The sequence below is a fragment of the Rhinopithecus roxellana genome, chromosome 7 (assembly GCF_007565055.1).
Source record: "Rhinopithecus roxellana isolate Shanxi Qingling chromosome 7, ASM756505v1, whole genome shotgun sequence".
NCBI classification, from domain to species: Eukaryota; Metazoa; Chordata; class Mammalia; order Primates; family Cercopithecidae; genus Rhinopithecus; species Rhinopithecus roxellana.
The window spans coordinates 100,765,424-100,830,422 of NC_044555.1; the positions used below are offsets into that span (position 1 = coordinate 100,765,424).

The window sequence follows — 64,999 nt, forward strand, 5'->3', positions numbered from 1 at the left end:
GTACCAAAACAGAGATATAGATCAATGGAACAGAACAGAGTCCTCAGAAATAATACCACACATCTACAGCCATCTGATCTTTGACAAACCTGAGAGAAACAAGAAATGGGGAAAGGATTCCCTATTTAATAAATGGTGCTGGGAAAATTGGCTAGCCATAAGTAGAAAGCTGAAACTGGATCCTTTCCTTACTCCTTATACGAAGATTAATTCAAGATGGATTAGAGACTTAAATGTTAGACCTAATACCATAAAAACCCTAGAAGAAAATCTAGGTAGTACCATTCAGGACATAGGCATGGGCAAGGACTTCATGTCTAAAACACCAAAAGCAACGGCAGCAAAAGCCAAAATTGACAAATGGGATCTAATTAAACTAAAGAGCTTCTGAACAGCAAAAGAAACTACCATCAGAGTGAACAGGCAACCTACAGAATGGGAGAAAATTTTTGCAATCTACTCATCTGACAAAGGGCTAATATCCAGAATCTACAAAGAACTCAAACAAATATACAAGAAAAAAACAACCCCATCCAAAAGTGGGCAAAGGATATGAACAGACATTTCTCAAAAGAAGACATTCATACAGCCAACAGACACATGAAAAAATGCTCATCATCACTCGCCATCAGAGAAATGCAAATCAAAACCACAATGAGATACCATCTCACACCAGTTAGAATGGCAATCATTAAAAAATCAGGAAACAACAGTTGTTGGAGAGGATGTGTAGAAATAGGAACACTTTTACACTGTTGGTGGGATTGTAAACTAGTTCAACCATTATGGAAAACAGTATGGCAATTCCTCAAGGATCTAGAACTAGATGTACCATATGACCCAGCCATCCCACTACTGGGTATATACCCAAAGGATTATAAATTATTCTACTACAAAGACACGTGCACACGTATGTTTATTGAGGCATTATTCACAATAGCAAAGACTTGGAATCAACCCAAATGTCCATCTGTGACAGACTGGATTAAGAAAATGTGGCACATATACACCATGGAATACTATGCAGCCATAAAAAAGGATGAGTTTGCGTCCTTTGTAGGGACATGGATGCAGCTGGAAACCATCATTCTTAGCAAACTATCACAAGACGAGAAAACCAAACACCGCATGTTCTCACTCATAGGTGGGAACTGAACAATGATATCACTTGGACTCAAGAAGGGGAACATCACACACTGGGGCCTATCATGGGGAGGGGGGAGGGGGGAGGGGTTGCATTGGGGAGTTATACATGATATAAATGATGAATTGATGGGTGCTGCGAGTTGATGGGTGCAGCACACCAACATGGCACAAATATACATATGTAACAAACCTGCACGTTATGCACATGTACCCTAGAACTTAAAGTATAATTTAAAAATAAATAAATAAATAAATAAATAAATAAATAAATAAATTAGGCCTGGCACGGTGGCTCGCTTTTTTAATGCCAGCACTTTGCATGGCTGAGGCAGGAGGATGGCTTGGACCTAAGAGTTTAAGACAAGCCTGGGCAACATAGTGAGATCCTCATCTATAAAAACAATTATAAAAAATAGCCAGGGATGGTGGTGTACTTCCAGTTACTCAGGAGGCTGAAATTGGAGGATCGCTTGAGCCCTGGGAAGTCAAGGCAGTAGTAAGCCATGACTGCACCACTGTACTCCAGCCTGGGTGACAGAGTGAGACCCTGTCTTCCCCCCTCCCTCCCCCCCCCAAAAAAGAGAAAGAAATAAGCATATCACTGTGTCTCACTGAGATTTTGTGCTTGGTTGTTACTCAGTAATACTTGACTGATAATGAAGAAAAGAAAAATAGGTGACATACTAATTACATGTGACAACATCTGTCTAGAAATGCTGATAGCAATTCTTTGCTTCCTAACTCCCCTCCAGCTCTCTCCACCAAAATAAAACAGGTTCACATCCTCCATCTTTAGGACATCCCTGACAGTTCCTTGGGTACCTTTTGAATCATCTCATCCACATTATTACTACCTTGCTAGCATTTCCTTTTAAGAATTTCCTGAATAATAAAATTAACTCTATAACAGAGAATTTTAAGTCACCTGAATATACAACACCAGTGTTCTTTTTATTATCCTTTCACTATTAATACTTTATTATATTTTCTTTCTGCCCATCTACCACACCAAAAAGAAAAGAAAAAACCTTAAATGAAAAAAATGGAACTTCCTTATTCCCTCTTTACTACTAAGTGTTCTGGGATGTTTCTACCAACCAAGAAAGATGCAAACAATTAATAATTTGAAAGTGAGTTTTTATAGTCAGATAATTCTGGGTATTTATAGCAATTTCTTGTCAAATATGCATTGAGTAAAGAGACCCCAGAAGAGAGATGGAAAAGAATATGTCAAGCAAGCCAAGAAATTAAAATATAAGTTCACCAACAGATTCTCTTTCAGTGGGAAGAGCTACTCTAAAATCCTCTCCACTGCTAGCTTTACTGCTAGCCTAAAATTAAGGCCCAAATAACCATGAAAAATAAGAGACATTAAATAGAGTGAGTGAACAGGCATCAACTGCTATACAGCAGGACACTTACTACATAATCAAAATAAACTTTCCAAGAGCATCTAGTTTGGTGTGTCTGTCACTTAATCCCCTCTTTGGCTAAATAGAACTGGATGCCACCTATGAACCCAGGTTAACGTAAGAAATAAATTGCAATGTTATCTCCATAGACACTCAGATGGTAAATGGAAATGGTACTTAGAATTTAGTAAGAGAGTTAAAAGTAATATACTGAAAAATAATAAAACTATCTAACAGAAAACGGGGCATGATTTGTTAACTCTTTAGAGTTAACAAAATGGAAATACAATACACACATATTATAAGATACAAGTATATAGTGAATAATTGCTTAAAGCTTTTATGTTTTTATATTGCCCCCAAAACATACTAGCTTTTCAGTCTCTATTAATACAAAGAACATTACTTTTAAAAAAGAAATCAACAACAAAATGAGCAAAAAACATCTAACTTTTGAGATGATCTCAACAAATAATGTAGAATCAAACCTACGCCATTATCTCTGGCTGAGAATAACTGGTGCAAACTTTTGGAATCTTCCATGAGTTGCTAAAGCACAAAGTTTAAGCACTCAAAAATCAATGTAATTACTAAATTAACAGAAAGAAAAAGAAAAAAAAACATTTGATCATCTGAAGAGATGCAGAAAAGGTGTTTGACAAAATCCAACCTCCATTCCTGATTAAAAGAAAAAAAGCTCTTAGCAACTGAATAATTGATGGGACTTTCCTTAATCTGTTAAAGGATAACTCTGAAAAATCTGCAGTTAACATCATGATGGCAACAGACTGAACATTCTCCCTGTAAGAACAGCCTCAGGCAAGGAGGAAGTTGAGGTAGTTGAAGCTAGAGTCTCAATTTTCTCTTTGAAGGCGGTAACATTCTCTGCCTATGCCCAGTCTTCAGTCTATCACTCTGATATTGTTCATAGATATTGCAGATCTAAGAAGGAAAAGAAAGCTAAGCACTTGACTTTGAATAAGTAGTGTACAAACCAATCATTTATTAGAATTGTTTGAATTCACTAAGCAACACTGTGCCAAGCACTACACATGACATGACGTACACCTCAAAGTCTTAAATTGTGAAGCAGTAGTTCTCAAACTTTGATACGCATTCAATCACCTGCTAGCTTATTAAAATGCATGTGCCTAGGCCCCACTCCTAAAGAATCTAATTCAATGTATCTGGAGCAGAACATGGGAATCAGAGAATCGATGTTTCAAAAAAGCATCATTCAAACCCTGATACTGATGCAGGTGGTTCCTAGACCCTGTTCGGAGAAATACTGGAGTAAGGGCTCCATCACAACTGTGACAATCACAACTATGGCAACCTAATTTTGGTAGAAGGGTACTGGATGACAAGCTGTTTTCCAGTGCTCAAGCTGCCAAATTATCTGTTGAAATCGTTACAGGCCACAGAGACACTCTTTTTCACACTTTCTCTACCCTGCCTCCATGATACAATCTGATTCAAGGCTTCTACCCTTTTCTCTAACTGCCCGTTGGGCAATTTTGACAAGGACTGGCTCTATATTGACATGTGTGGAATTTCCAGGGGAAGGGGCATTTTGTGGTCCACCCTGCTGAAATCATATTTGTTTAATCTTCTCCACCTTCTTGGCCTATTCCTTCTCTGCTTAGCCTCTAAGGGAGTCTGACAGAGCTGTGCCTACCGTGGGGATCATTTCCCTTTTTCAGCAGAGCTGTATATGTAGAAAACCATGTGTCACGTGAACCTGAAAAACCCAGTTCTTCAAGATGCATCCCAAGTGGCTAATTAGGCCTAAATTTAAAATAGAGCCAAGTGGCCATTTGCTGACTAGAGGTCACACATTTACTCTGAGTTCCTCCAAAAACTCACCTCTGTTTAACTTTGGGACTTTCAGAGTTTACCTGAACCAACCAATGAGAGCTCACCTGAACCAACCAATCGGAACTCACCTGCCTTGACTAATCAGGGCTCAGCCAATTGGAACTAAGAGAGTTTGAATCCTTTATTTGCATAAATGGGCGTGATTAGGAACCTAGGTGGGAACTTATGCTATAAAACTTGAACCCTCCTTTTGTTCTCTGGAATGCATCTTCATTTTACACCAAAGGCTGCATCTCCCTGGCTTGCAAACTGTTCACTGCAAGAGAGTCTCTTTCCTCCGAATTCCTTTTCTTAGAAATTTTGTTCACACAAATATATGTGTATTTAGAACCATTTACATCAAAACTGATTGTATGCAGTGAAAAGATACACTTGTAAACTGGCCAAAATTACAACTGTTTCTGTCCATATTGATTTGCTTTGTAAACTCAAAGTGCAGTTGAAAGAGCACCATGATGTCTGACAAGCTCTGAAAAGCGGCACTTGCTGTAAGTAATTTGAATGGAGCACTATCATGGTTTACGGATTTTTTCTGTTTATAATCAGTAAGAAGCAAAGGCCTGAAAGTTTTAAGCTGATGCTTATCACTTTTTTTCCCATAACTCCTTGTGGTTATGTTTTTTTTTTACTTTGTATCTTAGTCATTGAAGTTTCTTGGGCAGCAAAGTATCTTTAGTGATCTTTAAATATTTTACATGTTCTCCCTGCCCACTCCCACTTCACCAAATTTTCACCTATAAATTGGTTGCAATAGAACATTTTGTTTGGAGACAATTGATCACAGGCACAAGAAGGGAAATGTAGCTAGCAAAGACACATCTTGAGAACAAAATAGGGTTGGTATGTAATTTCAGATGGCAAGTTTATTATGCCTTACTGGCATCTACTCCTATCAACACAGGTTTTAGAATAGTGGCCTCATGCTGGGGTTGGGAGACACTTATGGATCATCTACTGCTATCTCCCCTTCTCAAGATGGGCAAATTTAGGCCAAAGAGGGAAGTGATGTCCCTAGCTCCCAGAGAGTCAAGCTTTGCCTTCCTTCTTTCCTCCCTTTCTCCCTCCCTCTATCCTTCACATGCCTTGGGGCTAGCCTGGAGTTTAAGGTTAACCATGTTATGTCTAGAACCCAGAAGACTGGGCTAGGTGCGGTGGCTCATGCCTGTAATCCTAGCACTTCGGGAGGCTGAGGCGGGTGGATCACCTGAGGTCAGGAGTTCGAGACTAGCCTGCCCAACATGGTGAAATCCCGCCTCTACTAAAAATGCAAAAAATTAGCCGGGCGTGGTGCTGGATGTCTGTAATCCCAGCTACTTGGGAGCCTGAGGCGGGAGAATCATTTGAACCCAGGAGACAGAGGTTACAGTGAGCCCAGATTGCGCCACTGCCCTCCAGCCTGGGCAACAAGAGCAAAACTCTGTGTCAAAAAAAAAAAAAAAGAACCAAAAGAACCCAGAAGACCCTGACCCTCTTGACCTGCTTTGTCAGTCTCCAAATCTGTGGAAACACCACTGTTTGCATTTACTGAATCGTACCTGAGTTCCTCTCTGGGGCCTGCCCAATCTACTGCCAATCTAGTGATTCTTCTTTGGCAGGACTTTCCAAATCACTCCATGCCTTCCTAATTTCTGCAGCCAATGGTCAAATTCAGGCACTCATTTCCTCTCCTCTGAGTTATTGGTACAGCTTTCTAACTATTCTCTACCACCAGTTTCTTTGTCCCCAGTCCCATCTCCACTACCACCCACCATAGAGCTGGAAGACTAACATCCCTAAAGTCAAGTCATCTTATGACTCTCTTGCTTGAAACCTGTCAATGGCTCCCTATAATGGAAAACAAAAGTCCAAACTCCTTAATCTGATATTCACGGCCTGCTAGGAATTGCTCTTCACTTATTTATACAGCCTCATCTTCAACTGTTCTTGATGTATCATATGCCCCAAACTTGACTTCTAGCATATTTCCAAATGTACCCCATATATTCCCTTATTCTTACCTTCACGATTAATCTAATACTCAGCTTAAAGATTCCCCTGCCACATAACATATTAGAAATTCTCTCTCCTTCCTCCTTCCTAGCACTTAATTATAATATAATTTTGGACAGAAATATTTGATTCTTACATTCTTCCTACTCAGACCGTAAGTTTCTTGCCAGCATGAATAATCTGCTTAATCTCTGATTCTAGCAAAAGTCATGGTTACCATGCTGCCACTGGAGCAGTTGTGCAATGGAAAAATAATACGAGTCAGATACGTAATTTTAAGTTTTCTAATAGCCTCATTTTAAAAATAAAAGATTCATGGAAAATTAAATGTAGTCCTATATTTTGACTTATATTAAACTATCATCTCGACATGTAATAATATTAAAATATTATTGAGATATTTTATATTCTTTTTTATATTCTATTTAATATTCTTTTTATATAGAATATTTTATATTCTATTTTATATTCTTTGAAAACAGGTGTATTTTTCAAGTGGACAGCACATATTAACTTGGACTAGCCAAATTTCAAGTGCTCGATAACCCCATGTGGCTGGTGGCTACCACATTAGACAGTGAAGATCAGGAGTCTTTCTGCCAGGGCTCAAATCCTAGCTCTGTAACTTACAGCTGTGTGATCTGGACTAATTGCTTAACCCCTCTGTGCCTTACAGTGAATATCTTTAAAATGGCAACAATAATAGTACTTACCTCATAGGGTTACAGTGAAGATTAAATGAGAAAATGTGGCCATGTGCAGTGGCTCACACCTGTAATCCTAACATTTTGGGAGGCCTGGACAAGAAGATCGCTTGAGCCCAGGAGTTTGAGACCAGCCTGGGCAACATAGGGGCACCCTGTCTCTATAAAAATTTTAAAAATTAGCTGGGTGTGGTGAGACATGCCTGTAGTCCCAGCTATTCAGGTGGCTGAGGTGGGAGGATCGCTTGAGCCTGGAGTTCAAGGCTGCAGTGAGCCGTGATGCACTCCATCACGACAGAGGGATGACACTTGCCAAAAAAAAAGAAAAAGAAAAAGAAAAAGATGGTGGAGAGAGGGGAGAGAGAGAAAATGGGAGCTGAGAGCTTTGCATGTGGTTAGCACACAAGAAATTGTAGCCACTATTTTTAATATGATTATTTTTGAAAGTACCAAAAGGTCTAGAGACATCTGTGGTTGGCAACTACTGCATGTTTATTGAATTGAAATGAATTCTGCTGAGTTCCCCAAATCACGGAGGGATTAAAGTGATATTTATGAAAAATTAGCCTAAAAGTGTGAGGCTTATTAAAGTACAAAATCACAATGAAATATACTTGCCTTTTCAATGTACTGAATTTCCTTTGCAGCCTCTCAGGTTCTCTCCATGTCTCTGTGGTCCCAGGGGAAAGGATTTGCTACCACTCAGATCACTGGTTCTCAACCTTGACTGCATATTGGAATCATCTGGGAAGTCTTTAAAGCTACTGCTGCCCAGATCTACTCCCTCACCATTCTGATTTAATTGGTCTCGATGAGACTGGGACATTGTTAGTTTTTTTGTTTTGTTTTGTTTTTTGAGACAGAGTCTCACTCACTCTGTCGCCCAGGCTAGGGTGCAGTGGCACAATCTTGGCTCACTGCCTCCACCTCCCGGGTTTAAGCAATTCTCCTGCACAGCCTCCTGAGTAGCTGAGACTACAGGCATGCACCACCACACCCGGCTAATTTTTGTATTTTTTGGTAGAGATGGGATTTTATCATGTTGGCCAGGGTAGTCTTGAACTCCTGACCTCCAGTGATCCACCCACCTCGGTCCCCCAAAGTGCTGGGATTACAGGTGTGAGCCACCACACCCAGCCGGACATTGTCAGTTTTAAAAGCTCCCCAGACAATTTCTCTCTCTTCTCTCTTTCTCTCTCTCTCTCTCTCTCTCTCTCTCTCTCTCTCTCTCTCTCTCTCTCTCTCTCTCTCTCTCTCTCTCTCTCTCTCTCTCTTTCTCCTCCCCCTACTGGTATTTTTAATTGATGTATAATACTTGTACATGTTTATAGGGTGCAGTATGATATTTTCATACATGTTTATAATGTATAATGATCAAGTCAGGCTAATTAGTATATCCATCACCTCAAACATTTATTATTTCTTTGTGTTGGGAGCATTCAAAGTCCACTCCGCAGCTATTTGAAAATATATGAAAATATATAAAATAAAATATAAGTTGTTTTAAATTATAGTTGAACTACAGTGCTTTAGGACACTAGAATGTATTCCTCTTATCTAGCTGTAATTTTGTATCTGTCAACCAACCTCTTATCCCCCTTTCCCTGCTACCCTTCCCAGCATTCAGTGACAACTACTTTACTCTATGCTTCTATGATACCAACTTCTTAAACTTCCACATATAAGTGATGACATGTGGTATTTATTTTTCAGTGCCTAGCTTATTTCACTTAACATAATGGCCTCCAGTTCCATCTGTGTTGCTGCAAATGACATGATTTTATTCTATTTTATGAATGAGTAGTATTCTATTGTGTATTTATACCATATTTTCTTCCCTTAGTCAAGATTACATTTCTTGGCTATTTTTTTTTTTTTTTTTTTGAGACAGAGTCTCGCTCTGTCACCCAGGTTGGAGTGCAGTGGCCGGATCTCAGCTCACTGCAAGCTCCACCTACCGGGTTTACGCCATTCCCCTGCCTCAGCCTCCCGAGTAGCTGGGACTGCAGGCACCCGCCACCTTGCTTGGCTCATTTTTTGTATTTTTAGTAGAGACGGGGTTTCACCGTGTTAGCCAGGATGGTCTCGATCTCCTGACCTCGTGATCCGCCCGTCTCGGCCTCCCAAAGTGCTGGGATTACAGGCTTGAGCCACCGCGCCCGGCCTATTTCTTGGCTATTGTGAATAATGCTGCAATAAACATGGGGGTGCAGATATCTCTTTGACATACTGATTTCCTCTCCTTTGGACACATACCCAGTAGTGGGATTGCTGGATCATACAATATTTCTATTTTTAGTTTTCTGAGGAATATTCATACTGTTTTCTACAATGGTTGCACTAATTTCCATTCCCATCAACAGTGTATAAGAATTTCCCTTTCTCAGGCTGGGCATGGTGGCTCATGCCTGTAATCCTGGCACTTTGGGAGGGCAAGATGGGGGGATCACTTGAGGCCAGGAATTTGTGACCAGCCTGGCCAACATGGCGAAACCTCATTTCTACTGAAAATACAAAAATTTGCCAGGTGTGGTGGTACTCACCTGTAGTCCCAGCTACTCGGGAGGCTGAGGCAGGAGAATCACTTGAACCAGGAGGTCGAGATTGCAGTGAGCCAATATCTCGCCATTGCACTCCAGCCTGGGCAACACAGTGAGACTCCGTCAAGAAAGAAAGAAAGAGAGAAAGAGAGGAAGGAAGGGAAGGAAGGGAAGGAAGGAAGGAAGGAAGGAAGGAAGGAAGGAAGGAAGGAAGGAAGGAAGGAAGGAAGGAAGGAAGGAAGGAAGGAAGGAAGGAAGGAAGAAAGGAAAAAAAGGAATCTCCCTTTCTCTGTGTACATGCCAGCATTTGTTATTTTTGTCTATTTTTGTCTTTTTAAAAATAACTGTATTTTAGATTCAGGGGTACACGTGCAGGTTCGGTACCCTGGTATATTACATGATGCTGAGATTTGGGGTGTGAATAATCCCGAAACCCAGGTGGTGAACATAATACCCACAGTTAGTTTTTCAACCCTGTATCCCTCTCTCCTCCTTCTACTAGTCCCCAGTGTCTACTGTTGCCATCATTTTGTCCATGAGTACCCAATGTTTAGCTCCCACTTATACGTGAGGACACTTGGTATTTGGTTTTCTGTTCTTGCATTAATTCATTTAGGTCATTCTAACTGGAATGAGATATCTAATTATGGTTTTGATTTACATTTCCCTGATGAATACGGATGTCGAGCATTTTTTCATTTATCTGGTGGCCATTTGCATGTCTTCAGACGTGTCTGTTCAGCTCACTTGCCCATTTTAATTGAATTATTTGTTTTTTGCTATTGACTTCATTGTATATTCTGATTATCAATCCCCTGTTGGCCGCATAGTTTGCAAATATTTCCTCCTATTCTGCAGGTTGTCACTGTCACTTCACTCTGTTGATTGTTTCCTTTGCTGTGCAGAGCTTTTTAGTTTGGTATAGCTCCATTTGTCTGTCTGCTTTTGTTGCCTGCGCTTTTTTTTTTAATGGAGTTTTGCTCTTGTTGCCCAGGCTGGAGTGCAATGGTGCGATCTCAGCTCACTGCAACCTCCGCCTCCCAGGTTCAAGCGATTCTCCTGCCTCAGCCTCCCGAGTAACAGATTACAGGCACACGCCACCACGCCCAGCTAATTTTTGTATTTTTGGTAGAGACGGGGTTTCACCATGTTGGCCAGGCTGGTCTCAAACTCCTGATCTCAAGTGATCTGCCCACCTCAGCCTCCCAAAATGTTGGATTACAGGTGTGAGCCACTGCACCCAGCCTAGGACCATCCTGTTTCTGGGAAGTGGGTGCCCCTGTAAAGTGCTCTATGGATATGACTGTGCTTCCATGAATCCAGCTGGACCTTGGCAAGGCCACAAGGTTTACTTAGCCAATCCAATGGAAGTGGCTGGTGGCTGGCCAGATCTATCTGGTGGCCTTAGAGGTTCTCCCTTCTTTTCTCTCTGTGGATATTAAGTAAATTTAGTGTGATCAATGACAGTGTTTGGATGAGAAATATATATTTTTAAAATCATGAATGGTTTTGCCTACAGGAAGAATAATTACATTGTAACCTGAAAAGCAAGGTAATAGGCAGCCATCCTTATGTGTTCAACAAGAATCTACAAAGTGCCTGTTTTGTATGCAGTGCTGTGTTCTGTGCTGTCTCTCTGCCCTAGCAGGTCCCTTTGCCAGGAATGGATGACTGCCTCCTAATCTTGTCTTTCAAATCAAAGCTTAAATTTTCCCTCCTCAGTATTCCCCAGTCTTAAGTGACCCACTCTCCATCACATTATCTGATTTTATCTTCTTCATATTGCTTTTGAGTATCTGAAATTATCGTATTTGTTTTCTTTTTGTCTCACTCTTTTCCTCCCTCCCTCACCCTCTCTTCCGCACTCCCTAGAATGGAAGCTCCAGGAAAGAAAACTGGTCTTATCTGCCTTGCTCATTTCTATATCCCCAACAAGTAGCCACTCAATAAATATTCATTGAATAAATGAATGAGACACTTGGAAGATAGGAATCTCCAGTCAGGTCTTAAAACGACATAGCCATGGGTCAGAAGAGAAATCGGCTTTCCAGATAAGAAGAATAGGGTAGAAGACTTAATGACCTCCATTTTCTGAGGGCCTGAGGGGAGCAGCCAGTGCACAGCCCAGGGGTTAGGTTAGGGAGCAATAAGTGCTGTCATCAGAGGCACAGTTCCCATGGAGGGGACTGTAAAGCATGGAAAACCACAGATGCTAAGATGAGGATGTACATGATCCAAAAAGTAGTTAAAAAAAATCAAGGGGGCCTGGTGTGGTGGCTCATGCCTGTAATCCCAGTACTTTGGGAGGCCAAGGTGGGTGGGTCACGTGAGGTCAGGAGTTCAAGACCAGCCTGGCCAACATGATGAAACCCCATCTCCACTAAAAATAAAATAAAATAAAATAAAATAAAATAAAATAAAAAGGTGGGTGTGGTGGCGGGCACCTGTGGTCCCAGCTACTAGGGAGACTGAGGCAGGAGAATCACTTGAACCTGGGAGGCGGAGGTTGCAGTGAGCCGAGATTGTGCCACTGCACTCCAGCCTGGGAGACAGAGACAGACTTAAAGAGAGAGAGAGAGAGAGAGAGAGAGAGAGAGAGAGAGAGAGAGAGAGAGAGAAACAATGGCTTATTGAGTAGGAAAATAATGAGAAAAACTGTATTTAGAGTTTATCCTAAAAGAACAACAAGAGTAAAATCCATTCATGTTCCTGAAGCACACTTGTTCCTCAAGTAAAACTTTGGAGAACACAACATAAAACAGTTAAGTGCCTTACCCCTTTCATTCTTCTCTTTCCCCTTCTGTAAAGCAGGAACAGAAACATCATTAACAATAATGATATGCTAACAGTTCTATTGTGAGGCACTAATTCATACAACATCATTATGAGGTAGGTGGTGTTATTAGCTCTATTTTGCAGATCAAGTAACAGAGCCTCAGGGAGGAGGTTACATAAATCAAACCCAAATCTAGTCCAGAGTTTTATTAACCACCATCTATAACATGGAAGTTTCAAAGATAAAATCCCACTTGTAAATTTATTGGGAGAAGATGCCACCTTAAAAGAGACAAAGTACATAATGTTAGAATAGGAGATTTCTGGACACTAAAACCTGAGATGAAAACACTGTAGTCGTGCTCTGCTCTGACAGAAGGCAACCTAAGTGTATATGCAGCCCTGTAATGTGGTGTTAAGAGTGAAGGCTTTGAAAATGAGATCAACCTGAATTTGAGTCATGGCTCAACTAGTTTCTCGGAGTGTGATCTCGAACCTCTCTGAGCCTCAGCTGCCTCATCTATAAAATGAAGATGATACTAATACTGAGGTCATTAAGATATAGTGAAGATTAAATAAGCTAACATATGTAATCTGCCACTTTAGAGAACAGAATCAACAGCTTTAGAATCAGACAAATCTAGATAAAATCCTAGCTCAACAGTTCAGTAGCCGTGTGACCTTGGGCAGGATGCTTTACCTTTCTGAGTACTGATTTCCTTATATGTAAAATGATAAAAATAATACTCACAACTCATTCTTCCAACAAACATATATATATATATATAATATATGTAAAAATACACAATACACATGTAAAATATATATTATATATATATAATTTAGAGACAGGATCTCTGTCTGTCACTCAGGCTGGGATGCAGCCTGATCATAGGTTACTGCAGCCTTGAACTCTTGGACTCAAGTGATCCTGCCACCTCAGTCACCCGAAGTGCTGGGATTATAGGCATGAGCCACTGCACCTGGCCCAACAAATATTTTTTCAATGCCTGTGATCCTAGGCAAAAATACCTTCTAAATGCCTCTGTTGCTTTTCTAGGTTTTTGTTCACAACATTTGGTTTTCTCTTGTACATAGTTAATTTTGAGTGAGTGATGAACACTATATATGACAATGCAAAAGATCATTTGAGGCCTAGAATGAAAGTGCCCTGCTCAGAGAGCATTCTTGCAAGTGACTAGAGTCCCTAGCAATCTGAAATTATCTTGATCCATTTCAATGACTGAGATTATCAGAAACTGGTCTTTAAATCCTGCAAGGGTCAATCTATTTCTGGTTTCCCATTATTCCTAGAGTTACAGCGTTTTGAAGTCCCAACCAAGAGTTGACTGGGGGGTGGAGTTGCCTGGCCCTACTGTCCTTGCTGAGCTCTGGACTGCAGATTTTGTACCCCCTTTCCCCTTGAAGCTATCATAGCACTGCTTGAATTCTCATTTAGATGTTTCTTCTGGAATCAAGAGAGGCCTTAGAGGAAAAGTTGTCCAAATGCCAGACTCACTTCTATGAGTTTCTGCCTTTTCTTAGACTTTTGAATCTCGATCCCCATGATTCTTCATTGCTTTGATACACTTACACACACACACACACACACACACTTTTCATAATTGTCTTCAATGAGAGGGTTGCCTAAATCCCTAGTCCACCAATACCAGAGTGGAAATGTTGCTAGAAACCTTTTTAAAACATTACCTCCTGTAATATCACAAATGTGCTCAGCATCACACAGGAGAAAAGTGGAAGAGACAGCTATGGTAGCCCATTGTTTCTGATTCCAAAGTCTAAGTAACAAAACAAACAAGGGCGATGTAGCAGCCTGCATGGGGTGCGGCTCTAACTGGCGAATTAGTTTTTATTAGTTTCATTCCATCTCTAACATTTAATGCTAATTTAAGTATTAGAGGAAAAGGAAAAAAAACTCTGTAAGTGAGTTATGTGTCTCAGAAAGAAACACCTCAGAGAAGGGTGACTAACATATATAAATCTCAGCAAAAATAAGTTGTGGTAACTGGCTTCTATACAGTGAAGAATGCCTCTGTTCCCCCCTTGCCATCCTCATTGCCATTGCCTTAGTTGAGACCCTAATCATTTCTCTTCTGGATCTGTCTCTGTAAGTTCTCTTCTGCAAAAGAAAGTAACGATGCTCAATCTTCTTCAAATGATAATGGGGTCACCACTCTACTTAAAAGCCTTCAAAAAGACTCTAGGATTCCCCTTGACTTCACAGCCTCCTCCAGCTACCACCTTATTTCTTTGCTTCTTGTCACAGTAAAGTTTCTCAACAGAGTTGTCTCTATACTGGCTATCTTCACTTCCTTGCTTCTCATTCTCTCTTAAACCCACCACATTCTGGCCTCTGTCCCTCAGCATTCCACAAAAACTTTTTTTTTTTTTTTAATTTTGAGGTCACCACAATCTTCATATTGTCAAATGCAGTGGACCCTTTTCTTCCTCAACTTACTCTCAGCAGCATTCCACACTCCCTCTCTCTAGAAACACTAGCCTGGACTTTTTCTGACTTCTCCTCCTCTCTCCAACATCTGAAATTTGGTGTCACAAGTCTTGGTTGCGAGAAACACTTCTCCATCTGCATTCTCTCCTTATATGATCCCATCCAGTCCTACCTTGAAATACTACCTATATGCTGTTTCCCAAATTTACATCTTCAACCAGATCATTTCTCAGCTTCAGTCTCCTATGTCTGATGATCTGTTTGATATTTCCACTTGCATACCTCAAATTCAACATGTCAAAAATGAATCTTTGATTCCCACAATGCCCAATTTCTCTTACAGTTTTCCTCATCTCAGAAGATGTCATCTTTCCATTTCTACCATCATCCTAGTCCAAACTATCATCATTTCTTGCTTAGACTATACCAATGGCTTCCTAGTGGTTCTCCCTGCTTTTATCTTTGCCTTCCTATAATACTTTCTCCATAGAGCAGTCATAATAAATCTGAAAGCCTCAATCAGAACATAGAACTACCCTTCTTAAATACTTCCGTCTATACACACAAAGGGCTTACATGTAGTAGAAGGAATAAAAATTATAAGATAGCCCTAGCATTGTTAAGGATTTGTGCATATGTCTTACTCTTCCTAACAAATGTATAGCTTCATAGATTCCACAGTGCCTTACACATTAGGAATCTGCAACCTTTTTCTGTAAAGGGTGATATTTTAGGCTTTGAAGGCCATATTGTCTCTGTCACAACTACTTAACTTTGTTATTGTAGCACAAAAACAGCCATGGACAATAAATGAAGAGGCATGGATGTGTCCCTACAAAACTTTATTTACAATAACATGCAGCAGGCTGGATTTGGCTCACAGGTCATAATTTGTCAAGCCCTGTTCTAAGTGTCCCAAGTCTTGTGTGATTATATCAAAGAAAAATGGCTACTATGGCAGACATGAAGGTGCACCATTCAGATCTCCCTTCAAGAGAGAAACTAGTCAAGGAGTGCAATTATCTGACAGCCTCCAGTTGCAGGTTGCTTCAGGATCTGTTCAGTTTTTGAGCCAAGGCCATGTGCTTTCCAGGTAGTTCTCAGCCTATGACTGAGCATAGTGGTGGTACAATGGCTCACCATTCATGGCCAGCACAGGACAGTCTTTACACATGGGTGAGCTTTGCACCAGAGCTCCCTACTTGGCTGGCTGAGGTTTTTTTCAGAGCTGTGCTGCAATGTGAGGCTGTTCCTCCCCAATCCTCCTTTCTTCCCACTTTCCTTTATCAGGGGTTAAACCTGCATTACAGTCTAAAGGCAAGTAATGTGTTGGTGGCCTGGACTTCAGTGGTAACAACAGTAGTGGTAAGAAATGGCCAGATTCTGGACAAACTCTATAGGTAGGGCCAACAGGATTTGCTGACAGAATGGGTTTTGGGTGTGAGTTAGAGAAAGGAGTTAGGGGCCAGGTGTGGTGGTGTGCACCTGTAGTCCCAGCTGAGGCAGGAGGATGACTTGAGCCTCGGAGGCAGAGGTTGCAGTGAGCTGAGATCGCATCACTGCACCCTAGCCTGGGTGAAAGAACAAGACTCTCTCTCTCAAAAAAAAAAAAAAAAGGGAGTTGCCGAAGATGACTCTGTTTAGTATTTTCTGGTCCACTCATTTCTGCTCCTATTTTTCTTATTACCTGTCTTATATTTTCTTTAGTTTTATTCTGTTGTTCTGTCTCTGAATTCATTTATACAGTTAATGAATCAATTTGGAAGGCTTTTCTCGTTTTATAAGCACTTAAGACTACACATTTCCCATGAGATAATTTGGCTGCATACCACTTTGTTGCAGAGTACTTTCACTTTTATTCAGCTGTATTTTTAAATTTGTTACTTCTTCATTGACCCATGAGTTATTTAGAAGTACATTTTCAAACTTTCAAAGATGTGTTTTTCTCTAATTATTATTTTCTATTGGTTCCAGTTTATATGCACTGTGGTCAGAAAATGTGCTCTGATGATATATATATATATATTTTTTAAATGTTCAGACATGTTTTAAGGCCTGGTCTGTAGTCAAATTTTGTAAAAATGCTGTGTGGGCTTGTTGAGACTTCTGTAATGATTGGGATTATGTTCTATATATTCCATTAAATTAGGCTTGGTAATTGTGTTGTTTAAATCTATACCCTTATCGAATTTTTATCTGTTCAATCTAAAAATAGAGAAAAGTGCTTAAAACTCCCATCATAATGTAGATTTGTCAATTTCTCCTGGTAGTTCTGTAAATTTTGCTCTCTATATTTTTGAAACTACGTTGTTAGGCAAATTCAAGTTTAGAACTGCTATATTCTTCTAGTGACTTGAACCTTTTATCATTACATAGTGACAACCTTCTTTATTTTTAGTAATGCTTTTTGCCTTCAGGTCTATTTTGCTTGTTGTGAATGCAGTTTCACCACCTTTCTTTTGGTTATTATTTGCCTGATATACCTTTCCCCGTTCTTTGACCTTCACCTTTTATGGGTCCTCATGTTTTAGATGTGTCTATTACAAAGAGATTACAAAGAGCATTTGCTTTTCTTCTCCCTTAACTTAATCATATAATCTTTTAACATTAGTTGTTTCACATTTATTGTGATTTTAAAAAATATATTTCATTTTCTTTCAGTCATTTTGTGCATTCTATTCATCCAACTTTGTGGGGTTTTTTGTTTCCTTGCCTTTTTTAGATTTTAAAGATTCTTTTTTCTTGCTCCATTTTTTCCTTTACAGATTTGGAAGTTAATTACTCTTTTATTTTCAGTAAACAATCCTTCGAATTCAAATTTAAAATAAAAATTTTAAATATTCATTGAAATAAAATTAAAATTTAATGTAATTTAGGATCTTGTATAAGCCCTTAGAATATTTTGACTGCAATCATTGCCTTCTGGCTTAAATGCTCATTTTGAAGCATTTTATTGAAATATACATACAGAATATTGCACATTAGTGTACAGCTGACTTTCTACAAGCAGACTACATTATTTAACTAACCAACAGCCATCTCAAGAAGTAGAAAATTACCAGTTTCCCAGAAGGGCCCCTCAAATACCTTTGTAGTCATTACAGGCATCCCAGACCCATAAAGGTAACCACTGTCCTAGTCCTAGCAACATAGTTTTAATTTTCTTTTAATACCATGTACTATGTACTCCTTTGTATTTGGTTTATTTTGCTCAACATCATGTTGGTGAGACAGATTTATATTGTTGGGTATAGTTGTAGATAATTCATGATCAAGATTGTATAGTATTCCATTGTGTGAATATACCCTGATTAGTCTATCCATGCACCTGTTGGTCATTTGATTAGTTTCCAGTTTGGGGATATCATAGTGTTGCTATAAATATTCTAGCATATGTCTTTTGGCAAACATACACCTTTCTGAGGTAGGAGACTGTCAGCCCTTATTTTCTGGTCCTGACAGGATGAAAAGAAAAAACCATTAGAAACCAGCAGATGGTAACTAAAGTGATCCTGAGCTGCCCTCATTGCTCATTAGCACCATGACAGTTTACAAACACCATGGCAACAACCCAGAAGTTACCGTCTCTTTTTAGAAAGTTCTTTATAAGCCACCCCTCAATTTGCATTAATCCACCCCTTAATTTGCATGTAATTGAAAGTGGGAATAAGTGAGTATAAATACAGTCGCCAAGAGCCCATACATTGCTGACTGTGGGTGCACTGTCTACGATTTAGCCCTGCTCTGTGAGGAGCTGTGCTGTTTAATACAAGATTGTTGTCTAACAAACCGGGTTATCTTAAGGTATTAATTTGCTGAGCTATGGGAAATTTTGCTTTTAATGGTATAACCAGTGTCTTTTGGAGCTTCTTGGATTCATGTCTCAGAGTTTCAACTGTTGTCTCACTATTTTCTGCTCTCTCCTTTTAAAAATGCTGGGGATGATGGCTCTCTTTTTTAGCTTTTTTGTCAACTTCTGTGACTTTTTCTCCTCTTATTCTGACTTTTGTTGTGGCCTGATACTAAAGTGTTTTGTCTTAAAGGTCTGTGAGAGCAGTGGTTTCCCTCAGTATTGCTTGATTCTATGCTTTTAATTTTTCCTAATATATAATTTTATTTTTGACTTTTAAGTATTGACTCTTAAAAGAGCTTAAAAGGGGTTAAGGTTTAATAAGTGCCTGCCCACCTTCATTCCCGTTCAGCCCAAAACATACATTTATTTATTTATTTATGAGGCAGAGTCTCACTCCGTCGCCCAGGCTGGAGTGCAGTGGCACCATCTTGGCTCACTGCGACCTCCGCCTCCTGGGTTAAAGCGATTTTCCTGCCTCAGCCTCCCAAGTAGCTGGAATTACAGGTGCACACCACCCTGTCTGGCTAATTTTTGTACTTTTAATAGAGGTGGGGTTTTGCCATGTTGGCCAGGCTGGTCTCGAACTCCCGACCTCAGGTGATCTGCCCTCCTCAGCCTCCCAAAGTGCTGGTATTACAGACATGAGCCCACATACCCAGCCCTTAGGACGTTTTTAAATGGCCATACTCCCAGTGGGAATAAATCTTTATTTATTTTTATTTTTATTTTTTATTTTTTGAGACGGAGTCTCGCTCTGTTGCCCAGGCTGGAGAGCAGTGGTGTGATCTCAGCTCACTGCAACCTCTGCCTCCCAGGTTCAAGCAATTCTCCTGCCTCAGGCTCCCAAGTAGCTGAGACTACAGGCGCCTGCCACCACACCCGGCTAATTTTTTTGTATTTTCAGTAGAGACGGGGTTTCGCCATGTTGGCCAGGCTGTTCTTGAACTCCTGACCTCAAGTGATCCTCCTGCCTCATCCTCCTAAAGTGCTGGGATTACAGGCATGAGCCACCGCACCCAGCCGGAAATAAATCTTTTAATAACTATCTTATTTAGACATATTCATACTACACTGATGACAAGGCAGTTTTCTAAATGCGCATGAGATAAATGGAATTAACACTGCTAAGTGAATGTGACATTTTTGTTGTACTGTGATCATAGATGAATCAACTAAGTAAAACAATTAATCACAAATCAGTGTTACCAGGCTCACTGAGAGACTATTTCTCCCTCGCAAGGCAGTTAGAAGCTCTAAATTTATAAGCTAATGAGTTTATTCTAGCTATAAGCAGACATAAGTATCTGAGTATGCAGAAAATGTGTGGGCAATTAAGCTCAAATGATGATCCCCTTATATATATTTTGGCACATTTTTATCATACGGGTGTTGTGCAGATATATAAAATGACATATATTACAGATAAAATTTGGATAATATAATACTAAGATAACTAGTCTAGAATTTCAATACATGTCAATAAGATACTTAAGAATCACAAATTATCTTCATTTCATCAGCCTTTAAATAGCTTTGCTTTGTTTTGCAATGACTAGAACTTGTAACCTTAATAAGTATCATTATCATGACCAAAATCATTTGGAAAGGAAGAGGGATTTACAAAGCTTTCGGTAAGTATTCCCATAAAAACAGGAGAAAATGAAGAGTGATGGTGTTAGGGTTTTTAAAGTAACCTATTTGAATTGAAATCTCCATTAAGCTCAGATTGACAAAGTTATTAATAATATCAAATTAACAAAGTTCTTTACACAGGCACAAGGAACCACAAGGATGTAAAAATGAAAACGTGGACTAGTGGGAAAGACAGACAAATAAACCTTCTTAACTGTAAGGCAGAATGACATACAAGCTGAATAAAGGTACATAAATATTTGAACAGTGCCTAGAAGCAGCAGCCTACATGTGGCCTGTGCCGGTCTATAATGAAGTTTTCACTGGTCTGTAGCAAAATGATCAATATAACAACGTACAAAAGTTTCCATACAGCTTCTTTAGATTATGTCCTTCCTACTTTCTTGGCATTAAAATTAGCTTTCTTTTAATGAAATGTATATTGGTTCCCTCTTCTAGGAAACTGAAAACCTATGCAAAATAATGTAAGCTCTGTAGGCCGGGTGCGGTGGCTCACGTCTGTAATCCCAGCACTTTGGGAGGCCAAGGTGGGCGGATCACCTGAGGTCGGGAGTTTGAGACCAGCCTGGCCAACATGGCAAAACCCCATCTCTACTAAAAATACAAAAATTAGCCAGGCTTGGTGGCAGGTGCCTGTAATTCCAGCTACTTGGGAGGCTGAGGCAGGAGAATCGCTTGAACCTGGGAGGTGGAGGTTGCAGTGAGCCGAGAGCATGCCATTGCACTCCAGCCTGGGTGACAAGAACGAAACTCTGTCTCCAAAAAGAAAAAAAAAGAGAAAAGAAAAGAATGTAAGCCGCGTGAAGGCAGAGACTGTATCTGTTTTTGTTTACCACTTATCTCATGGTGCTTAACATAGTGCCTAGCAGACATTCAACAAATATTGCTGAATAAATGAATGAGGAAGCAGCATATGAGTTTTCCTTTGCATGATGAAAAGGATGCAAGAGGAAGTCATTTCATTGTATATTTTTAGTAAACGATGTACTAGTTACCTAGCACTGCATAACACATTACCCCAAAATTTAGCAGTTTAAAACAACACACATTATCTTGCCGTTTCTGTGGGTCAGGAATCAGACACTACTTAGATTGGGTGTTTAGCTCAGATCTCACAAGGCTGCAGTCTTCTCAAGAATCCACTGGGAAGGATCCACGTTCTAGCTCACTCACGTGACTGTTGGCAGGATTCAATTCCTCATAAGCTGTTGGCCAGAGGCTTCCTCCGTGATTCTTTGCCATGTGGCCCTCTCCATAGAGCATCTCATAGCATGGCAGCTTGCTTTATCAGAGCCAGCGACCAAGAGGACAGAAGAGAATGCCAGCAAATGATTGCATAAGCAAGACAACAGTTTTCTACACTGCCTCACTTGTGCTGTATTTTATTGATCAAAAGCAAGTCACACAGTCCACACCCAAGGGAAGGGAATTACACAGGGCACGAATTGCCACAATCATTAGAAGCCACATGAGAAGCTGCAGACCACAAACACTGAGTAGACTGGTTGGTTTGATTGTAGAGTAAATGAACAAATACACAAAGTAGATTGAGGCCAGGCAAACAGTGGAGGCTCTTGAAATGTCCTAAGTTGTCTGAACTTTGTTCTGACCCTTGCTGCCACTCAAAGTGTGGGTCATGGATCACCAGCATTCATATCACCTGGATACTTGCTGGAAACACAGAATCTTGGGGTCCTACCACAGACTTACTGAATCAGAATCTGCATTTTAACAAGTACCTATGTGTATTAAGGTTTAAGGAGTATTGCTGTAGATCCTGAGAAGGAGAAAACAGCTTTGGTGATAAGATTGAACATGAAGGCAAAGGCGGGGGAGGAATGAATCAAAGATGACTAAATTTTTTGAGGATACAAGATAAGAATTTGGTCTGATCAGGGCATTAGGAGGTCTACTGAAGAATATGACTCACCCTCAATCAGTGGCTTCCATACTTATTCTACATTAAAATCACCTAAAGCCTTTTTTAAAATGTGGCACATATACACCATGGAATACTATGCAGCCATAAAAAGGATGAGTTTGCGTCCTTTGTAGGGACATGGATGCAGCTGGAAACCATCATTCTTAGCAAACTATCACAAGAACAGAAAACCAAACACCGCATGTTCTCACTCATAGGTGGGAACTGAACAATGAGATCACTTGGACTCGGGAAGGGGAACATCACACACCGGCGCCTATCATGGGGAGGGGGGAGGGGGGAGGGATTGCATTGGGGAGTTATACATGATATAAATGATGAATTGATGGGTGCTGACGAGTTGATGGGTGCAGCACACCAACATGGCACAAATATACATATGTAACAAACCTGCACGTTATGCACATGTACCCTAGAACTTAAAGTATAATAAAAAATAAAAAATAAAAAAAATAAAAAAAAATAAAAAAAATAAAAAATAAAAAAATAAAATAAATAAATAAATAAATAAAAATAGAATAAAAAAAAATGGTGCTCAGGGTCAAGCATGGTGGCTCATGTCTGTAATCCCAGAATTTTGGGAAGCTGAGGCCAGAGGATCATTTGAGCCCAGGCGTTTGAGGCTAGGCTGGCCAATACAGCGAGGCACTGTCTCTAAAAAAAAAATTGAAAAATTAGCCAGGTATGGTGGCTTGCGCCTATAGTCCCAGCTACTCAGGGAGGCTGAAGTGGGAGAATTGCTTGGGCCCAGCAGATTGAGGCTGCAGTGAGCCATGATCATACCACTGCACTCCTGTCTGGGTGACAGAGTGTGACCCTATCTCAAAATAAAAGAATCAAATGGTGCTTAGCTCCTTAGAGAAATGGCTAATTCTAGGGCTGGGGCATCGTGTAGCGCCAGAAAGTAAAGAACTGCTCAAAATACAAAAGGATGAGGGCAGGTCAAAGGGACACTGGAGCCAAGCTTTAAGAATTTCTAACATCCAAAGCTGGAAAAATTTGAGTAACAAAATGATAGTACTTGGTTACAACCCAAAGTATAAAATAAACATCCATTAACCTGTCCTGACATGAATGATTGAATAAATAAATAAGGGCCGGGCACGGTGGCTCACGCCTGCAATCCCAGCACTTTGGGAGGCCGAAGTGGGTGGATTACCTGAGGTCGGGAGTTCAAGACCAGCCTGGCCAACATGGTGAAACCCTATCTCTACTAAAAATACAAAAATTAGCCTGTCATGGTGGTGCATGCCTGTAATCCCAGCTACTTGGGAGGCTGAGGCAGGAGAATAGCTTGAACCCAGGAGGCAGAGGTTGCAGTGAGCCAAGATCATGCCACTGCACTTCATCTCGGGTAGGTAACAGAGCAAGACTCCGTCTCAAAAATAAAATAAAAATAAAAATAAATAAATAAGCAGAAGAAACAAATCTTTCATATGGAAGAATTCCAAATAATATATGTAGATATTCCATTCTTCAGGAGGTGGAGCCTCCCCTCCACTTTGAGTGTGGGCTGGACTGAATGACTTGCTTCTGGAGAACAGAGTACAGAAAGGGAAAAATAGTAACATTACAATGAAGAAGTCTGGCAAACACTATCTTAGCCAGGTGATCAAAGTTAGCATGACTAGTGTTAAGCCATGTTGACAGTATGTATGTTTGAGGTGAAGAGAATGGCACTTCATTTTTATGGTAATCTTCCTTAAGTCCCCAAATCCCAGTCTAACCATGAGAAGAACATCAGACAAACCCAAATTGAGGGGTGATACTCCACAAAATATCTGACCAATTCTCCTATAGGTCAACATCATGAAAAGCAAGGAAAGGGCTGGGCATGGTGGCTCACACCTGTAATCCTAGCACTTTGGGAGACTGAGGCGGGCGGATCACTTGAGGTCAGGAGTTTGAAACAAGCTTGGCCAACATGGTGAAACCCTGTCTCTACTGAAAACACAAAAAAGTTAGCTGGGCATGGTCGTGGGCACCTGTAATCTCAGCTACTTGGGAGGCTGAGGCAAGAGAATCACTTGAACCCGGGAGGCGGAGGTTGAAGTGAGCCGAGATCCCGCCATTGCACTCCAGCCTGGGCGACAGAGCAAGACTCCATCATCAGACCACAGGAGGATAAGGAGACATGACAATTAAATGCAAAGGGGATCCTGAATTGGATTCTGGGATATAAAGAGGAGATTAATGCAAAAACTAGTGAAATCTTAATAAAGTCTCTAGTTTACAGTAATGTACTAACATTAATTTCAAAGTTTTGGCAAATGTACTATAAGTACATTAATATATTAACATCTGGGTGAGAGGTACGCAGTTCATCTCAGTACTATCTGTAACAACTTTTCTTTAAATCTAAAATTATTCCAAAATAGAATGTTTACTATAAAACAATAAATACCCAGGCCTCACCTTTGAGATTCTAATTGAATTTGTCTGGGTGAGGGACAGAGAACACCAGGCACCAGTATTTCCAATATCTTCTTTTTTGTTTTTCTTTTCCTTTTTTTTTTTTTTTTTTTGAGTCTTGCTCTTGCAGACCAGGCTGGAGTGCAATGGCATGATCTTGGCCCACTGCAACCTCTGCCCCCCGGGTTCAAGTGATTCTGCTGCCTCAGCCTCACAAGTAGCTGGGATTACAGGTGCCCGCCACCACACCCGGCTAATTTTTTGTATTTTTAGTAGAGACAGGGTTTCACCATGTTGGCCAGGCTGGTCTCGAACTCCTGACCTCAGGTGATCTGCCTGCATTGGCCTCCCAAAGTGCTGGGATTACAGGCATGAGCCACTGTGCCTGGCCTGGCACCAGTATTTTCTAAAAGTTCCCGGATGATTCTGATGTTCAGCCAAAGATACACTACTCTATACCAGTGTTTCTCAAACCTGAATGTCCATCAGAATACTCTGGAAGGCTTGTTGAAACATGGATTGCTGGCCAGGTGCGGTGGCTCATGCCTGTAGTCCCAGCACTTTGGGAGGATGAGGCAGGCAGATCGCTTGAGCTCAGGAGTTCCAGACAAGCCTGGGCAGCATGGGGAAACCCTGTCTCTATGAAAACACAAAAATTAGCTGGGCATGGTGGCACATGCCTGTAGTCCTAGCTAGTTGGGAGGCTGAGGGGGGAGGATTGTTTGAATCCAAGAGGTCGAGGCTGCAGTAAGCGGTGGTCGCCCCACTGCACTCCAGCCTGGGTGACAAAGTGAGACCCTGTCTCAAAAAACAAACAATAAAACACAGATTGCTGAGCGCCTCCCCCAGAATGTCTTACTCAGTAGGTCTAGGTTGGGGCCTGAGTGTTTGTACCTCCTACAAATTGCCAAGGTGATGCTGATTTTGATGGTCCACACGCTGGGACCACTGTTCTATACCAAAATCTTAAAGTGATTTCTCCCAATTTCTTGGTGTGAGTTGTACAAGTGTGCAAACCACTGTGAAAAGTAACAGCATGACATATGCAGTGTGATACACCTCCAGAGACTTGGATTCTAGCCCTTAATCTGTCATCAACCAGCCATGTGACCTGGATGAAGCACTTTACCTCTCTGGGCCTCACGTTTCTCATCTGCAAAATAAAGAGACTGATTTAATGACCATTAAATCAAAAAGCCTATATCTCATTCAAGTTTTCAGATTATCAACTAGCTCTGTTATCTCAGATTTGATAAGTGATTATGTGAAATCTAACCCGATATTTCTAAAACATTAGTGAAAGATTTCTCTAGAGTACATTTTATGATTATAAAGCAATAAAAACTCTTTTAAATCAATAAGCCAGAGCTAATATATCCAAATTAATATCACGCCATTCTATGTTACCCTGATACACCTAGTCCAATAATGCTGTCTTGCCTAAGATATTTCTGGAACTCTAGTATGTATCAACACCAGTTTTAAGGCCACATACACATAAAAACCAGTGTAATTACTTTAAAAATTATACCTCATTGACCAAATCCAGAAATTTCCAGCTTTCTCACTCCCATCAACCACCGGGCAGCTTCCAAATGACCCTTGGTTATTTTCAAACACCAAAACTGCCCTAAAAACACAGTGTTAGTCATTAGGGGGAAGGAAATTCACTTGAGAACTTGATAGAAGATACAAAACCCTCCGTAGAAAAATATATCAGCAAACAAATTTTGCCAATAATTTTGATCACTAGACTCCAGGTTAGTAACTTCCGCCCTAGAAAGACAAAAGATCTACTACCACCAAGAAAATCCACACATGCAGAGGAGACTCGAAAGAAAGCTTCTGGAGCCAACTACTCTGAAGGGAAAAAACATATAATAGTAAAAGCACTGGATTGGGGGTAAGTCACCTCAAGATTTAGATTTAGATTTGGCTCTGTCACTAACCAGTTTTGGGCAAAGAAGTAACTTTCCTCCTAATGTAAATTTTCTCATTTGCAGGGAGGGAGAAAAAGGGACTGAGCTGCATCAATAGTTCCGTGTGTTCACTGGATGAGCAGCATCACATAGGACCTGTTTTAAAAATGCAAATTCCCAAGCCCCACCCCAGACCTATTCAATCAGAATCTCTGGGGGTGGAGCTCGACCATCAGTGTTTTAACAAGCCCTCCTGGGGATTCTGATCCACTGCTCAAGTTTGAAAACCAAGACAGATGATCTCCAAAGTCCTTTCAAGTTCTCAAATTCTATAATTTATTTGAAAAGTATACTCTGGTAAGTTAAAATGCAAAACAAAAACCAATAGTCTCTGTTATATGTTAAAAAATATTTAATTTCTAATAAATAAAAGGTTAGAAATGTCTATTTTTCCTTATATTCCCCATGGGATCCTTACATTTTTTTTTTTAAATAAATACTAAGTATTTGAATCTGTGACATGTGGGCCAATTTCAGCTAAAAGAAGAAAATTCTTAAGCGCAGAAGTAAAGTGGGACAGAAAATACCTGGCTCAGCTTATTTTGAACAGTTACTTTCCTGCCTGATACTCAAATTATCCTGTGGCTTTAATAACAAAGTAGAGAGGAAAACAACTGGAATTTGTTATCTAAGAATAATAGATACCTCTCTTTCAATTAAAATGTGCTCAAGACACTATCAGGACCTATCAAGTAATAGTAAAAATAACTATTCTACCTTGGTGCTAGCAAAATGCAGAATGATTTTGAAATGAACACAAATGGTTATGATTTTGATTTCAAATAAGTAGACCAGATATTTGATATTACAGAACTATTTTTATTTATAAATAAACAAGGTATATTAAATAAATAATAAATAAAGAGATATGATGATGGTATCATAATTATATATAAAATGGGAAGGCCGGGTGTGGTGGTTTATGCTCATAATCCTGGCACTTTGGGAGGCCAAGGTAAGAAGATCACTTGAGCCCAGGAGTGCAAGCTCAGCCTGGGCAACACAGGGACTCCATCCCTAAAAAAAATTAAAACAATTAGCCAGGCATGGTTGTGCACACCAGTGGTCCCAGAGGTCCCAGTACCTTGGGTGACTGAGGAAGGAGGATTGCTTGGGCCTGGGTAGAGGCTGCAGTGAACTGTGATTGTACCACTCTACTCCAGCCTGGGTGACAGAGTGAGGCCCTGTCTCCAAAAAAATAAAAGTGTCCTTACCTTTTAAAAATCATATACTGACATATTAAAAAATGAAATATGCCACCTGGGGTTTGCTTTAGTATCACTGCGAGCTGAGGTAAGGTGAGTGGGTAGGTGGGAGTAAAAGACACAAAATTGTCTGTGAGAAGAGTTGAAGTAGATACGGGTATGTGTGGATTCATCTTACTGTTCTCTCTACTTGAAATTCTTTGTGTGTTTTTGGAGACAGGGTCTTGCCCTGTCGCCTAGGTTGGAGTGCAGTGGCATGATCTTGGCTCACTGCAACCTCCGCCTCCCAGGTTGAAGCAATTCTCCTGCCTCAGCCTCCCGAGCAGCTGGGATTACAGCGCACGCCACCACGTCTGGCTTTTTTTTTTTTTTTTTTTTTTTTGTATTTTCAGTAGTAGAGACAGGGTTTCTCTGGTTGGCAGACTGGTCTCGAACTCCTGACCTCAAGTGATCTGCTCACCTTGGCCTCCCAAATTGCTGGGATTACAGGCATGAGTCATCGTGCCCAGCCGAAATTCTTTATAATACAAAGTTGAAAATATATAAATCCAATCTAAATATATACTTTTAAGATAAAAAAGCATATAACAGGATCCTGGTAACCAAAGGAATAAACTAGAATGTTAAAATGTTTGCTCATTACAAAGAGAAGCAACACTGTACCTAAATCTAGTATCTTATCAACTTATTACTAAGAAACAAGGATACCATAATATAAACATCCCACTTACCATGAGATCCAAACTGATGGTAAGAGGGCAGAGGATTGTCTAACCCAAGTAACAGTGACTATGAAGGCTCTCACATCACACGAATTTAATAAAAAACACTTTGGGCCGGGTGCGGTGGCTCACTCCTGTAATCCCAACACTTTGGGAGGCCGAGGTGGGTGGATCACCTGAGGTCAGGAGCTCAAGAACAGCCTGGCCAACATGGTGAAACCCTGTCTCTACTAAAAATACAAAAATTAGCCAGGTGTGGTGGTGGATGCTTGTAGTTCCAGCTACTCTTGGGAGGCTGAGGCAGGAGAATCGCTTGAACCCAGGAGATGGAGGTTGTGGTGAGCAGAGATTGCACCACTGCACCCCAGCCTGGGCAACAGAATGAGACTCCATCACACTCCCCTGCACCCTCCCCTCCCCAACAAAAAAAGAAAAAACACTCTTGAGGGGATGATTCCAAAATTCACATTGCTACTTATTTGTAAGCATAGTTTTAAACAACTGGAGTCTTCTAAAATGTATTCAGTTCTGTGTCCCAGCACTGTCATTTACAATTGCTTTTTTTTGCATCAAAGGACTAACTCACAGAGAAAGCTGCATGGCAGCACTCTGCAACAATAAAACCTGTGAAACTGGCCCAAACTTCTCATATTATTCAAACATTAAATCTTATTCATAGTCAAATGAAATGGTCACTGATAAATTTCTCCATTAAACCACCAAGTTCTCAAATTTGGTAGTAGCTTTAATGAAGCAGAAAGTGAAATACAGGCTGGGTACACTGGCTCACACCTATAATCCCAGAACTTTGGGAGGCCAAAGCAGGAGGATTGCTTGAGCCCAGGAGTTCAAGACCAGCCTAGGCAAAAAACACTTTTTGTAGAGACCTCATCTCTACAAAAAATTTAAAAATTAGCTGAGTGTGGTGACATGTACCCGTGGTCCCAGCTACTTGGGAGGCTGAGGTGGGAGGATTGCTTGAGCCTGGGAGGTTAAAGCTGTTGTGGGTTATGATCGCACCACCGCACACAAGCCTGAGTGACAGAGCAAGGCCCTGTCTCAAAAAAAAGAAAAACAGTTTAATCTCCCTCTCACACCAATCACCTACAACAGTTAACTGTGGGCAGCAGTTTTTTAGCCACTAATTACTGTTCACTGATAAAATGATAATGGTCACTACGTAAACCAGCAAATCTCTACAGCAGCACTGTCCAACAGAACTTTCTGTGATGATGGAAATGTTCTACATCTCATGCTTTTCAATACAGTAAATAGCATGTAGCCACATGGTAGCTACTGGATACTTGAAGTATTGCTAAGGAGACTAAAGAACTACATTTTAAATTTTACTTAACTTTAATTCATTTAAATAGCCATATGTGGCTAGTGACTACCATATGGGCATTACATAAATGTACTATCCATTATGGTAGTCACTAGCCACATATGGAGCTCTAGAGTACCTAAGAGAAGAAACACATACACGCACATTTCACTTAATATCTAACTCACATTTATTAAAAATTGAAGATTACAGAAAAGCATAAGATTGGTGTCATTAAACAAGCTTAATTAACTTACCTTTGACTAATAAATGAAAGTACTTAATAACACTAAAGGAATTTTGAGAATAAGTTCTATTCCAACCTTAGAAATTAAAAACAAAAACAAAGCAGCTATTCTCCAAAGGAGAAAGCAACCACAGATCTCCCTCTAGTGGCAAAAGATAAAGTTGCTGCTGAAAAGCTGAATTGCTGCTCCATACATACAACTGCTCAGACATTTCTTTTATAAAATTTTAACTTAAGATTCTAAATCAACATATAAGGAAAATAGATCTATTTTTTGTCGACAAAAATTAGACCTACTGCCCAGTAATAGCATGGATTAAAAAAATTAGACAATTTTCATTTACTATGAATGCTAATCTCTCTAGAAATCTGATCTCTCCAGAAAAAAAGTTTTGCCAATGACATTTGGCATCTGGGACTTTCACCAAATAAAAGTTTATAAAGCCATAACCAAACTGTGAGCAACAGAAAAGAGAGCAGTTCTCCTCTGTTGGTAAATATTCTGGGATAGAGCATGAAAGGAGCTGACTCAGAAGTATAAAGTAGTAAGCAGCAGTGAGTGGGGTTTGTAACAACTCAGGGTACATCAAAAGAAACAATACATTATAAGAGTTCTTAACCAAAACAACACTTTTCATTCTGGCATTCAGTTTCAAAAGACAGCTCTGCCACATTGCCAGTTTTAATTACAACCATAAACACTCATTTAGATTTCACTATTGAACTACTTTCAAGTACAAGAAGGAACTCAAAATAGAAACGACTTATGATACAACTATTGTTATTCCCTCACAGCTTCAGGGAAAACAGGCTTTATATACACTGTAGTAAGTACAGAATGTACAGAAGACAGTTATATATACAAAAGTGCATTAATATAGTAATACATTTAGCAGTAATACAGGAAAAAAAAATCCTGGTTAACAATCTGATACATTACAGTATTTAAGACTACTAGAAGATTCTCCAAACCAGTCAACTTTCTACTTGCTTTGGTTATGATATTGCTGCTACATAACTAATCTTTGAAACTAAAAAGCAAAAACAAAAACAAAAACCCACAATTTGAAATTTTTATCCATCTGTGAATTGTTTTGCATATACTTGTTTATCATTAATAGACTTTGACAATAGTCCTTAAAATCCCAACACAAAGATTCAGAATAGATAATACTTGTTAAGTGAGAGTACTCAAATAGGAAATTAAATGGATCCACTACAGGGACATTATCTGCTCCATTGCTAAAAGACTCAGCTAGATAACCTAACCACAAATCTCAATTTCAGTCTCAGTTTAAATCCAATAGGTCAGCTACTGTTAAAAGAGCCAGCAGCTTCACAAAACAAGTCATGGCTTCAGGCCACTATTCCTTATTCAATTGTTCAATTCAGAATAGTAAGAGTTAACTTGTTATTTATACATATAGTCTACAACTACCTTTACATAGTCAAAATGTATATGCATAATTAGAGCAAGTCTCCCCTTTTTCACTCCCATCCCTCACCACAAAAATGAACAGATTTCCACACAGGTTTTGTTGGACACAAAGATGCAACAAAGAAATCTGACAATTAAAAAAAAGTACTACATATAGAATTTAGAGAAGACCAAACAAGTTTTTCTGAGTTCGGTATGAGGGTCAAATTAAAATCTAATTTGCCATTATATGCTCTAGGTTAAAACACTAATTACCTTAATTTTAAAAATAACTGGAGGGAGAGCCACAAAGAAAGAATTTTAATGTTAAAAAAAAATAAGAAAACGTCAGCGAGTCAACTCAGATCTTCAGCAGTACCATGCAACTTCCTCACTCTTAATGGCCAGTTAGAAGAATTTTCAGAGTTCCTTCTAAGCCTTTTGGAATAAGTAAATTATTTTCCAAAGAAATAAGACTTAAGCATTATAAGTAGTTATCTTCCAGATACTATGCTAACAAAGATGCCTAGCTTAAAATATCTCAGATAGTTTTTATTCACTTAGCATAATTTTATTTTTAAGACAAAGTTTATCTTACTTTATCAGACTTAAAACGAATCCAAAGTTACCACAGTACATGTGTGTACAAATACTTATTTCCTAACTAATAGTCCTTTCAGAATTAAATTTACTTCTAGTTCAGACATGTTGAATGAGTCAGTGCCCTCAACATCAACACTATTATTTGAATGCAACTGGGGATTTTCCTATTAATTGTCCCAAACTATAAAGGGACTGTGAGTATCCTCCACCAATTCCAAACAAATGTTTTTCTTGGAGATAGAAGTGCTAAAAGTTCATTTGTTAAAGGAAAGAAGAGGAGTATGTTCCAGCTATTACACAAATGAATTCAAAGAATTCATGAAGAATCAACTTGCTACATAATCTCTGTCCTTGAAGTGCTTTTGCTTGTACCTTGAAAATTATCTTTCCAGATATTAAAAGTGATCTGGTTTGAAGAAGTATCCTGGCATATGATCTTTTTAAGAGGAAAAAAAAATACATTAAGCCATACTTTAAATAACTTTCAAGGCTCTTCAATGATCTAGCTAGGCTGAAAATAAAGTTACGCAAACGAAATTTAAGATTTGAAGGTTTTTGTTTTTATACTCTATTAGCATTGATTGGTTCAATTTAATGACTTTGCTTACTGATACCCAATTCCATGGGCATTATGCAAAACAAATTACAACATTTGGATTGTTTTTGAGTTTTGAAAAGCCTGATATTGACAAAAAGTACAGAGTTCACCACCTTTAAGGCACATGAGGCTATACAGAGTAAGCCACAAACAAAAAGTCTCTGCTGGAGAACCCAGAAACAAACAAGACTTCTATACCGGCTGTGTACTAACATTTCTAGCTAAAATATGAAGACATTTGCTATATTTTATAATTTTTAAAGCTCATCAGAATCTGGATACCTCTATATAGTAGTTTCCTGTAATTCTTCCTTTATGAGAGGATTTAGCACTTTTAAAAGTTAAATAGAATGAGAAGTTCACCCAATCTATAATGAGTCATTATTTTAAAAGTCAGTTTCTGAGATTAATTCAGCAATATCTAATTCACTCAAGGGACAGAGGAACTGGACAAAACTGCCATAGCCTAACAAAAATGAGGTAAGTCTCATGAAAAAAAGTGTTGTTTTATTTTAAGTTCTTGTTGGGAGAGAATGAACTAGCCCTTTTACCTCACTACACATTATAATACATCACCTTCCTTTAATTCAGTTGCAAAACTATAGAAAAATATTATATATGTCATTTTGTTCAATGCAAGTCTCATCCTTTAAAAAGCTGTGGTAGGAACTGAGATACTACTATAAGATCTCTAATAAAATGTTTCTGGATAAATCTGTGGGAAATTTATTACGCCCTCAGTTAACAAGGCTTATTTTCAAAGAGGAGACTTAAAATTTGCTCCAGTGTCAGTTCTCTACAGATGAGAACCAATACTACAGCAAGTAAGTCTTGCCTTTTTATTAATTAATTGGTTAGTTTGGATTTGAATTTAAAAATAAATACTACTGAGTTGGATTGTTTTAAATTGAACTCAGAGATATACCATATTGAATAAATCATTACTTATTCCAAGAAAGAAATAGTTCAAACTTTGAATTATCTACACAAGACATTACAATGGAAAAAACATACAGCATATGAGCAGAGACCTAAGAGCTTTTTATGTCTTTTTCTGCTAGTTTCTTTTTTGGGGGGACAGAGGACTATTAAATCTCCCTCTTCAATCACGAGCAAGCCCAAGTTATTCAATGATTTTCTTTTAATCAAACGAAATATTTTCAATCTCCTTCAACCCAACTTTATTACTATCTCTAACTTATAGTACTATAATGACAGTTCATCTGGATTTACACAAAATTTCATTATGCACTTCTATAAACATTCAAACCTTTACAAACTTTAAAAATCAACTTTGTGGCACTTTGGTAAACTTGTTTAACAGTGACTCAAGTTAAATTGAAAGTAATAAGACTGTGATTATTGGGAGAGTAGGGGAATTGGTCTTAAATTACATCATGATCTTGTTTAGGGTTTTCTTTTACTGATCCCTGTTAAGTAAATAGTTTCCAAGTATTTGACAGATACATGGTGCTCTATGGTCTCCAAAAGTGGCCTGTTTTCCTTGAAGAATAGGTAAAGATGGTAGGCAATCATTCTGTGGCATTTTGCTTTTGCTAAGAGCAGGTAGAGAATTTAGATACAGTTACTATGCTCTCCATTTGCTCTTCCTATACTTGGAAGGGAAAACAGTGAGGTTAAGTTGTTCCACCTCCACAGAGTATTCTGGTGTCTATCCCCAAGCTCTCTTTGGGTCCTCTAAGCTGGTTAGGATAACCAAAGAGGGGGAGGGGGAAAGAAAGAAAGACTACTCCAATTGAAAACCATAGACACTTATGTTTTATTTCAGTAAAAATTTCAAATTACGACTTTAGTAGTCTTTAAAAGGTTACAACCATACCATGGACTTTGGCAAAGCTGCAACGTATTAATTTTCATCCCCAGTTTCCATTCTTTAACCTTCAAGGAATGAAAATGAAATCAAAATTTTAAAACACATGATTATAAGCCTTTGTATCAACTGAGAATTAAGAATTTAAGTCATGAATCTTTTTCTTAATAAGCTACTTGACATAACAAAAAGTAAAAAAAAAAAGAAATCTTACTAACCTCTGTACTCTAGAGTTTGAAAAATATTGATTACAGCTCTTCCTACAGAATCACGGTCACCTTCAAAATGCTATCCACAACATAAAGAAAATTATGAAAGTCAGAAAGCAGCTTGATTGTCAGTAGTATCAGTTTCCATCTTCTTTAACCCATGTGAATGTTCAAGACATGTGGTAGAAGAAAAGGAATCACGCTATTTCTAATGTTCATGATAACAAACTCTCTAGGAAAACATTTAAAGAAACTCCATGATTTCACAGTTAAAATTAGAGCTCTATTAATAACCAATAAGCTAAGGTGTTTTCTATATCTCATTGCTCTGTATATTTCTAGCAATTTATAGATAAGTTTAGCAGATCTAGAAGGGTTTTCATCAGTTAATTTTCAACATTAACAAGGTCACATGCCAGAAGCTGTTATACCAAATATTTAAAAATTAGAGCTGTGCTGAAAAAAATATGACCTACAATAAGAACTTGAGAGAGATATAGACTGACTTCCTGCCTGAGACAATTTTACAGCCTAAAATTTCTGAAAGCAACAGAAAAGCAGAATTACTTATTTTGTCTAATTACTTTCACCATTTAAATATTAATCAACATAGCATCAAGTCTAAAATTCAGCTACTAGTAACATTATTTCATCAGTAGTCATCACTTAACAAAAAAGGATTCTAAACTTATATAAAGTTAAAAACAAAAATAAATCTAATAGGAAAAAGATGAGGGCCTGTTCTTATACCTTTGAGTGAACAATGAATGAAAACAGAACTAAAACTAATGAAGGCACTATCGTAAACAGCAATCCACACCTTGCCCACCCCCACACCTCAGAAAAAATTTATACCAGGAATCAAGAATTATGCTATGGCCCTTTAGGAAAAGTAAACTAAGAAATTGTAACATTAAGAAGGGAACTAAATTATGATCTCTACACATGTATGTATACTGACATAATAAACTACTATCAGCAGTACCTTGAAATCTTCTAAACTGTATAAGTACTAGTCTTTGAAGAAGCCCACTTCACCACCATAAACTTCAAACAGTCAAAACGTTTACCCAAAGTAGTGGTTCTTAAACTAGACTGTGCATCAGAATAACCCCGCACTTGTTAAGAAACAATGCTAGGCGCCTCCCTGTTGGTTTCTGATTCACTGCGTCTGGGGGTGGGGCCCACAAGTATGCATTCCTAACAACTTCTCAGGTGATGCTGAAGCTGCAGGTCTTGGGACCACCTGTCAAGAACCACTGGCTTAAATTATTAATGGTACATCAGCACAGCCCTAACCAAAATTTTGGTCAAGATGCATGTAAACCAATAAGGATGTAGTATTTTAATGCTCACAAAGAATGCTGATAAATTCACCCTTATTACATCAAAACATCAACATCTGCTTCATGGTCTTCCTCAGTCACTTTCAAGGACAGCACCTCTTCGTTAAGGAAGAGCCCACTGAGCCTCTCCTTCCGGGCCTGCCTCTGCTCCTTCAGCTGCCTCTTGCGGAAGGCCTTCTGCTGTAACTTCCGCTGCTTGGATCGCTTCTGTCAAAATAAAAATTTCTAAATCAGTTTGGTTTAGTTTTTGGCATATCCACCCCAAAATGTTTTGTGGATCAAATTCTCTATTTTCTAACTTTAAGAGATGTTCAAATCCTTCTGTAGTATGATCCTCATTCCAGTAAGTGAGCCACTGGCTTAGGCATAAAAATGATTAAGATTCCAATTTTATGGTATTTGACCAGTGACTCTTCTGATTAGGAAGGGTTGAGACAATCATTTTGGCTAGTGATGGATAATGAGTCACTTCAAAGACTTCTTTTTTAAATTCCATTAAGGTACATTGGTATAAATGCATAGTGAACACACAATTAATACTAGGGGACAATACTGAATACAAATGTAGAGAACATTGCCCAAGTCTCTAATACTTATGATTCTCAGGTGCCTTTCATCCAAAAACACTAGCAATCTTATAATGGCAGGTAAAAAAAAAATCATGCCTTTTTCGTAGTAGGCGAATACCATCTTAAAAACTCATCAGAAACTCAGTGGGTACTCCCATCCTTGTCACTGGTGAACTGATACTAAAAAGGAATGACCGCATATCTAGAGAAATTCCTTAGCAACTAACAAAGCGGGCTATGTTTCTGCTACTTCCCTAAGAACCAGGGAAAGAATCACTGTGTATCTTCAAGTCACCACTTGGTCACCAAAGAGAGAGATTCTCTTATCATCTTTAAACTGGCTCCAGATTCTTGTCACTGCAAGGAATCAAACTCCCCTGCTAAGCCACAGGACCATTCTAAATATACTTATACCTTCTTTTTTTTTTTTTTTAAGTGCCCAACAATACTATACAGAACTTTCTCAACTGTGAAAAGAGTAGACAGAAATTAGAGAAAGTATTAGATTTTTAAATTAGCTAAGAAGAAACATTTAAGATTAAAACATTAAAAAAACATTTAACACACACAAAAGACATACACAACATTCTTAGGAGCTAATAGACAGCAACATCAGCAACATAGTGAGATTCGCTCAGTAGTGAGTTGCAGTCAATATTGCAATCTTGAGAATAACTCATTATTTCCACCAATTTATCTTACTTAAAACATACACAAAAATCAGGTAAGATTGAATGCAATATGGTTGTGGGTCAAAACAGCATTTCAAAGCACTCAGCCAAGAGTGCTTTGTTCAACAGCAGAGCATCCTGCTTGTTCAATTAAGACCAAAACCCACAGGCATCTAGACAGCAGGATCATTTTAACTCTTCAAGAAATTTATATGAAGGAGTACTAATGTTAATATTGAAAGGTAAAGTTTTGTATTGATTAGACGTTTTACTTTTGAATCCCGAATCCGCTCTGCTGCACTTGCAGACAGGTTGCTGTCACTGTGTGCTCGACTCATGTTGGCACTGGAGTTTGAAGCAGAGTTTCCAACACTGGACCCACTGCTGCTTGCAGAACTGACCATGCTGGCACTGCTGCTGCTGGCGCTGGCACTGGCACCGCTCACTCCACTGGTGCTTGCACAGCTAAAGTTGCTTCTCTTCCAGGCCTCTCTTGCAGGCCGTTGGCGAGGGCTATGCTCCTTGATATAGTTTCTGACCTTGGGAAGCACAACCACAAACTGGTTAGTGTTGCACCTTGATGTTCTACCTTCAAAATGCTGGGGGGAAAATAATATTGTACTTAATCTAAAAGATTGTCAAAAGTGCTGCAGATGCATATATAAGCTGGAATAGAAAGGCTAAATTTAGAAATAAGTACTAGAAAAATGAACAGTGTTCAAAATTCTAGAAAACATGTTATAGAGCTGGATTTTAAAAGCACATAAAATATAATCAGTAAATGGAAGGCTACTCGCCTTCAGAAATTTAGGACTACAAAAAAACGGCACTCAAAATACAAACTAACAATAAAATAAAATAGATGAGATTAGGCAGTTGTTAAAGGTCTCCACTTAAGATAATTTAAGTAAGCTGCTGATTTTATATAAGATTAGGGTGTTTCCTAAATCTTAGCTAGGGGCCAACGATACCTGTCTTCAAATGCAAGACATCAATTTATCATACTAATGAAAAATTTGCTGGAATGTAGAAAATTAGAGTATGTCTGCTGGGAGAAATACTGAAATGAGAGAAATTTTTCATAAATAATGATAAATGCAAAACAAAGAAACAAATCCAAAGTAGAACGTAAGAACATTAAGTATTCATTCAACTACATACCAGAGAAAAAGAACAGCAAAAATTGTATTTAGAAGATACCAGAGGCCAGGTGCAGTGGCTCACACCTGTAATCCCAGCACTTTGGGAGGCTGAGGCAGGTGGATCACGAGGTCAGGAGTTCAAGACCAGCCTGGTCAAGATGGTGAAACCCCATCTCTACTAAAAATACAAAAATTAGCCGGGTACGGTGGCAGGTGCCTGTAATCCCAGCTACTTGGGAGGCTGAGGCAGGAGAATCGCTTGAACCTGGGCAGTGGAGGTTGCAGTGAGCCGAGATATCACCACTGCACTCCAGAGTGAGACTCCGTCTCAAAAAAAAAAAGGGGGGGTGGGGGGAGAAGAAGAAGATACCAGAGATGCAGATTTCAGAACAGCAGAGGGAAAATTCACTAGGTTTCACCCTAGCCTGGCTCAATTATTACAGCATAAAACTACTCAAATCCCTCAGCTCAGATATTTACCAAAGAATAGCTCTCATTAATTAGTATTTTGTCAATTAGTCTCCTGTAAACTGAGTTAGAATAAATCTATACCTTAACCTAACCACCTCGTAAGTGGTAACATTACATTTCAAATCCTATACAACTGAAAAGCAGGTTCTAGATTCACACTGATCCCAGAAAGGTACTGGCAGGTGAGATGTACATAAAACCTCTTAAATCAATGTGCCACCATTTTTTCTTTTTTTTTTTTTTTTTTTTTTTTTTTTTTTTTTATTATACTTTAAGTTCTAGGGTACATGTGCATAACGTGCAGGTTTGTTACATATGTATACTTATGCCATGTTGGTGTGCTGCACCCATCAACTCGTCAGCACCCATCAATTCATCATTTATATCATGTATAACTCCCCAATGCAATCCCTCCCTCCTCCCCCCTCCCCCCTCCCCATGATAGGCCCCAGTGCGTGATGTTCCCCTTCCCGAGTCCAAGTGATCTCATTGTTCAGTTCCCACCTATGAGTGAGAACATGCGGTGTTTGGTTTTCTGTTCTTGTGATAGTTTGCTAAGAATGATGGTTTCCAGCTGCATCCATGTCCCTACAAAGGATGCAAACTCATCCTTTTTTATGGCTGCATAGTATTCCATGGTGTATATGTGCCACATTTTCTTAATCCAGTCTGTCACAGATGGACATTTGGGTTGATTCCAAGTCTTTGCTATTGTGAATAGTGCCGCAATAAACATACGTGTGCATGTGTCTTTGTAGTAGAATAATTTATAATCCTTTGGGTATATACCCAGTAGTGGGATGGCTGGGTCATATGGTACATCTAGTTCTAGATCCTTGAGGAATTGCCATACTGTTTTCCATAATGTATTACCTTTCACAGCAGTGATTTTTGGCCTTAATTATCTATGTATTTACATATGATTATTTTAGTCTACATTTTATAAGATGGTGGTATTTTTAATAGGTAAATAATCTGTATTTTCTTTACATACCTGCTTCAGTTTTTCATCTGTGAGACAGTTAAGTTCAATAATAAACTCACTGTCTGTAGGGGAGATTTGAGCAGAAGGATCAATGATCTTAATAATATCAAGTTGCTCCCGAAGACCCATTTCAGTACTCACTTTCCGACTCAGATACTCAATATATTCCACCTATGTGATGAAAAAATTACAACAAATAAGATCATTGCTAAAACTTCTGATCCTTCATTATGTCAATTATAATGTGTTTACATATCAGAAGCACTTAAGGTTTTATTTGTTCCCTGAAAAACAGTTAAAGCTCAAATTCAGATTTACTAAGCAACCCACATTTCCCCAGTAGCTTTAAACAGGCAATAAACTGAGCTTTACCTAGTCTCCACATAAAAGCTTTTAATTAAGAATGTCAAGATCTTTACCTGCTCATCATTTGTCATTGCACTCCAAGGGAGTTCATCTAAATTCCGGTGCTTGTTTTTCTTTTTAGGAAGCAGGCAAGGTGAACTTGGAATACTGGGTATGACATCAGAAAGTACATCACTCCCACTGGCAATGTCACTGCCTGGTAACTTTATAAAAATAAGGAGGGTGTGGGGAGGGAAAGCAAAATTGTTTCAGACTGCATTTTAAATACTACAGTATATTTTCCACATCGATTAAAAGTTACTTTATGAGATTGACATGCTGCGGGCTGTGCTAAGAGGGCTTCCTTAAAAGTTCCTTTAATATAAGACTAATGGCAGCTGGGTGTGTTGGCTCATGCCTGTAATCCCAGCACTTTGGGAGGCCGAGGCAGGGGGATGACCTAAGGTCAGGAGTTCGACACCAGCCTGTCCAACATGGTGAAACCCGGTCTCTACTAAAAATACAAAGATTAGTCGGGTATGGTGGCATGTGCCTGTAGTCCCAGCTACTCGGGACACTGAGGCAGGAGAATCCCTTGAACCCGGGAGGTGGAAGTTGCAGTGAGCCGAGATCGTGCCACCGCACTACTCCAGCCTGGGAGATAGTCAGACTCCGTCGCGAAAAAAAAAAAAAAAAAGACTAATGGCAAATACAGAATCACAGGACATTAATTCTGATCCATGCCTATTTTATACAAAGCAGCAATATAAGTATATAAATATATATTCTTTGCATATAGTTATTCAATGAAAGATGTTTTTGAAAAGCTTAGACTCGTAATCAAGACTTATTAAAATGGTAACCAAAGAGTCAATCATCATTAAAGTTTTTAATGTATAATGAGAATATGACTAGGGCCTCCACACTGTAATGAATAAGAAGCACTGGTCTCCATCTGGGGAGACCTGAATGATGTGCCACTAACTGGCTTTGTGCTAAACATACTGTCATACTGTATTTGTCTTTATAGACAAATACATCTTGGTCCTTGTCCTCAAGTCTGTATCAGTGACCTCAAGACAATTAAAATAAATTAAGGCTGGGCAAAGTAGCTCATGCCTGTAATCTCAGCACTTTGTGAGGCAGAGGCAGGAGGACTGCTTGAGCCCAGGAGTTCAAGACCAGCCTAGGCAATGTGGCAAGACCTCGTCTCTCTAAAAAAAAAAAATAATAATAATAATAATAATCATGTCTGTAATTCCAGCACTTTGCAAGGCTGAGGCAGGAGGATTGCTTGGGCCCAGGAGTTTGAGAGCAGCCTGTCCAACATCGCGAGACCTCATCTCTATTAAAAAAAAAAAAAAAAAAAAAAAAAGGAAAGGAAAAAAAATTAGCTGGGTGTGGTGGCACATGCCTGTAGTCGGAGGTGGAAGGATCGCTTGAACATGGGAGGTTGAGGCTGCAATGAGACATGTTTGTGCCACTGCATACCAGCCTGGACGACAGAGTGAGACTCGGTCTCAAAAAATAAATAATAAAATAATTTTAAATATGCTGTTAATATAAAGCAAAACACTTTAAGAACCAGAAGTATTATAAGAGAAAAATTAGAAAACATCATAGAAGACAACGTGTAGACAAAGGAGAAATAAAAGCAAGTCTAACATACAGAAAATAAAATCAATTTAAGAGAAACAGCAAAAATATGTGCTATAATTTTACATATATTTATGTATATTTTTGCACACGTGCATATACTCATGTAACCACCACCATGACCAAGGTAATAAATATATCCATTACCTCCAAAAGTTAGAATGGATTTAATTTTAAATAAATGTATTTAAGTCATTCAACAAAAAGGTAAAGTCTTTTCTTCTACAAGGAGCACATGACAATTTTCAAACATACTGGCTTCATTTTTACAAGGTATAAAACAGCACCTTTTTGCTGTGTTTTGGTTCTATAGAGCTTGCAACTGTATCTGAACTCTTGATGATTTCTAGGCTTATGCAGTTACCAAAAAAGCGAAGTGCTACTTTAGTCATGAAGACTATTGCGATCACATGTATTTGAACTCCTACTTTGTACACAGCAGTATAATAGGTACAGGGGATTCAAAGGAGTGTTAAGTCCCTACACAAAAATTTTACTTGGGAAAGTAATACAATAACACAGACATACAATTATACAACACAGCACATGATGAATGCTAGGTTTCAGACCACAGATCATCAATGGAAATATCTAGCAGTGGGTTGAAGCTGCAGGATTAAAGTTTGGGAGAGTTGCAATGGACTGCAGGCAGACACTGGGGAATCAATCACAAAGAAATAAATGAAACCACAAAGATAGGAGTCAATCACTATGCAAAAGATGACTATGATGTTTACAATGAAATTGTCTAAGAGAGAGGCCATTGTTTCTACATCCCCATAAGTAGCTACTACTCTTAAAAACCACATTTTCACTATGACAGTTATTGACAAGTCCAAGTACATAAGTGACTACCAACAATCTGTATAACTTATTTTAAAATCTCATTAACGGCTGGGTGCAGTGGCTCACGCCTGTAATCCCAGCACTTTGAGAGGCGGAGGTGGGTGGAACGCCTGAGGTCAGGAATTCGAGACCAGCCTGGTCAGCATGGCAAAACTCCACCTCTACTAAAAATACAAAAATTAGCTGGGTGTGGTGGTGTGCACCTGTTATCCCAGCTACTCAGGAGGCTGAAGTAGGAGTATCATTTGAACCTGGGAGGCAGAGGTTGCAGTGAGCCAAGATCGTACCACCGCACTCCAGTGTGGGAGACGGATCGATCATCTCAAAAAAACAAAAGAAAACAAAACATAAAATCTCATTCACTAACACTGCTTGAACTGTTCACCCTTCACCCTAATTGTTATCTAGGTGGTGTTATGAAAGGATGATTGCTGAATGCACATATGAATGCCATCTCTTTTTCAGCCCATAATTGCAAAAAAGAAAATGCTTTGCTATTTTCCCTTTGACTTCAAAGCTCCCTGTGGCCCCTAAAAAAAAAAAATTAGACACTTCTTATCAGACAAAAGGCCTCCCCTCCCCTACATCAAGCTCCTTTGATAAATGAGGTAAATGAAAGAACTCTTGAAACACCTATATTTTCAAAATATAAGAAAAAAATTCACCTAAATCTTGGAGAATATCTGCTAAGCACTTAAATTTGTACCTTTACTTCTGTCTATGCATTTGTTGGGGAGGCAGGAGTGTAAAAAAGGTAATTAGTGGTACCTTGGCCATTTTTTTTTCAGGGATAAGTAAAAAGATCCCAGAGTTCAAATCCCAGCTCCACTGCTCACTAGCAGTGTGACCTTGTGTAGGTTAGTTTATTTCTTTGAGCCTCAGAGTTAGCAGTAAAATGTGGTCAATATCATCAATCTCAAAGGATTGTTGAGTGGTTTAAATGTGGTAACATGCCTGGCATACAGGCAACACTCAATAAAGAGATGTACTTTTCTTTTTCCATCCCTTGCCATGGTTTTGGACCCTTAAAAAAGTAGCACAATCTCTCAGAGAATGTCACATGTTGCTAAAGTGCTTGGGTTAATTTCACATGGTAGTGCTTCAGAATGATAGGGGAAAAAGGAAAAGACATTCAGGTAAGGAGAATAATTTGGCAAAGTCATAGATGGAAAAAAACATAGTATGAAGTGACATATATCCTAGATATCATGTAATCATATGTCAGTATGATTAACACAGAAAATCAGTGCTAGGGATTTAAAAGTTCAACAGAAGAACCAGAAACTGTCATATGATATGTAGAAGTAGGCCGATAACATTTTCTAAGAAGTAACTTGATGAAACTGGTCTTTAGGGAAGATCAGCTAGAAAGCACTATGGGGATAAAATAGAGTGAGGAAAGACTAGAATTAGATAGGAAGCTCTTGTAATCTAGGCGTGGATGAAAATAAGCAAAAATGGAAAGAAAAATGGGAATAGATAGGAAAAATGTAACATGAAAATTTACAAGGCTGGGTGCAGTGGCTCACACCTGTAATCCCAGCACTCTGGGAGGCCGAGGCGGACAGATCACGAGGTCAGGAGTTCGAGACCAGTCTGGCCAATATAGTGAAACTCCGTCTCAATCAAAAATACAAAAATTAGCCAGGTGTGGTGGCATGCGCCTGTAGTCCAAGCTACTCAGGAGGCTGAGGCAGCAGCATCACTTGAACCCAGGAGGCAGAGGTTGCAGTGAGCCAAGATCGCACCACTGCACTCCAGTGAGGGCGACAGAGTAAGATTACATCTCAAAAAAAAAGAAAGAAAGAAAAACAATTTACAAAGCTGTTTGATAACTGAATGGATAAGGTAATAAAGTGTCTCATGTTGAGACCAGAAAAAAATTGGTGACATTTCAGGTCACACAACCCACCCAGAGTGATACACTTAAAGACCTCAATTTTCATAGCAAGGTAACTGAATGGATGTTACAGATCTTCTAGTCCAACATCCTCATTTTACATAAAGAAAAAAATAATGTCTGGGGAGGGTCATACAACTAGTGGCAGAATCCAAAGTAGGACACCAATCTAATGCTTTCAACTATGCTAAACAGTTTTGCCTGTCTGGCAAGTTTGTAATGAGAGGAATAAAATTTGGGATATAAAGGGTTTGAAGTGATAATGGGAGAAGCAAGCACAAGTGTCCTTTGGACAGACAATAGTAATTTTTTACTAAGTTGTAAGACATGTCACTAAGCAGAGTCTATTTTTTTCCATGGAAATATTGTAATTGGAAGTTGCAACACTGCATCAAGGACTCAGCATCAAATAATGGGTTAGTATTAAATATCAAGGTCATCTAAGTGGAAATGTCAAGTAGACAACTGGAGATATGGGGTTAGACTAGCGGTGGTACCGGAGAATTGTATGGGCTCCTATATATTTATTAGACCAGCAATTTCCCATTTTATAACTGATACTATATTTCAGAATAAATGCTTACTAACTCCCAGCCCATATTTTTCATGGGCAATATTTGGCATATTTATATTATGATCAGTAATTGTGAAACACAGGGAGACTTAAATCTCTGCCATATTCTCTGCAGAATGCAGCAGAATTTTATGAGTAAGCTCATTTCTGTAATAGCTGATGTTTAATTTCAGATTGCACCTCTAGGTTTCAAGTGTGACAGCTGATTACTCACTGTTTAAATTTTCTAAGCTTTCCTGCTCAACAATAGAAATAATTTCTCAGACTCTAAGACTAGTCAAATATATCCTTAATAACAAAAGGACTGAAAGCAAAGAAAATTATCAGCAAAGCAAAATGCAAAGATGCTAATTCATTCTAAGGTTAAAATCTCATCTTACTAAGTAGTGAGCTTTTTTCTTCCCAGAGAATCCATAAATCATTTATATTTACTTTAGTATAACTGAAACATCTGTTAAAAAGAAAGATTTAAACAGATGTAGTTTTTAATCATAACAGAAGTAATACAAATTTTTTAACTATAGTAAATGATTTTTAATCCATATTAATCCTAACATGTAATTTGTAATTGTCTTCTTGGATAATTTACTGCTCATCATTATGAAATCCCACAAATACAAGACAGCACTTTAAATCTTTCAGCATACTTAAATAGCAGATATCTATGGTAACAGAGTATCCATACTCCAATTTCACAAGTGGGAAAACACATTACTAAGGCAGGTATGATTTTTGTTCCGACATCATAGTCACTCATGTACATTAACGGTGAATGGCTGGGGACGGTTTTCCACACTAACTACTCGCAACATAAGTGAAGGAGCCAGCAATTAAAATTTAAAAATGTCTGCCACCTTGTAACATTATGGATGATAACTCTAAATAAATCACAGAAAATAAGCAGAAAAAATATTTCTTAGAATTATCAGGACTCCAACTGATTTATGCTTTACTAAGAATTGTTGCAGTCTGATTTTAAATACAAAGTCTGCTCTAAAAAAAAAAAAAAAAAAAAAGGAGAGAGAGAGTGAGAGAGAGACACTGGCTGAGCACGGTGGCTCACCACTTTGGGAGGCCAAAGTGGAAGGATCACTTGAGCCCAGGAATTCAAGACCAGCCTAGGCACCAAAGTGAGACCCTGTCTCTACAAAAACAAACAAACAAACAAAAATTAGCTGGTTGTTGTGGTGCCCACCTGTGGTCCCAGCTACTGAGGAGGCTGAGGCAGGAGGACTGCTTGAGCCCAGGAGGTCAATTCTGCAGTGACCCATTTTTGCATCACTGCACTCCAGCCTGGGTGAGAGAGCGAGGCCTTGTCTCAAAAAAAAAAAAAAAAACACTGAAAAATTCATTATGAATATCATGAAAAAGTTTATATCTTAAATGAGAAAATCTTATTAAAAAATTTTAACCAGAAGAGGAAAAACTTCCTATCTCCTTATGAGGACAGTATTACCTGGACACCAAAGCTAGACAAAGACACAACTGAGAAAGAAAACTGCAGACCAATATCCCTTATGAATATAGATGCAAAATTCCTTAACAAAATACTAAAAAACCACATCGAGAAGCAGACTGAACTTCTCCCCTAAGATTAGGAAAAAGACAAGGATGCTCACTTTCACCATTTCTATTAAACACTGTACAGGAGATCTAGTTAGGGCAACTAAGCAAGAATTAAAAAGCACCCAGATGAGGAAAAAAGAAGGAAAACTATCTATATTCATAGATGACATGATCTTAAATATAGAAAATGATAAATAATTCACACAGGGGAAAAGATTATTAAAGCTAACAGATGACTTCAGCAAAGTTGGCACGATACAAAATCAATATACAAACACCAATTGTATTTCTATATATACACTAGCAATGAACAATCTGAAAATAAAATTAAGAAAACAATGCCATTTATAACAGCATCAAAAAGAATATTTAGGAATAAATTCAACCAAGAGAGTGTAAGACTTAGACATTGAAAACTACAAAACATCACTGAAATAAAGAAGCCCTAAATAAATAAGATATCCCATCCCATATTAATTGGAATATTTAATATTGTTAAGATGGCAATACTCCCCAAAGCAATCTACAGATTCAATGTGATCTCTATCAAAATTCCAACTACACTTTTTTGAAAAATGGGCAACCTGATCCTAAAACTCATATGGAATTGCAAGGACCCCAAATAGCTCTGTTGCCCAGGCTAGAGTGCAATGGTGCAATCTCAGCTCACTGCAACCTCCACCTTCAGGGCTCAAGCGATCCTCCAACCTCAGCCTCCTGAGTAGCTGAGACCACATGTGCACACCACCACGCCTGGCAAATTTTTGCATTTTTTTTTTTAAAGACACGGGGTTTTGCCATGTTGCCCAGGCTCGTTTTGAACTCCTGGGCTCAAGCTATCTACCTACCTCAGTTTATCAAAGTGCTAGGATTACAGATGTGAGCCTAAACACTTTTTATAATGAACAACAAAGTGGGAGAACTAACACATCTCAATTTCAAAAGTTACTGAAAAGCTATAATAACTAAAACAGTGTGGTACTAGCATAAGGATAGACACATACATCAATGGAATAGAATTCAGAGTCCAAAAATAAACCCACACATCTATGATTAATTCATTTTTAAAAGGGTGCCAAGATGATTCAATGAGGAAAGAATAATTTTTGCAACAAATGGTGCTGGGACAACTGGATACCCCCATACAAAATAAAAAATTTGGGAGCCAGGTGCAATGGTGCATGCCTGTAGTCCCAGATACTCAGGAGGATGAGGTGAGAGGATTGCTTGAGCCCAAAAATTCGAGACCAGCATGGACAACATAGTGAGACTCCGTTGTTAAAAAAAGAAAGAATGCGCCTGTAATCCCAGCACTTTGGGAGGCCAAGGCAGGGGGATCGCCTGAGGTCAGGAGTTCAAGACGAGCCCGGCCAACATGGTGAAACCCTGTCTCTACTAACAATACAAAAATTAGCCAGGCTTCGTGGCAGGCGCCTGTAATCACAGCTACTAGGGAGGCTGAGGCAGGAGAATGGCTTGAGCCCAGGAGGCGGAGGGTGCAGTGAGCTGAGATTGCGTCACTGCACTCCAGCCTGGGCAACTGAGCTGAGCAGGACTCTATCTCAAAAAACAAAACACGCACACATACAAAAAAGAAAGAATGAATCTGGACTCCTATCTTACACATCATATACAAAAAATAACTCAAAATGGATCAAAGACCTACATGTAAGAACTAAAACTCTAAAAGTCTGGGAAGGAAACAGGTGAAAATCTTCCTCATCTTGGATTACACAATGGTTTTTAAAATATGATATTATAAGTACAGCAAAAAAAGATAAATTAGACTTCATTAAAATTAAAAACTTTGGTGTCAAAGGACACTATCAAGTGAATAAATACTAACAAGCGAAAAGACAACCCGCAGAATAAAAACATTTTCGCAAATCATGTATCTGGTAAGGGTCTAGTAGCCAGCATATAGAAAGAACTCTTACAATGCAACCATAAAAAGTAAAATAACACAATTTTAAAAGGGGCAAGGTATCTGAATAGATATTTCTCCAAAGAGGACACACAAATGGCCAAAAAGCACATGAAAAGATGCTCAAAACCATAATGAAACACCAATTTATACCCAGCAGGATGGCTATAAACAAAAAGACAAAGCCAAGTGTGGACAAGGACGTGGTGAAATGGGAACTTTCATACGTTGCTGGTGGAAAAGTAAAATGGTGTAGTCACTCTGGAAAACATGTTGGCAGTTCCTCAAAAAGTTAAATATCAAGTGATCATATGATCCAGCAATTCCACTCCTAGGGGTATATCCAAGAGAATTAAAAATATAAATCCACATAGAAACTTGTACCTGAATGTTCACAGCAGTATTATTTATAACAGCCAAAAAGTAGAAACAACCCAAAGTTCATCAGCTAATGAATGGATGAACAAAATGTTGTAGTGTACATCTACAAAATGGAATATTAGTCATAGAAAGGAATGAAGTGCTGTTATATGGGACAACATGGATGAACCTTGAAAACATTATGCCAAATGAAAGATTAGCCAGACACAAAAGGCCACATATTCATCCATTTATATGAAATATCTACAAAAGCAAATGCATAGAGAAATTAGATTAGTAGTCGCCAGGTGATAAGGGGGAGGGGAGAATTGGGACTATGTGCTAATGGGTATAGGATTTCTTTTGGGGGTGACAGAAATGCCCTGGAATTAGATAGTGGTGATGGCTGCACAACACTGTGAGTATATTAATAACTACTGAACTATACATTTCAAAATGATGAAAATGGTGAATTTCACCTCAAATTTTTAAAAAGTTTAAAAAATTTTTAACCCAAATAATATGAAAAACAAAAATGGAAGGGTTGTGAATTACTTTTTTTCTTAAAAAAAAAATCTCATCTTTTCAGTGTAGCATCGTTTATAACAACAAAAAACTGAAACAAACTGAAATAGCCATAATTAGGAAATGGATTAAGTAAATTATGATCCAGTTATGGAAAAGAATGAGATGTGTTAGCTGAAAAAAAAGCACAGGGCCAAACAGTGGATGAAGTATAATCCCATGTGTTTTTAATAGTATGCAAACATACTTGAATCTGCATAAGCTTCTAACAGTGGTAACCATAGTAGAGTGGGACTTGGATACTTTTTAAATTTGGTGCCATTCTGTATTATTTGAAAGCTGTTTGAAATTATAATATTCAATACCTCTTTTGGAATAAAACTTCAAGTATTCAGATAGCTTTCAAACGTAGCAGGCATTCGAATTTATCTAGCGAATAAAATCTTTGCTGTAGGCAGGGAAAACATCTTTAAATGTTGTATTGTTTTTACAATCAGAACATGGATGTTGTAATAACACAATCTAAATTTTCTGACAAACTGCACTCATTATAAGGCAGCATTTTCAAACAATTTACCACAAAGCCGTTTTACATGGTATATATGCCACAAGAAAAAAGTGTCAGGCGAAAAACATGTCTACATACAAACAGAATACAAAATGAGAAATTATATATTTCTGATGACAGAACCAAAAATCATGTATTTATGGTAATAACAGTTTATGATATTAGATATATAATGTGACTGATATGTGTCCTATAAGGACACAAAACCTATTTATTATAGGGTAGGAAGCATAAATTTGCTTGGATTCATGCATAGAAAGGTACTGATGATATATAATCATGGTAATATTACACAAGTATTAAATAACATAAAAATCTACAAAAGGATATCTATAGCATCTAAAAGGTACATTAGCAAAAATAAAGATATCCCATCAAATTCTTAACTTTAAAACACGTTGTAAGAGAATCTACAGGACTGGATAAACATTAGAGAAATTTACTTTGAAGCAGAGATGAAAATATCAAAAGAGAAGTTTATAGTTCTACTTCTGTAGTAATGAGGTCAAGAAAACGACAAAAAAACTTACCTGCCATTCAAACTCGCTATCTGACCAATCCCAGTAAGTGCTAATAGAAGAAGAGACATCGCTGCAGACACTCCCCTCAGGAAATAAATCAAAAGAAGTGAAGTCCTGATCATCTAACAGGGAATAGCAATCATCTTGATCTCCAACAGACACAGATGAAAACAGCTCCTCACTGCCTTCTGAGCTGGCAACACTTGTTCCACAAGAAGTTAGGTTCCACCTTCAAAAACACAACATGAAAGAAATCACAAGAACTACAGAATCCACACAATGTTAAGATACAATTAACAGGACATATTTATAACATTTATAAGGAATGTGAGGGTTTTTTTTTTTTTGTATTTTTAAAAGAACCCTTACCTTTTAAGGAAATATACTAAAATATTTATGAATGATATATGTCTAGGAATTGCCTCAATATAAGGCAGGGGTTGGGGAGTGGATAGAGGTACAGATGAAGCATGATGCCATATATGAATAAATGTTGAAGCTGGGTGACAGGAACATGGGGTACTTTACACTTTTCTCTCTACTTTTGTAGCTGCCTGAAAATTTTTGTAGTACACTATTTTAAAAGAAAGTAGTATTTAAATTAGGACTAAAGTAAAATCTTCATCCACAAACAAAACATACAGCATAGTGGTTATGAGTAAGCTCTAGAATCAGACAGCTCAAATTCTTGCTCTGTCACTTCCTAGCTAATTGATTTTAAGGAAATAACACACTCTCCAAGACTGTGTCCCAATGGAGGTACTGTGATGATCACATGAGAATGAATACAGAGCACTTGCAGCACACATAAAAAGTGCCCAATATATGACAGCTTTTATTATTGTTAAAGGAAGAGTGGGGCCATTGCAGGGCAGAGAAAAGCACCAACAAGCATTTACACAGGTAGATGTTCAAGAAGTGTTTGTTATATTTAAGTAACTTTTCCATATTAATGCTGTACAGGCTCATTGCAAAGACGTTGGAAAGAAAGGAATGAATAATAAAATGATCAATAATTCCATTATCCAGCAGCAACTAATCTATAATATTTGGGTAGTTTATTTTTATGTGCATACATATTTTTTACAGAATCAGCAACCATTCTGTATATATATATTTTAGTATATTGCTTTTTTCATTTAACATTAATATGTTAAACATTTTCCGAAGTATATTACTTAAAAACATTGTAATGCCTATATAATACTCCATTGTACTAAATGTACCATAATTTATTTAACTTTATTCCCCCAATAATAGATACATAAGTTGTTTCTAATTTTTAGTATTAGAAATAATACCGAGAGGAGCCTTGTTTATAATTATTTATCAAAATATATTATCTCAGGACACAGTTGCTTGAAAGCTAAGTACTGAGTCAAAGAATATGAACACTTCTAAGGATCAATTTAGTCAACACCTTTCTGAAAGGCTGCATCAATTTATACTCCCCAAGGCAGTATATAAAAGTGCTCATTTCACCACAATCTTAACAGCACTAAAATTGCTAAAAATTTTTTTTACCTATCTTATAGGACAGAAACTTTTTGTTTTTATGAGACAGGGACTCACTTTTGTCACTGAGGCTGGAGTGCAGTGGCACAAACACAGCTCATTGCAGCCTCAAACTCCCAGGCTCAAGCGATTCTCCCATCTCAGCCTTCCAAGTAGCTGGGACCACAGGTGCAACACACCTGTCTAATTTTTGTATTTTTTGTAGAGATGGGGTTTTGCCATGTTGCCCAGGCTTGTCTCAAACTCCTGAGCTCAAGCCATCCATCCACCCCAGCCTCCCAAAGTGCTGGAATTACAGGCGTGAGCCACTGCACTGGCACAGAAACATTTTTATATCAAGTTTTATTTATTTAATTACTAGCAAGATCAAATTTTTAAATATTTATTAGCTATTCTGCTATGGTGTTTTCCTATGTGTTAATATTTTCATTACTAATTTTGTAAGAGTTATTTATGCATTAAGGATATTAACATTTTGTCTACAGTATTTATTGCAGGGTTTTTTGGTTGGATTTGTTTTTTTTTTGGTCTTGAAATCTATCAATCTGTTTTCTTTCGTAAATTTCCACTAGTTTTATACTATTAAAAGACAATTTTCATTGCTTTGCCAGTAGCATAGGGAATTAATCCTTAAGATAATGATTTAGTATTTCCAGTACTAACAAGCTTCTGAAGTAACGACTTCCTTATGAAAAGTCTGTTATTTACCTATTATTAGGTCGTGTCTCATCCTTCATTAAATCTACTGTTTCTCAAATTACGCACTTCATTTTTTTTTTAACTTCCTCCATTTTGTATGGCTAATCTTTTAGAAGTTCTTGATTTACATACAAAATTTGGACAATCTGAAAAACTTTATGGTACCTTTTCTTTTGAATTGAAGGTACAGCATTTTAAAACACTGAAACACACATACACACAAACTATTATAATTCAGTAAATAGAAAGTAGATGTCAATAAATTTTTATAGATAGTAAAAAAAAATAAAATTCATCTAAGAATCCTAGAATACCTTGTAATATTACTTTCATCACATGCTTGCTAGGTGAACAGTATCCTCATTTTAGAAAAATTTTTAATTAACCAAATTATCCCAGGTCTTGCAATAAAAGTTATGAAGAGGAATCACACCCTGGTTTGAGACCAGTCTGGGTAATAAAGCGAGACACTGTCTCTACAAAAAATTTTAAAATGAGCTGAGCAAGGTGACACATGTCTGTATTCCCAGCTACTCTCAGGAGGCTGAAGCAGGAGGTTCCCCGGAGCCCAGGAGTCTGTGGTTACAGCAAGCTGATTCTGCCACTGTACTCCAATCTGAGCGACAGAGCAAGGCCTTGTCTCAAAACAAAACAAAAATACATTCTGGACACAGTAAACCCTATCTACATTATGTCCTGAGCAAACTATTTTTCTCTTGTGTCTTCAAATTACATGTGATTTTTTTCCCTTTATTCATTCACTCATTCAACAAACATTTAGTCAGTATCTTCTATGTACCAAATAATATGTTCAGTGCTAGGAAAAACTGTTAGATAATTGTTTTTAATTAGAATTTCTTTTTAGCTTCTAAAAATTCTGTAGAAATGTGTTTCTCTCCATGAGTAATAATGATATTCCTTTAAAAAAAAAAAAGATGCCATATTTAGTAATCTAACCATTAGATCACTGCCAAAGGAGTCAGGAATTTGCTTCATTTTGTGCTCTCACCTTTGGGCAAAGTCAGTGTGTTTCTCAGTTTTTCAGATTTGTAACCATTACAAGGTTTTGAATGTTCTCAGAAGTCTTTGTCTTTTGTTTTTTTTTTTTTGTTTTTTTTTTTTTTTTTTTTTGATACGGAGTCTCGCTCTGTCACCCAGGCTGGAGTGCAGTGGCCAGATCTCAGCTCACTGCAAGCTCCGCCTCCCGGGTTCACGCCATTCTCCTGCCTCAGCCTCCCGAGTAGCTGGGACTACAGGCGCTGCCACCTCGCCCGACTAGTTTTTTTTTTGTATTTTTAGTAGAGACGGGGTTTCACCGTGTTAGCCAGGATGGTCTCGGTCTCCTGACCTCGTGATCCGCCCGTCTCGGCCTCCCAAAGTGCTGGGATTACAGGCTTGAGGCACCGCGCCCGGCTGTCTTTTGTTTTTAATTATCTGGGGCAAGTAAACTGGGCTCATAATTGAACAAACCATTCATAAAATAGAATATTTTTTACTAGTAAAGATTGTAACATTTTTTATATCTTCTTCTTCTTCTTTTTTCTTTTTTGAGTCAGGGTCTTGGTCTGTCAACCAGGCTGGAGTGCAGTGGTGCAATCATGGCTCACTGCAGGCTTGACCTCCTGGGCTTGATTCATCCTCTCACCTCGGCCTTCCCAGCAGCTGGGACTATAGGCACATACCACCACGCCTGGCTAATTTTTGCATTTTTTTTTTTTTTTTTTTTTTGGTAGAAAAAGGGTTTCATCATGTTGTCCGAGCTGGTTTCAAATGTCCGAGCTCAAACAATCCTCCCACCATGGCCTCCCAAAGCGCTGGGATTATAGGTGTGAACCAATGCACCTGGCAAAATTTTTGTATCTTCTAATTTGCAAATTTTTAAAATCATAATTTTAAGGCAATATAGATAAAAACAAAGTAGGAAGTACTTTCATCCGTTGCTAGTGACAGTGTAAGTTGACATAATCTTTCTTAAAAGCAATTTGGCAGTACTATGTACATCTAGAGGTTTAAAAAGGTTCATTCATTTGGAATTAGTAATTCCCCTTCCAGGAATTGTGTTCCCTTCCCCAAATAGAAATTTGGAAAAAAGATGTGTATAGAAATACGTTCAAACAATACTATTTGTAATAGTCCAAAAGGGAAAACAAATGCCCCTAAAATATAGGGATTAAATGATATATCTGAATGGTATTTTTATAATCACTAAAAATCATATTTTCAGACTATTCAAAAGGAAAACACCCAACAATGTAAGTGCAAATATGCAGGTCATAAACTGTATATACAGCCTGATCCTGATTTTTAAAAATTATATATGTACATAGAAACATTAAAAGAAACATCATTAAAATGTTGATAGTTGTTACCTTTGGGGAAAAGGATCATGAGTGGTCTAGTTTTTTATCTGGCCTCAGTTTTCTATAATAAGTTTTTAAATAAAAATTTAAGTATGATTCTTTTAGACTGTTCTGTCAGTTTCAAACTTGTAATGAATGTCCATTGTGTGCTCAGCACTAAACTATTCAAATTTACAAGCCCTTACACTTTATTCCACTAAGAGAAAGTTACTTAACACTTCGATTCTAGCTATAACCATAATATTACTCTCAAAGGAGACTTTCTCCAAAATCTTGAAAGATGTTGAAAAGAATTCCAGTGAAACACAGTGTTTAACTCAATTAACTAGGCTTGCTGCCCAAATTTTAATTTACAAAAAAATAAAGCCAAGAACATTTCTCTGCAAGGTGTTTCAGCAAGAATATACAGACTAAGGACTTTCAATAGTATTTTGGTAAATAGCCATTTAAATGTTAAAATTAAGAAAAGCATGTGTACCATGTATACATTCCTCTGCAGTCCCCTTTTCTCTCAGGTGGACCTGATAGCCACTTCTGAAGATAAGAATCCAGCCAATGAGCACTGTTGAATAAAGTCCTGTCAAGCTGATGAAGGTCATTTGAAGTCTATGCTATACATTCATTCTTAGGGGACAATGCCCTATCAGTACTTGTATTCACCACTGACTCTCTGTCAGAATCCCCATATAGCCAGCCTGACCTCTGCTGCTATTCTGGAGTCTAACAGACCACCAAGGTTCCAAGTTAGAGAATATACAACCCCTTCTACCCACTTAAGTTCCCTACTTTCCTCCTCGCTATCTCAATCATGTTGGGTTCATTACCCATCTTTCCTACCCTCTTTATTGCCTTGGAAGTAAAAAACACTCTGTGTCATTTCTAAGGCTAATGATCCCATTTGCACTTCTGAGTTCATAATCTCTATCTCTCATCCCATCTTCTTTTATATTTTCAATTTCTCCCTTTCCTGTGGCCTGCTTCTAAGGAGGTAACATCTCTATTCTTGGAAAAGAAAAACTAAACGAGGTTAAAAAAAAAAAAAAGAAAAAAGAAACCTTTACTTCCCTTTCAAATTCTCACAACATCTCCCCTTCTCCTTTCCTTCCCTGCTAAATTTATTGAAAAGCTTCCACCTTCTCAACCTTTGTAACCTGTAGCTCCACTTCTATCACGTCACGGATTTCTACTGATTACTCCCAAATCTGTATTTCTAGCCTGGATATTTCTCCAAATCCTAACCCCCATTTTCGACTTGTCTCAGCAAGTCCCCAAACCAAATTCCTCCAACATGGTTCTCCCACCTGCAACCCACAGCTCTTCTGCACCTCTAATTCTGTATCTAGATAGGAAAACTATGGGTGTTACCAAAGGCACACAATAGTCTTTAGGTTTTTCTGGTTAATGGTGATTGAAAATGGAGCTCTAAAATCACATAACTGAGTAACTGATTTATGTGACAGTTTGGAAGTGCTAAGAGAAAGCCCCCATTTACATCAGAAAATCACTGCCCCCCAAACGAAAGAAAATGTCTTAAACACTACATATGTTCCACACCGACATTTCACATTTTTTAAAAATTCATTCACTTTTTTGGCTTACTGAAATTTATTCTATTTTCCTAAAATTCTAGACCAATCCATGTAGGTCTTAAGGTATGAATGATTAGGAAACTGGCTGTGTCCACGTAATGTATTTTCTACTGAACCTAGACCAGTGACATACCAACCTACGTCACAAATGACTTTAATCTGAATATTGGGCCGGGCGCGGTGGCTCACACCTGTAATCCCAGCACTTTGGGAGGCCGACGTGGGTGGACCACCTGAGGTTTGGAGTTCAAGATCAGCCTGGCCAACATGGTGAAACCCTGTCCCTACTAAAAATACAAAAATTAGCCAGGCATAGTGGTACATGCCTACAGTCCCAGCTACTTGGGAGGCTGAGGCAGGAGAATCGCTTGAACCCAGGAGGCAGAGGTTGCCCTAAGCCAAGATTGTGCAACTGCACTCCAGCCTGGGTGACAGAGTGAGACTCTGTCTTAAAAAAAAAAAAAAAATCTGAATATTGCATCCATTCAACCTCAGTGCTGTGACTGTCTTTGTTAATGAAAATTGCAAATATAGCCCAGAATCCAGTAAATGAGTAGGCACAAAACTGTCATAATCATAAGGTCCTTATCAAGGGCATTATTTTTTAAATCTCCGCATTTTTCTTATCAGGTACCAAGAAGGAAGCAAACTAAAGGTTAAGTCAAATATCTACCAATTAACAAGCTTCCTACTTCCAATGAAATTTGTTTTACAATGACTAAACCCAGGGCAGAATTTCAGCACACAACTATTTGAAATCTGATTTTTGGGTGTTGCCTGAATTGGCAAATGATGTGATGGGAAGGGAAAAAGTGACACATACAACTCCAAAATAAAAGAACTCCCTAAACTTTGCCCAATATATGATTTAGCTGTGTGCTTCTTCCTGAAAAGAAATGGCTGGAAGCCTATGGTCCTCTCAAGCACCATCTTGAGGAGGGGTAAGAAGGCAAAACATTCCAGAAGGATGACAGATTTAAAAGGCAAGGTAGCCTAGGGCAGAAACATCATGTGCTGTGACTATTGCTAATTTTGCTTCCCCTACTCTCTGCTGAAAAGGATACAGAGCATTAGAACCCCTGCCACCATGCCAAGCCTTGTGAAAAGTAGGGTAGGAGAGGGACATTGAAAAAAAAAAAAAAAAAACCGGCAGTAACTAGGAAAAATGCTTGACTTGGAAAAACTGGGGCTTGCAAAGAACCTCCTTCTCCCCTCCTCACTGCCCCATTGAAAAAAAGTCCTGACCTCACCACAGTCTTTAAGGGGAAGAAAACACAGGGAGAAAACAGGGAGGAGGAGGAGGAACAGAACAAGTTGTAAGAAACATATTATTCTCATAACTTCACTCCCCATCACCTCCACCCAGTTTTGGCAGTACTTACCCACAGTCTCTGCCCTCACTCCCTTGCCCTCATCATCCAGCAGGATCATTCTGAAATCATTTAACTTTCCTGGGTATGTGACTTGCTCCAAGGCTGCAAAACTTAAATGCCAAATATGTACAAAGGTATTCTTTTATATTATTTTCCAACATAAATAACCCTAAGCACACTTGATTTCATGAATACGTTACATTCACATTACAGTGACATCAGGGGTTAAATAGGGTTCTGTGAGTTGGTCCAGGAAACCATAAGTTCTATTTGTAACACGGGATCGATTAGTTCTGTTCCAGGTTTAATCATTGGCTTCAAAGGAATAGTCTTGGATTTGCTTGACTAGGTTTTACGACCTTGAACTCAATCTTTTCCTTCTGGGCCTGTTTCTTCATTTTTTGCAATGACGATTTAGAGTACTCATAATAAATTTACTGCCACTTCCTTTTGAGATGTGTTATACTGATATTCTGATTATTTAACTATAACACCTTGTTCCCATAGACTATAACTTTGATTTATGTAAGAAACATCTTTTACACATTCCTTGTACCTGGTAGAAGCTCATTCAATCTACAGACTGATTTAAGGGAAGGGAGGGGAGAAATATGCTAAAGACATTAAAATATGAAAGAATTTGATCAAACTCACATCATAAATTTGAATCAGAAGTCAGAACTAAATTTCTTAATTTATCTCCAGTATTTTCCATAGCTGAACCCCTCTCCTAGAGCCTTATCCACACACACCCCCAGTCCTTTGTATACGTATCTCAAATATCCACCTATATTAAAAGTTGAGGCTATATCTAGAACGTCTTCAAACCCCCTCGCCCCCAAGATTTGATCTAACATGTAAATGCTTGCATGAGAGAAGTCTCCAGAACACTACCTTCTACTGAAATCAGTTAGGAGGAAATACACCCTCTGAACAAATTTGTGTAAGTCAGTCCATCCTAAGCCTTACTCTGTCCCTTCAAAGGGGAAGCAAACCAAGGGATATGTCATATGAAGGAATCTTCCAGATTTAAGCTTACCCAGTTTGGCAGAGCCTAAAGCGCTAAGGCAAACAGTTAATAAAGGAGGGGGCAAAAAAAAAAAAGAAATAATCGACTAGTTTCCCAGCGCTCAACTAAAAAAAAAAAAAAAAATGGGGTAGGGGTGGTGGCAGCGGGGGGGAACAGGACTGTGAGACAGGTTAAAAATAGGGAAAATTAAGCTTCTAGCTTTAAACGTGCCACCTTTCAACGTCACTTTTCAAAAGATCTATGGATTGATCTTGAGTCATCCAAATTCCTCTACAGCGTGCCGGAAATGGAAGGGGTTAAACTTTTGCAGATGGATGGAAACAGAGGCGTATCTAAAAATCAAGGGTGGGGGTTTGGGATTCGTAGGGTACAGATGGGGGGAGGGAAGGGAAGCGAGGGAGGGAGAAGATAGGGAAGGGAGGAGTCGCTATAGCCAGAATATGAATGAGGAAAAGAGAGTAAAACGCCGGTCGAAAGGAAAATCTGAGGGCAGGGGTGAAAATAGGGAGGGGGGGCAGGGAAGGAGCCCGGGAATGAGTGCTGGTCAAAGGCAGGTGGGGGAGGGTGCGACTGAAGCGCAGCCCGGGACGAAGGACTAGGAGCAGGGGGGCGACCAGAGGTGGAAAATCCACCCCTGCCCTCAGGTGCAGTTCGTACCTGTTGGTGTGGAAGCGGTGGAGCGGGTCGGTGCGATGGCAGGAGGACAGCTGGCAGCCGAAGTCGCTGATGTCCAGGCAGCCCGGCTCCTCGCTGGGGCAGGTGCCCACCCCGCGAGGAGGTCCCAGGAGTGGGAAGGGTTCCTCGGGGGTTAGAAACTTCTCGTAGGAAGTGATGGCCGAGGCCTCGTCGGACATGGTTGGAGATTGCCTGGCTCGGGCTCCCTCTCTGGCCCTGGGCTGCTCCCGCGCCCGCCCCTGCCCCCACTCTAACCTGTCCGCAGTCGCCGCCGCTCCGGGGTGTGCCCGCCGCAGCTCACTGTCAGGCTGGGCGTCGCGGCCCGCTGCTGCTTGCGGGGTGCGGGGCAGCGCGAAGAGGCTGCTCGAGGCCACAGCAGCCCACCGGCCACCCAGTTAGCGCCTAGGTGGCTTCTGCAGCTGCCGCCGCCGCCCGACTCAGCCCGTCAGCGCAGCGCCGCCGCCCGGCCCGGCCAGGCCCGCCCCGCCCACTGCGCTCGCTGCTAGTGACTGCAGCAGTCTGCCCGGCGCCCGCCGGGAGGGGAAGGGCGGCGGGAAGCCACTCCCCGTGCCCCCTGCTGGACCGGAGGAGGAACTGAACCTCCGCCTGCCGCGGCCCCGAGAGGCCCGCCCCGCCCTCTACTCATCGAATCAGGGATTCAGGCCGCTAGAAGGGCTCGGCGCCTCTGGCCAACCTCCTCCTCCGCTTTCTCACTCGCACTTGATTACTAAGCAGGAACCGCAGTCCCAGAAAAGGGACTTGGCCAAGGTCACACTGCGGGTGCGTGAGAAAGCATCCAGATGCCCTGGTTCCCAGCGCATTCGATCACCCTGTCCCAATTCAACAAGTATTTATTGAGCTCCTGCAATGTGTGCCCAGCACCGTGCAATGAGCTGTAGGAGAAATATTCCAAACAGGAAAAAATAGTCCCTTCGTCACCCTTGATCACCTAACTCCAAGAACCCTACGCTGCAGCCACTCGTCTACTCAGAGCTGCTGGACACGTTGTACTCTTTTGTGCTTTGCGCCTTTTGCTCGTAGGTACTCTGCTTGGAATGCCCTGCCATTTCTCCCCTGCTAATCCTTCAAACTCCAGCTCAAACGTTATCTCCTCTGTGAAGCCTTCCCTGACTCTCAAAGGAGACTTAGGCACTGCTGCTAATTTGCCCCCTCTCTCCCGTAGAAAATATATTACGGAGCTTAACTTGTTCAACTTGAATCAACTTGTTAGGTGTCATATACTGTACTTTGCTCTTTATCTCATCTCTCTTCTCTGTATTCTGGACAAGTGGTTCCTGTTCTTGGATGCGTAAAATTAAAAAAAATATATTCAGAGGAAACTCCAAGATTGCTAATTTATTACTTTGCCCAAAGAAGACAATCTTTAAAACTACCTAATACTATTTTATAAAAGGAAGCACATTTTCATATAAGCATAATTTTTCAATAAAAGCGATTTTTTGCATTAACTGTATTTATGAAAAAACTACATTGATCCTTCAGGAAAGCATAGAACTAAAATAGTTGGAAAGGAGGGGAAAGATGAAAGAAGGCAGGAGGAAGAAGAGAAAGAGGGCAGGAGAAGTGGGGGTTGTCACTAAAACAAGCCCCATTCGGTATTAAACTCTGTGCCTTGCCCTACCAATGCAACTTATAGTGAAAACAGCTCCGCTTTTCCAACGTGCCTTTAAAATGTATACATTATCTTGCTTCAGTTACTTGTTTGACTGTTGAGCATGCCTGCTTTCTTTCATTGAGATTGCAAGAAGGTATGTTGCATTGTGTATGTGGCTTTCAAAATTGAATCATTCATTAATATCTAATGAGGCTGACCAATTTAAACTTGTGGAAGTGAGGCTGAAGACGGTTTGTTCTATGGTCCCTAATGCACCAATCAACAGGGGTCTGAGGCCAATGAGGCTGATTGGGCCATGGCTTGGTCCCCACAAACAAGAGACTTGATTAGCCAAATGAAACAAGAGTCAAGTGCTGCATGACAATGTAGGTACTCAGGTTAATAAGTACTGTTAATAAGAGCTGTTAATAAGAAGCTAACGAAATAGTGTAATTTATTTTATTTTATTTTATATATTTTTTGAGACGGAGTCTTGCTCTGTCGCTCAGACTGGAGTGCATTGGGGCGATCTTGGCTAACTGCAACCTCCACCTCCCAGGTTCAAGCCATTCTCCTGCCTCAGCCTCCTGAGTAACTGGGATTATAGGTATGTGCCACGACACCTGGCTAATTTTTGTATTTTTAGTAAAGATGGGGTTTTGCCATGTTTGCCAGCCTGGTCTCAAACTCCTGACCTCAAGTGATCCACCCGCCTCAGCCTCCTAAAGTGCTGGGATTACAGGTGGAGCCACTGCGCCTGGCGGTCTAATTTAAATATATATACCTTTTACACATACTATAAGAGGTGGGTGTTTTTTAAACTGGAGTCTAATGATAGAGTATGTGAGGTTTCTACAAGTATGTGTTTTACTTTTGTGTTTGATTTTAAGCATATTCTGAAATATCTGTATGACCACATAACTAACTGCTGCCACATGATTAGGACATGTATTTGAGTTTATTTTCACAATGAATTAGCATAAGGTAATACTACTTTAATTGTCATGATCTAGTGAGAAGACAAATGAGGTGAACCTCATACTTGGCATCTTCCTATACAAATGAAAGGTTGCAGTAGTCTGAAAAGAAGAAAGTGATGGGAAAGTGGAGTCAACCCCAAGATGTACTTACAAGCATTCTGAAGGCCAAGAGCATATGCTTGCCAGTCAGTAGTACGTTCACGTTTCTAGGGCAGTTTTGTTTCATCATATATACCACATTACACTGACTTTGTAAAAAAGTTTGTGCACAATTTGTAAATTTCCTTTGGTGTTACATTTGTACAAGAGCTTTATGAACATGCAGAGTTTATATTTAGTTTTTGTTTACATTTAAGAAATATTATAGGCCGGGCGCGGTGGCTCAAGCCTGTAATCCCAGCACTTTGGGAGGCCGAGACGGGCGGATCACGAGGTCAGGAGATCGAGACCATCCTGGTTAACACGGTGAAACCCTGTCTTTACTAAAAAATACAAAAAACTAGCCGGTTGAGGTGGCGGGCGCCTGTAGTCCCAGCTACTCGGGAGGCTGAGGCAGGAGAATGGTGTAAACCCGGGAGGCGGAGTTTGCAGTGAGCTGAGATCCGGCCACTGCACTCCAGCCCGGGAGACAGAGCGAGACTCCGTCTCAAAAAAAAAAAAAAAAAGAAAGAAAGAAAGAAAGAAATATTATAAAAAGAATTTACAGAAATGTTTGGGTGTGAAATAATTTTAAAAAAAAAAAGAGGTCCTAAGCCGGGTATGGTGGCTCATGCCTGTAATCCCAGCACTTTGGGAGGTCGAGGCAGGCAGATCACCTGAGGTCAGGAGTTCGAGACCAGCCTGGCCAACATGGTGTAACCCCATCTTTACTAAAAATACAAAAATTACCTGGGTGCAGTGGTGCATGCCTGTAGTCCCAGCTACTTTGGAGGCTGAGACAGGAGCGTCGCTTGAACCTGGCAGGTGGAGGTTGCAGTGAGCCTGGGCAACAGAGTGAGACTCCGTCTCAGAAAAAAAAAAAAAGAAGAGGTCCCTGCATATATTTATCAGTGAGAAATACTGACACAGATATGGACAGCAGTACATAGAGTTTGTGCACTGTATGTATAATGTTTACTTAAATATATGGTAATAATGTATTAATACATCTTAACCAAGTTTGTAATCATTGGAGTTGATGACTGTTGGGCATCCTGCCTTCTTGTCTCACTTCGATTTGGTTTGTCCCTTGGGTGTACTTCACCTCAATGAATTTACCCAATTCATCTCTCCCTTCCATTCTCCAACATCCTTCCTAATTTCTGTTTCTCTGAAAATGTGGGTGGGTATAGTAGTTCCTTATTTTCTCTGAAGATCTGAGCCTGAGCCAAACCCTGGGGTAATCTGCCTTGAAGTCTTCAGATGCATGATTTACCTATCAGAGAGATGATGGCTGCAGGAGAGACTGAGTGGTATCGAGAATTGTCAACTAACTTTTATCATTTTGTTTACCATTGGATAGAAATACACTGGACTTGACCCAATAATCGGTAATCTAACCCTTATAATTTTTTTCATGTGATTGATGAGCTCAAAGTGTGTGTGTGTGTGTGTGTGTGTGTGTGTGTGTGTGTGTATTTAGCTGAGTCAAATATCACCAACAAAACCTGCTGATAAAAAAAAGCTTGAATTTCTTATGTATTTTGGCAAGGAAAACCTCAGCTTCCACAAAGCCTTGGCAATGTTTCAGAGGGGAATGTCTGGGCAGAATTTATTAAGAATTGGAAGTTTGATTTAAGGTGGGTATTTCAATGTGGGATCTTGATTAAGATTGGGTAAGAATCATTTTACAGTAATCCAGGATTGGAGGAAGAAGCAAGATGAGGATTTTGAGGTGAGGAATTCAGAAAATTGTAGGGGGCAAACTGTTGATGCTTTCCATTGAAGAGGTGGTAGGTCTTTCAGGAAGTTCTGTGAAGGATGTTAAGAATTAGATCAATTCTTTTTGCACGTGTATGTCCAGAAGCTCCTACATTATTTATTGAAAAGACTATCTTTCCTCCATTGTGTTGCCCTTGCTCTTTTGTCAAAGATCAGTGGACATTTAAGGAAAGGATGAGTTTGGCTTGGGAGAAAGAAGATTAGTGAGGGCTTTACAGTGAGTGACATTTGGCCTGGGCTTTTAGAAGAGTAGGCCAGCAAAAGATGGGCATTTTAGATGAAACATTGTAACACTGAAATTGTGGATCATTTCTGTGGTGAAACTGGTGAATTCTGAAAGATACATGATAGACTTAGAAAACGTT

At 39.1% G+C, this 64,999-nt stretch overlaps 1 protein-coding gene across 2 annotated transcripts; it reads right to left on the reverse strand.

The window, feature by feature from the left end:
* Positions 1-30,176: 30,176 nt before the first annotated feature.
* On the reverse strand, positions 30,177-60,630 carry FAM199X (family with sequence similarity 199, X-linked). Of its 2 annotated transcripts, none has more exons than XM_030934089.1 (6): positions 60,102-60,630; positions 50,888-51,107; positions 40,513-40,662; positions 40,103-40,264; positions 37,768-38,034; positions 30,177-36,462 (listed from the first exon to the last, which is right to left on the reverse strand). In XM_030934089.1, exons 1-6 carry the CDS (start codon positions 60,296-60,298, stop codon positions 36,292-36,294), a joined length of 1,167 nt encoding a protein of 388 aa, XP_030789949.1. In that variant the 5' UTR covers positions 60,299-60,630; the 3' UTR covers positions 30,177-36,291. The 2 variants fall into 2 exon arrangements, with proteins under 2 accessions (XP_030789949.1, XP_030789950.1); XM_030934090.1 differs by having other exon boundaries at positions 37,897-38,034; positions 60,102-60,612.
* Positions 60,631-64,999: the final 4,369 nt, after the last annotated feature.

What these genes read in the sequence shown, in the direction of transcription:
- FAM199X (XM_030934089.1), bottom strand. Translation starts at nt 60,298, where the DNA reads ATGTCCGACGAGGCCTCGGCCATCACTTCCTACGAGAAGTTTCTAACC. An exon ending in ATAGCGAGTTTGAATGGCAG is followed by an intron (nt 40,663 to 50,887) that starts GTAAGTTTTTTT and finishes ATTTTTATAAAG; the next exon opens with TTACCAGGCAGTGACATTGC. An exon ending in CAGATGAAAAACTGAAGCAG is followed by an intron (nt 38,035 to 40,102) that starts GTATGTAAAGAA and finishes GTGCTTCCCAAG; the next exon opens with GTCAGAAACTATATCAAGGA.